At 38.6% G+C, this 72089-nt stretch overlaps 1 protein-coding gene across 3 annotated transcripts; it reads right to left on the bottom strand.

Annotated features, from left to right (window-relative positions):
* Positions 1–14903: 14903 nt before the first annotated feature.
* vri (nuclear factor interleukin-3-regulated vrille) lies at positions 14904–66123 on the bottom strand. Of its 3 annotated transcripts, none has more exons than XM_090387756.1 (2): positions 65987–66123; positions 14904–17370 (listed from the first exon to the last, which is right to left on the bottom strand). In XM_090387756.1, exons 1-2 carry the CDS (start codon positions 66007–66009, stop codon positions 16083–16085), a joined length of 1311 nt encoding a protein of 436 aa, XP_090243882.1. In that variant the 5' UTR covers positions 66010–66123; the 3' UTR covers positions 14904–16082. The 3 variants fall into 3 exon arrangements, with proteins under 3 accessions (XP_090243882.1, XP_090243883.1, XP_090243884.1); XM_090387757.1 differs by lacking the exon at positions 65987–66123 and adding an exon at positions 21362–21574; XM_090387758.1 differs by lacking the exon at positions 65987–66123 and adding an exon at positions 19576–19708.
* Positions 66124–72089: the final 5966 nt, after the last annotated feature.

Genomic DNA, 72089 nt, shown 5'->3' with positions numbered 1-72089 from the left:
CAGACCTCAAACTGGTTTTTTAAGGTCAGTAGTCCGTTATACTAATTCCAACCTTGACCTCAACCGAGTCAAGCTCCTCTTGAATTGTTTGGGGCTGGAAGTTAGTCTGGTATTTAAGAAAAAGTTTTTATTTGTAAAAAGATCATTACCCTTCAAAAAGAATCGAAAATTTATCAAAATATCCATACCATTCTTCTTACAAAGACCCAGACCAACACCAAGGGTCTGTTGAACCTGCAGGCCTAGGTCTATGAGAAGAAGAAAATCGCACGTATTATCTGAATATTGCAAGAAAAAATAATTTTTAAAAGAATAGATCTGACTGCGTTTTAGAAGAAGAGAGCAATGAATAGCTGGATATTTTTGTTTTGTAATCTATGCGTTTTACCAGAAAAAAAGACACAGGAATTGTATAAAATAACATACTTTTAGCAATTCCGTTATTCTTTCTACAAGCGAACACCAATAGACGAATAGCTTCAAATAATGAGATGATCTCCTCAACCAACACAAATAAAATAAAAGCCTTTCCTCTCCCAAAAAATAAAATAACACCAATAATAATATAAGAAGAGTATGGCAGGATTCAGGGAGGAAATGGATAGAGACTTCTTGATGATGGGTTTACCATTTCTTTACTCCAAAGAGTAAAGAAATGGTAAATACGAATTTATTCCATCAATACGATCAACAAGCATGAGACACATCTCTTAGAGCCCTCGTGGGTAGCACAGTTAGTAGGATCGCCATCATCCCCACACCGAGTGGAAAAGATCAGAGTTCGAGAGTCTCATCGTCGACGGGAGGAATTTTTATGGACTTTTTTTTCACAATGTGGCTGAGTTAATCGGTTTCATGCTATCGTAGCATGGTTTTTTGTCCCGGAAACTCGGGGTTTCTGTGAAATGAACAGAAAATCGACCACAGAACCATGCAATTTACAGACAGTATACACGGAGCGATGTGGCCTTAGTCGCTGATGCTCCTAAAACTCTACGACAACATCTCTTTGTAAGAAAGAAACAGAAATGATAATCAATGGCTCCCTCACTAACAGAACAAGATAGATGATAAATAAGGGTCATAACAACATAACCTAAAATAGTAAATTTCCTATTAACACTTAATGAAACACGCATACCAAGCCAGAAGAACCGGTTCAAGAATCATCCACAGGGTCTAAATTTTTTGCAAATAAGGTTCCATAAGTAACGACCTACCATGACCTGATTGATCACGTGCAACAACCTGTTTGATCTATTAAGTAGTAATCAATGAGTAATGACTTTTATACTAACGTGTTATTTCAGAAAGTTTTAATGGAGATTAATCTTGACGCGCCAATAACTTTTCTATTCCTATGCTTTCATTTCTTGTACTCGTTTATATGTGAGTAATAATGAAATCTAGATGTTATCTGGTGTTTGATGTACTCCCTCCTTGTCAGTGCTGTCTCGGGAAGGTTCTACTCCTTGTACTAATTTCTCGAGTTGTATAACCTGTATTTATTCGGCACAGAAAACTGATTATCATTATTATTATTAGCGTTTTTTTTTTCATTAGCTCTAATGAAAATTACAGAATCGATTAGTTAACGGATATTCATAATTGTAATGCTTTATCCACTAAGTTCATTTATCAAGTGGGTATCTGCTAACTGGATGCTAGTTCCCCTGTCACGCATTTAAGATGCACACAGTTATTGGATTTACATTCCCTGTAAAGCAAACTAAAGCTGGGGGTCAAGTACCTGACATGCACATGATTCAGTAGTGTTCCAAAACTTGGATCGCAGCTTTTAATAAAAATGTTTCGCAATCCATTCAGATATTACAGTAGAAAGTGGTGGTTGTTGTTGTTTTGGGTGTTTTGTGCTCAAGGACTAGGATGGCAATATTTTGCCTGGAAATGGCAAAATTTTGGATGGAAAAGAATGAATGAGTAAGATGACTGTGTCCTATGCGGAGGCGAGCTAGAAGAAGAACTTCCTCTTGGCAGTTCCTGCGCAGAATCAACTGCCATGGTTTAATTACAGGCTTTATCTCATAGAGCTTGTTCGTGACCTGCCCATCCCAAGATTGTTGCCACTGGAGAGTAATCTTTTGCGTATTAATTGCCTGTAGTCTACATAGGGGACCGACAGGCTACGATTGTTTTTGCGTTGAGGTGAGGCGCCTCCGTAGCCAGGTGGAAAGGAGCAGCAGTGCGTAGCACACGCTTCTTGATTAGACCGGGGTTCGAGCCCGTCACCACCAAATACGAAGGATGTGGAAAGGTCAGGGAATGACCACCGCATATTCCCGGAGCAATATGGCCTTAGTTGCTAATGCTCCTCAAAACCAAATAACAACAAATAACAACAACAGCGTTGAGGTGACCTGGCTGCAGCATCAGCCAGTTCATTACCCTTAATCCCAGTGTGGCTAGGGATCCAGTAGAAACGAATGTCAAAAGAACGTTCAAAGAGAGAATGTAATATCCGCTGAACCTGCAGAAACGATTAGTCAGGAATGGATGAGGATTATGTTTCATCCCTGATAAAGCCTGTAGTATACTTAAAGAGTATGTGTATACCATATACACCTTTGGTAATTGTGGGTTTTAATGCTGTTCAAAGCTAATTCAACTGCATACAACTCTGCTGAGTATGTGTTGCATTCGTTGGGTATCTTCTCAGATATAGTGTTATTTGGGAAGGTGGTGGCGGACCCGACAGATAACTCCGACTTCGAGCCATCAGTGAAGACAGGCAAGAAGTCAGGTCAGAGCTCGGTGGGCAGCACAGAGTCTTTGGTAGACACAGTTCGAAGTGGTGGATTTTCCCCACTTGTTAATAGAGAAATTACACGGTGGTTTTCGAGCATGCCAGGGTGGGGTTGGTTGGCTTCTGGATACGGCAACATTCTCTACGGTTATATTAAGTTCCCTGAGTAGTTCCTGGACACGAATACCAAAGGGACGGTTGGCAGTCTGACGGGTGTTATAAAAATTTTCCCATCGTCGCTCAAAAACGAATGTCCACATGATATGGTCTGGCAGGGATTTTATTTTCAAAGCGTGCTGTAGAAAAAACTGTTTCCTACGAAGCGATAATGATGGCTCATATGTTTCAACATAGAGACTTCGGGCTGGAGATGCTCGAAATGCTCCAGTGGCAATACGAATCGCCTGATGATGGATGGGATCCAACCATCGAAGTACGCTGAGTCTCAGTACGCATATACCTAAGATCCGTAGTCTAACTCTGATCGCACGAGTGCGCGATAGAGGCGTAATAATGTGCATCGGTCTGCACCCCAAGAGATACATGAGATAGCACGTAGGATGTTCAAGTCTCTCATGAATTTCGCACGTAGTTGACGGATGTGCTGTAGAAGGGTTAACTTTCTGTCAAGTAGGAGCCCCAAAAATCTAGTTTCAGGTACTACTGGAACAGCATTTTGCCCTAGTCACAGTTCAGGTTCGGGATGAAGATTACGCTTGCAGCAAAAGTGCACGCAAATGGTCTTTTGCAGAGAGAACCTGAAGTCATTATTCATTGCCCATGAGCTCAGGTCAATGGCATGTTGAGGTTATCTCGCGATTACCCTCATGTTCCAAGAATGAGAGAAAAAGGTAAAATCATCAACATAGAGGGCACAATTGACGGTTGGAAAAAGTTGTTCCGTGATAGCAAAAAGCGTAACACTTAAGACGGATCCTTGAGGTACTCTCTCCTTTTGGCTGAAAGGCCGAGAGAGGATAGTCCTACATGAACTTGGAAAGAACGTTGGGTTAAAAAGTTTTTGATGAAAACCGAGAGATGACCTCTAAGGTCGATGCTATAAAGATCATTTAAAATTCCAAATCTCCAGGTTGTGTCATACGCTTTTTCCATATCGAAGAACACAGACACCAGGTGTTTTCGTTTTAAAAAGGCATCTCGGGAATAGAAATTTCGAGCCTGATTAAGTGGTCCAAAGTGGACCTATTCCTTCGGAAGCCACACTGTACTCTGGAGAGGAGCCCATTTTCCTACAAATACCGTATAAGGCGGGCGTTTACCATTCTCTCCAGGATTTTACACAGAGAGCTGGTCAGAGTGATAGGGCGGTAGTTCGTTTTGATTTTTGGATCTTTTCCTGGCTTAGGAAAGGCAAGCACGATTGCCTTATGCCAGGAATCCAGAAATTGCTCTTCTAAAAAGATCCTATTGTATAGAAAGAGCAAATGGCCCATGGATTTAGTTGACAGGTGTCTGATCGTTTCGTAACGAATGAGATCTGGTCCAGCAGCACTTGTCTTGGTAAGAGAAAAAGCTGTTTTTAACTCTTCTATGGTGAAGGGTCCATTATAAGGATGCGAATCCTTACATTTAAAGGTAATGGGCTGCTTTTCGTGTTTGTTTTTGAGTACCAAGAACTGTGGGGAGTAAGAGGATGTTGAAGATATGGTAGCAAATGTTTCCCCAAGAACATCAGCTATTGCAGTTTGATCTTCAATAACAGATCCATTACGTTCCAGGACAGATGAAGGGTGAGATGTATATTTCCCCTTCATTAACCGGATTTTGTCCCAGACAGCTTTAGCGCTGGTCGACTGAGTAACAGTGGATGTAAAATGGATCCATGATGCCTTTTGGCTCTGACGTCGAATATAGCGTGCAAGTTTGAAGGCTAACAGATTGGCTATGGTGGGATATCGACGGAATATCTCCCAAGCCTTGTTTTGTGCCTTTTTTACTGCTGTACATTCAGCATTCCACCAAGGTTTCGGAAACGGTGGTAACTACGAGGACACTCACCAGGGAGACAAAAAAGGGTGTTTGCCCGCTTGCGCGATAAGATTTATAGTTCTGTTAGATTAAATAAAGTATTCAGTAGAAGGTATAATGAAACTAGAATTTTCGTAATTGAAAATGTGACTCTTAATGCTACAGCTGCTAATTATATTACAAGAGGAATTTTTGTGGCGAATGAATGGATATTTTACAGGCAGCTAAGATCACCTCCATGTGTAGCTAAGATCAGCTCCATGTGTAGAGTTTGTAGTGTTTCTGTCTTTTCCATATATTGTGAAGTTTTTCGATACAGGGGATATTTGTGTGGTTAAATTGGTTTTTTTGCAAAAACATAACAGATAATGGATTACTAGCTGATAAAGCCATATAAGTCGACGGTATTCGCACGTATGTGTCTACATTTCCGAGAATATGCGCTACATTTTCGGTTTCTGTGGGTTGTATTTTGAAGATACTATTTTTGCAGTTAGTTTGTAAGAGCCAGTGAAGAAGCAAAATGGCTAATCAAACAAGAAACAGCAGCGATTCAAGACAGAAAAACAGTCGTTAAGCACGTTCAAAGATGCATCTTTCCCATTCTGTCCTATGCTTCAGAAATCTGGTCTGGTGCTCCTCAAGTAACCGTCAAGAAATTCCTTGCCCTAGAATATTGGGTTCTTAGATGGCTCAATTGTAAGCTTGTTTTCCCATACAATATCCAGGCAACAGCTTTATGAAAACTTAAAAACAAAGAATCTGCAATAGATGATCAACGAGTCATGCTTCTTGCAAAGTTCATCATTTCTGCATGCGATTCACCAAACTCAGCCAATATAATAACTGCTCCCAACAGGGAAAATTCAAGAAACCGGCAACTCAAATCCAACCTCTCCAGGCTCAAACAAATGTACAGAATGTTCCCCAATGCATCCCTTCATCTCGTAAATTATTACAACATTAATTGCAAGAGGTTACTCAACTCTGAAGCCTACAGGAGTCAGATATCCGATAAAATGAAGAGAAATAAAAACAGCAGCCTGCCTCCAACCCAGTAACTGCAACTGAAAGTCAAATATCCTCTTCTGCAAAATCGTTTTTAATTCATAAGTATAATTTCTAGTAATTGTTAATGTTTATATAAAACCTGCTGTGTATTCGATTAATTTTTGTTATTTCTTTTTTATTATTATCTGGGCCTAGTCATGTGCTGTGATGGGCTTGCTGTATTTGCAATAAATAAATATTTATTTAAGATATGGACGTTCTGTTTCCATGTCCTGTACTGCATAAATGTCCATAATTATCTAGTCTAGAAAAAGCCTTCCTCCACATGTATAAACACTCACCATTGTCCTTACATGTGGGGGAAAGCTTTTTATTCCTAATGTTTCTGCCATGTCTCGTCCTAGAATAATTACGGGTGTATGGTGGGACTTACGCCTGCGTAGCCGAGTGGTCAAGAGAGGGACTGCAGTATCACACACTCTTTGAATAGACCGGAGTATCAAGCCCCCGACTGATAAATACGGTCGATCTGCCAACCTATACTGGACCAGCGTGGCAGATTATGGTCCATTTCCCTCAACATGAATCGTTGAGGAGGATTCCATCCTGGAGTGGTTTGACAATGGCTGCTGCTTTACCTTACCCTTATGGTGGGACTTAATTGGCTTGTTCTTTTGCTCTACTGAGAGTTCTTGGAAGGTTGCCATTGACTAACAAGCACGGATCTTGACCATTCTGTAAAGGAAGTATCGGTAAGGATTTAACCATAAATTTCAATTGAGTGACTTCAGTAGACTGTGTGTTATAAACGGTATGATACAGTATACATTTTTGCTGTAATCAGTTTATGAAAGGTACAAGGTTATAAACCTACTCAAAAAAATTGCGAGGTATGGAAAATTGAGAGTCCATCTTTTTTAAATAGGATTATTTTGGTCTGTAATGGCTTCCTGCTCTTTCAGCTCTTCTACTATTTCTTACTTGAAGACTTAAAAAAGATTCCACTCTATTCTAACTCCTTTGGGAGTATAACAGACTTTTCCAGTCTGTTATATCAAATCATAAATCAAGTTGTGATTCTTCCGTGTCCTTCCCCCATAACGCAACCATCACTTAATCTGTAGTCTATTAATTGAATATGACTGAAGCGGACTTCCAAGTAGAGCACATTCTCATTCCACGTCACTGCTCGAGAAACACTATTCTAAATGTTGCCAAAAAATTTTTAATTCCATTTAGATATGGGGGCTCTCACAACAAGCCACATAGCATCAGGTGTTCAGGCTTAAAGTACGAAGTCCCAAAGTCTGCGACAAAGAAGACCGAAATTCGAATCCTGTTTTTTGAATATTTAATCCGAGTTCGGTTGGTCTCGAACGATTTAATGGTTTTTCATCCCTAAAATAATCAAATGGGCTGCAGAATGCATGAAATTTATATACACAATATACCGACACCTCATGGCCTCAAGCACCTCAGTGTAAATACTCAAACAACTCCTATTTCTCCATCCAACCTCACTTACATTCTGGGTCTCCTTTACAACTTTATTTTCAGTCCAAAGTTACTAAACGCGCTAATTTTTCTGGTATTTTCTCTTTCTAAAACCCCATTTTTCAGAAAACATTTTAGCCATCATAGAAACATTCCTTATCACTCGACAAATATATATTTATTAACTGAACCTTCCAAACGAGATACATTCCGATTAATTTTTCTTTTTCCACCATCCTTTCGAAATTAAAATCATGGAAAGTTCATTTATTCTAAAGTAGCGTAGAAAGGAGAATTTTACGAATTTTTAGTGGAAGATATTTTAGTTTAAAAGAAAGCATCCGAATCGATAAGCTTTAGCCAGAACATCCACCAAACAGACAGTAATTGGGTGCCATTATACGTCATTATTTAACATACCCAGACAGAGAAAAGAGCATCTCCAACGTGTGCATCACTGAGATATTCTTTCTCCAGTGCCTCTGTTGAAAGTTGCGCTCGTGAGCGCTGTTATTTGTCTGATTGTTGTTCAGCGCTGTTGTCTTGTAACTTTAACGCGGTCTCATTTCATTAAAAGTTGTGCAAAGAAGTATTTTCTGGTTCCCGATGTTTCGGTCTCTTTGAAAGAAGGATACGTGACGATGCTTCCAATCCGTGCTGGTTTTTGCCCCCACTTTAGAATGACGATGCTGTTTACTCATTCATTTCAACTCACCCCGGGTTAATTAGGGGTGTCAGGAGATATTCATTCCTCCATTAATCGCCGCTGTTAATTCCCTCGAGCTTAGTGAACGATTAAAAAAGTAAATATTCCTAAAGCCTTTCGCTCCGAGAAGATAGAGGGATTTAACATAAGAGAGTTTGCTAATTAACGGGTAATTAATACGTGTTCCGAACAGGGTTAAGAACACGGAGAGTTGCAGTGATTACTGTTGTTTTACTTGTTTCACTCAGAAGATATATGTATCGGAAGGTGCATGCGTGCTTAGCTCGTGCCAGACTTGATTGGCGTAGATTTTGTTTAATTACCAAAGTTACTTTGTGTGTGTGTTGACTCCAATCGGAATCTGCGCTTCCCAAAGATGTATAAGGATATGAAACTGCTCGCCCATACCATTCCAACGAGCATGCATAGCGCTGGTGTTTTACATTACAGTTCATATCAAGTACTTGAGTTGCTACGCTTTCTTGGAACTCCTAATGATATTGTAGAGTATGTTGCATCCCCCACAGTTTGAGATTCTTTAATTATTTCTGTACGTGTTAATTCTTACTAATTTCTAGCTAGGAGATTAAGTACGATTAGGTCTAAGATATGGAAGGGACCAGAATAAATTGTTTTGTCCATTTAGAAAACTTTTAATTCGATCTTTTAATTCGCTCAACCAGGCCACAAAAAAGCAGAATGGTTTATCTCTTAAAAGAGAATAAGACGAAGCCTTACATTTCTAGGGTGGTACAAAGTTTGCATGATGGTTATCAAGGCAGACGGTTGGAATTTTGTGAAATTTTATTGAACAAAGTTTGTGAGGATGAGGACTTGACTGATGGTGGTCAGATGAAGCAATCTTCAAACTAAACGGGCATATCAATCGTCATGATTATGTGTATTGGTCAGATGGTAACTCCATGTTACTTTAAAAAAAGATCTGAACCTACCGGGAATCACAGTCTGGGCAACCATCTCATCCATGGGAATAATAGGCCCATTATTCTTTGATGAGACTGTTAATCAGGATAATTATTTGCAGGTGTTACAAACTGAATTTTGGCCTAGAGTTCATGATCAAAATAATATTTTTTCCAACAGGTGCTCCATCTATTATAGGGTTAGGGAATGGTTAAATCTCAATTTCACAGACAGGTGGCTAGGACGACGTGGTTACATTGAGTGGCCACCACGATCTCTTGATTTATATCTGTGGGACACAATGAAAGATCTTGTCTACAAGATGAAACCACGAACAATTTCTGAATTAAAACGAACAGTTCGGGACAAATTTGTCGAAGTTGACATTGCAATGTGTATGAGGGCTTGTAAGAGGACTGAAGTTTGTATTGAACAACAGAGGGAGGGGCATTTTGAACATTTTATGTAGATATTAGCATTCTGCTCTACAAATACGAATAAAAGAAGACTGACATTCTAATAATAACATGGCACAAGGATTACTGTAGTTACATAATATAATAGTATATGTATCTCAAATAAATAATTTACGTAATAATTGTTTTTTTAAACTTACTGTACACAGCGACCTTTTCTTTCGCTAAGGACTCCCTATGGTTTTGAACAGCAGGAGTGGTTGGCCCTGCTCCCAGACAGATGATGTATAAACAATTGAAGAACAGCTGAGATACGCTTTTCAAAATCTGGAAGGAACGCCCATTTTATGCCTTCAGCCTTTGTCATGGAAGTTTTGATGGCTTCCAACCAAAGAAAAGAGTTGAACAAGCATAGAAATCAAGACTCATAGCTTTAAAAAGCGTAACTAAATTTAAAAATATCTTTCCTCCAAAGAAACAGGGCATATCTTTATTTTGGGATAGAGCAGACCTTCATTATTCGCCCCAATGATAGGCAAAGCACTATAACGCAAAACTATACCATGAAAGATTTAAAAATTTGTAATTGTACTTTCATTATCTGATATATAAGATGCCGGAGAACCTCCAAATAATGCGCATGCCTGACCCTATTAGCTTGCGAGGGCACTTTTGTGACACTTTACCTTTAATGCATTAACTTAACCAAAACGATGGGATACGAATTTTCTTAAAAGAATTACTCATCTTTGTTTATTCTTAATTTATTGTGTTTAAAAACTTTACAAAACAAGTGTGCCAGTTGACAAGTGTGCTTAACTAATCAGGCAAACAAAAGTGTGCATTAAAAGCACGCGATGACGCAACCACTATATATTTACTAATTCACCCTTTGTATTGTTCTTAAAGACTCACAAGAACCATATTTTCACCATCACCACGAGAAGCAAAATAATGACAGATGAACCTTCTAGTTACAGGTTGAGGCCGACAACTAAAGGCATTACCTAGTCACGTCTGTTCCGTAGTTCCAAAAGGAGTGATTCTGTGCGCCTTGACCTTTGCTATAACCCTGTCCTGTAGTTTAGGTCACAATCATGTTGCACATAACTTACCATGCCGGAAGGTAGCGAAGTATTAGCATGAAGGCATCCGCACGAACGTGCACCCCCTGTGAAAATGAAGCAGCATGGTCTATGCATCTCGAATGACACAATATTTGCATATTATGCCACTATCCGATACAGGTCATGTAATACATTTTTGCAGTTCTGTATGTCCATTCGTCATGTATCAGAAGACAGATGTCTTCCGCTGTCCTCAAGTAAGCTGAAAGAATGTTTAAAACTCGCTCATTTTATTAATGTGCAAAACATTACTGGTCTTAGACAAAATAAACTCAGAAGTTGGATGCAAACAGAATCTAGGGTTCTGTTCTTCTTCCACAGAAGAGTTCTGAAGGGGTGGGGGGGAGATGCAAGTAGAATCATCTAGAAATACAAAGATTAATCAATAAATTGTTGTCGTTCAGAATAGTCTGTCCATGTGTTGAGTACATAATGACCCTAAGGAGGTTTGGAATGGTTTATCAAAAGAGGGAATTCGTTTAAATAAAACAGTTGAGCCAAATGAAAGCCTTTTTGATAGATCAACTGAATTTCATATGATATTCATGAGATTAAAGATGTGAAATAAGAGTACAGTTTTAGTCTTCAGTATGCTCTATGAGAAAACGATTCTACTGTATAATTCTGTAATGAGTATTGAGATAGATAAACCAATCATTGATATTCCTGCATGCACTTTTCTGACTTTTAATTACACTAACCTCAGGACCAGTTGAAGTCAAGTTTCACTGCTTTCATTATGCCTCCTTTAGTGTCTATCGTGTGGCTAACTTTCCCATCACGCATTGCATTATTTGAAGTATGCAATCAATCAATGGGCAAGTAGTTTGACGCGAGAATCAACAAACACTTGGAAATGGGCTAACAAATTACATTGAAATTCATGATGGACGCCTTGGCGGACGGATATTCACCATCCAACAGTATGACAGATGTATAGACAAACAGTATATAATCCATATATAGATTTCTGCACTATTTGTGTTCGGATTGAGATCTCTTAATAGATCCATTTGTCGGTTAATCATAACCTAATGTTCCCGTGCGCCTTGACCTCTCTAATCCTGCTATGTACACTTTAGGTCCGCTTTACACGTAACTCAAATTAACCTGAAGCGCTTGCGACATGTAGAATTATTGGATAATGTAGACTATCAAATTTAAATATTTTCTTATTGCTGGACATTGCAATTTCAAGAATTCTTGTACGGTTAATTGTATGGACTTCTTAATCAGCGGAGGACTGAACCCATTTTGAAATTTTCCCGATTTTTAGTCTTACTTAAAGAGGATAAAAAGAAGGGATTGCAAAAAAAGTGGCCGTGATGCAAGAAAGCAAGATTATACCCTCGATTTATGTCCCCTGTTATTGCCTCAGCGAGAATAAGGAATTTGTAGAACTGAAGCTTTTCTTGATAAGGATACCTTTCCGTTTCTCCTCATTCGCGCATAAGTATGTTTGTGGTTCGTTCAAATACATGTATTTGGTTGTAGCCATCTTGATTACAGATTAAGATTTGTTCATATTAAAGCGTTGAGAGCCAGTCTGCATAATTTTATGGTAGAACCTTTTATGAGGCTGTAGAAACACATCCGTGACTCACTTCAGGTGAATGGTCCCAATATTTCTAATCTGTTCTCTTTGAATTGGATGTTTATCAGTTTCTGCAAGATTTCCCGCATTTAAAAATAAACACCGCCGTTTTTCACTCCCCTACGTCAGTGGTTTAAAAGATGTTTTGTAATTTCCCTCTCCTATGTGCGTGCAATTCCATTATGCCAACAGGATAACCATTAAAATGATATTGCAGCTTCAACAGAGAGTTGCAAAATATAACAGTAATAAACGAGATTTAAAATTTCAGATTAAATTTAGACCTTCTGATAGGAGGAGAGATTGCATATATCCGGTATAAGTACGTGTTCCCCCCCCCCCCCCCGCCTAAATTACTTTCTGCTAACGAAACTCCACAGGAAATTTTGGTACTAAATTTGCAGTGGTTCCTCTGGCCCTTTTTATCTACCAGTAAAAGATAAAAGTGTTTAGAAAGGCTGTAAAAGACACGCACTTTATGAAACACCTGTACAAATTATTAGCATGTGTATAAGGGAGAGTAATTCAAGATACGAAAGTCGTTTTTGCATGGTACATCCCTACGATATACAGGGGCATAGTGTAAAGTGACGCAAAACCCACTCACTACTGAAATCGTATTGATTTACTGCTGAAAAAGTAGGAAAGCTGTTTATAAAGTAGTGGCAATAAGGCTATTACACCAAAACTTGAGTTTCATTTAGAAGTATTTGACGATTAGGTTCCCGCGTAGTACGTCGGTCTCATATACGATTCGATCTTGTCCTCTGTGGCAGTCGGGATGATATATCGACATCCACCACTCATCTGGAGGGGACTGGATCCCATTCCCGTCAATACTGGAGGAATTAAAAAAAAAATGCTCTTCCATCGAGGCTGTAGTTAGCCGATCTCAAGCAAAGAGAGCAGGGTTTTTCAGCCCACACAAACATGCAAATTATATAACTATACATAAGGACATGAGAGAGAAGCCCTAGCCAACCAAATGATAATTTAGATTTACACAACTCAATCCTATACATGTGGGAAGTTGATGAAAATTAGCAGCATGGTTTTGTTGAAGTGTGTTGAGGGAGCAATCTACTACTTGCAATGTTTTGTATTATTTGAGAGATTTGATCTTTTAGTAAGCAAATTAAGCTCCTTCGGGAACAAATCAATTATCAACAGCTAGCTTCTGCTCTGTCCACTTATCGACATCAATTAACGAATTACTCAATTAAATATGGTTTTTTGACCTTTCCCGTCCATATCGAAACAACCTAACCCACTTTATCGTCAAGGTATGCGTCATACCTTGACGGTTCAGTTTAAAACACCGATCTTGCTTCGTGAACATAACCCAGAGCACTTGAAGTACGCGCTTATATCTTCGTTCAATACCTTTATTACTAGTATCTTTTTATTGCTCGTTTCACGAGCCGTTCTTTGGCCAGCGGTTATCTTTGGGGTAGGGGGGATCAGTAGTCAACTGTGAAGTGTATTGATGTTTATTGAATCTCTAGCTGTTCTGACATGGGCAACTAAAATTTTTCAAATGTTCCTGTTCTCTATTTTCCACGTTTTCATTTTCCCATAGAGGATGGTGGATGTTCAAATCTCCCACAATCCAAAATGCACAATATGCTTGATCGGGTAGATCTTTTTACTGTTCGTATTTTAAATCACGATTTGCTGGTAGATGAATGGCATTGTAATCATCATTAATGTTAAAATAATACTGATTACAGTACTCGTTACTCCTGCTTCTTGATTGGTCCTAATAGAATCTGTTGGGTACATATGCCGAAGTTTACTAGAATTGCTACCCTACCATATGCTAAAATAGTTATTATGTGGTTTAAGGTATATTTCTTGTAAACAGCAGCATATGGCGTCATATTGTGCTAAAAGCTCGAAGAGTATCATCATAGTCGTTGTGGAAACGGCTACAGTTCCAATAGAAAACTGTTCATTAATTAGGTTTGGGAGTACTCCAGTTTTCTTGGGCCCGTTGTCTTTTTCCAATCAATTATGTCTTCCTTTTCGGAGAACTATAGTTCCCTTGTGTCCATGTCTTCCTCCAAAAAGATTTCGGGTATGGATTCTTCCAATTGGTTCCTTTCTCTTACTTCCATGTGATCTTAAGATGGTCGCTGCTTGTGATCTTTAGTTTTATTTTTGGATTCGGTAGTTGCAGTGTCTGGTGGTTTCAATATTATACTGTTTATTGCCTACTGTTTTTGTTGTCTGTAAGCAACGAAAGTGTCAAGTTTGAGATGGATGTATTTGGTGCGATGGTCACATCTAGTTGTGATTTTATTGTTCTCTGTCTTTGTGTGCTTTGTACGTGGTTGTATTTGCTCTTTTTTCTTTTTGGTATGCTTTATGGTAACTTGAATGACCTCCGGATCCATATGTACCACATACGGGTGGTCTTCTGCATGCTGCTTAGGGGTGTCCGTATTTTTAGCATCAGTAGCATTGGACAGTTCAGTAAGTGATCAGGATAGCCAATTCAGGTATCCTAATTTTAAGAGGTTTAGGCGCGTTAAAGATTAAAATTACATTTTTATTGGAAAGATTACGCCGTCCTTTTTGATTCGATGGTTGTCCTTTTTGCTTGGACAATTCCCTGTCCACGTAGCTCATGTCAGGTTTCTTCTGGCTCATTAAGGTGGAAACCCTTGAGGTAAGGGTTTAATATTGTTCAAATATAAAGTGATTTTTTAAATTAATTCTAACAAAGTATGGACATCTGACATTAAGATGTACTTGTCATGGAGAAAGAAATTAAGACAGGTTTTAATTTTTCACGAAACAGATGTACTTGTCATGGAGAAAGAAATTAAGACAGGTTTTAATTTTTCACGAAACAGATTTATTTACAAGTGACAGTTAATTTTCGTACAGGTAGACAAGATAATACAGAATGTTTATGGCTTTAAAATAAGCAATTTGTTTTTCAACTAGAACATTAATTTTTGAGCAGTAGTGCTTGAACATCTAGTAACTAAGTTACTTGAATGTAACACTCAAAATAGGACGAAGACATGCGATTTTCTTAATCACAAGTGTGAAGTACAAAACTTAAAATGCAGTTTCGACCAGAGTATCTGCAATAACTGCCTCTTCCAAAGGGGCTTACCATGCAGGATCATAGAAATACATAAATAAAATCGTGCTCTAGCTTTCAGCCAGAGCGCATTTGACTCAATATCAATAAAACCAATCCGTGGAATATTCTGCACGGATATTTTTTTAAGAAATACAGGGGAAAAATTAACTACTTTACACTAATTCATAGCACAACCCCCCATTTGTATTCATCATTTATATTGTTCGTTTAAAGAGTGTACATACAGAAAGAATAAGACGTTTTAGGTCCCTCAACGTGGAAGAAAGGTGCAAATTCAATAAAGTTCGCAGATATAAATATTACTTTTCTCTTTCGTATCTCCAGTATTGACATAATTTCTTCAAATTATGAGAAATGCTCGCACTGAACTCTGAGAAATGCAGCAAATCGTAGCAGATAAGCTGGTAATTGCACATATAACAAAGGTTTGGAATTAGATGACCCAATGAGTTTTTGAGTTCTAGCATAGCTTTCACATTATTTTTATAAAATTATGTCCTGGTTATGCTTCGATTTTGGAGAACAAAACAAAACAATTCTAATTAATTTAGTGTCACTAAAAAACATAATATTTGATTGTTTCTGATAAATATCTTAACTGTACATTTCAAACAACTGTCTTTAGACTTAGAACAGTCAAACTATTCATAAATAGTTAAAATGAACTAAAATGGAACAAACTTCTTTATACTATTTCTCTCAATGAAAGCTCTACTGTAATCTGAACATATGGTCAGTAATGTACAGAACTACACCGAGGTCCACATCAGACTAAAGTGTCCTGAGATCGCAACATTTTTGCGATTTTCTTCCAAACATTCGAATTTGATTCCGATTCGCGCACAATGATGAAATGATAGCGTGTTTTACAGGTCAGCATGACTGTTGGACTGACCTTTCCCTCCGTATTTGGCACTAAATAACTACCCCTGTCTTTATTCAGTGTTGCCTGCTATGCCGCATTCTGTCTTGATGAAACATCATGGTCTCGTGCCGCTGGTTGATCAGCATATCCTTTAAGCTGGCCACCTCCGTTGCCAGTCTGGAAAGTTCAGTGCGAAGCTGATAGTTCTCTGTTTGCAGATCGTTACGCGGATGCGATGTTTTGTGGGAATTTCGTCGATTACTGCGACTGATTTTGCGGGTAGAATCGAGATCCAGCGGAGTTGGACTTTGCTTACCATGTCCGGTGCTACTGTCTCCATCTGACGATGTGTCCTCACGTGCGCTGCTACGGCCACTGTCTGTTGTGTTGGCATTATTGTGGTCCTTGTCACTAATGTGAAACTTGTGGCGGAGTTTGTGGGGAAGGCAATAGTTGGGTTGTGCAACGCAAGCGACTTGGACGTTATCTTCGGTGGACGACCAAGAACATGAAGATCCACCGGATTCATCGACAGGAGAAGTACGACTCGGTGAATGTTCGCTACTTGGACAATAATCACTGCTCGGCTTCAGTGGTTGCTGAATTTCTCTGGTGGATTCTGGGTAGCCATTCTGTTGCCAGGACGACGGATTTTCAACTGACGATGCTGGACGCAGATGAGGCATTACCTGGTCTGGATGGGAACCCAAAGATGGAGATATACTGGGTGGAAGGTTTGGACTCAACGCAGGAGGTAGCACATTGGTGGGCATCGCCGCGGTGGGGATGAGCGTCAACATCTTAGCAGTCCTTCGAGCACGGAGTTCCACTGGTGATGCCTGCAGATGGATCTGAACTTGATCGGGGTCAATTAGCGCCTGTCCATTAAAACCAAATTTGTCCTTTAGAGATGTGAGTTCTGCTTTCAGAATGGCATTTTCTTTGCTGAGATCCAACATGCGTGTCTCAAGCACCATATCATTAAGACGTCGCTTTTCACGCGATCTCTTAGCAGCCTCATTGTTTCGACGTCGACGATCCCAGTAGCTGTCATCTTTCTTATTTTCGGGAATGAACTCGCGCTGTTTACGAGAAGGAAACAGATCTTTCGCTTTAAGATGGGCAGTCAAGTCTACCGGCAGCGGAAGTTGAGTTAGAGGATTGGACGCGGTCCAAACTACCGATGTCGATCCAGCGATTGGACTCGAAGACAAACCAGAAGCAGAATGCGTGGGATAATGTGATGATGTCAATATTCCAGGTGGAGGCGATGGTGATACTGGAGCCACATCAGCTTGTAGACGGGGTTGTTTACAAACAGGCTCGTTGTTTGTGATCATCATTTTGATGGCATCAGAATCTCTGCAAGGACAATAAAATAGCTTTTTAATGCGTGAATTTCGAACAAAATAAATAGAATTTCGAACAAAAAAATAGAATTTTTATTTATCTCAAAGCGACTAAGTTAAATCTTCTGTTAAATGCACCTTTTAATATCAGATTTAAATTGTAAGAAAAACAAAACGTTATTTTTGTTAAACATTTCATTTAGGAAACTTTGTGCTTTTTGTATTTGTTTATATTTTGAGAACAGCAGCGAACTGAATTGGGCACACTTAGGAGTATACAAAAATTCGTTACTCCTGCGGGTTAATGTCCAACAACACGAAGCAGAAGGAGCCTTCTTTAAACACTTAAATAATAATTAAATGCTTAATATTTCCTCCTCCTCCTCGGTATATTCAGAAGATGTGGAAACTACCAGACAAAGATGGTCAATATATCCCGCCTGAAGCAAACAGGTGACTCGCTATCTACACTTCAGACAGATCGTATCCTTGGACGGAATAATAATAGCTCACGATGTTGCAATGTTACCGGATATTACTTAACCTACACGTGTCTCTCTCTAGCTAGCGCTGTATAGTGGGTGGGCAAACAGATCACATGATATGAACTGAAGCGGTAACCCTACAACAAGACATTCCAATAACTTTGCGTAGATTAATAAACACGAGCCTAGAACTCATAAAACCCAACGTGTCCATTATGTGCTTTAAATATCATGAGAAATATAACAGAAGAGTCTACTGATATTTATAATGAATCCGCTATATATACACCTGGTACAAGACCACACCATAATCTCAAGAACATTAAATAACAATTATGAAACTACAGCAATTTAGTCAGCCCCCGTTTTCCCTAATATCTGGGTTTTATGGCCAAGTTATTTACAGAATTTACTCGACGCAGTCAGATGGAATTCTTGCCTACTGAGAATGGTTAATTTGATATAAAAGTACCACTGAACTTAATAAAATAGCAGACTGCGTGTAAAATAAATAGAAATAAAAAATGACTTTAATTTTATAATTAATTATCCGACTGCCCTTCTGCGTTAGACGCGTAAATTATTAATCTAGTTATGTAAATATCCCAAGATAGTCCCAGTCTTTCCTGCTTGTACAAACAGGAAAAGAAATGTCCAATAATGAGGTCATGAGAAAGAAAGAGAGAAAAACGTGTACAGGATGGGATAGACCGGCTGTCAAAACAATTCAGTAAATAGTCTGGCAAAGCGTTGCTTATTAAAGTTCCATACTAATGAAAAGAATAATTTTTTTTCTTATCTGACAGATAAATTCAATATTATATAAAGATTACAGAACTACAAAATATTATATTCAATACTTTGTAAAAAAAATAGCATAACAACAAAAATAATTGATCGCATTGCCACCTGACGGAACTGTAACAAACTAAGTGCACAATTATTTTATTGCTATACGATGGAAGGATAGTTATTCCAAATTACAGAGTCGAAACTGGGGTCGGACTGTGACCAAAAAATTCAGAAAATATTGTTTTCTATTTGATTTCCAAAGAGTTGGTTTATGTGAACAATGGCGCATTGAAATTTCTTGGATTTTATCAGCGAATCTTAAACTCAAGGAACTACTGGATTAAAGTACCTTGGATATAACAATGGTAATGGGAAATTTGTTCGTAATTATGAATTACAACAATCTCTAATCTGCTTTCCACTTTAAGATGCGAGGCGTGAAATAAAACTACCATACCTGATCTCACAGATATTATTAAGCTTCTGAGAAAATTCCATTTGCCCAAATACAATTCACTCAACGACAAACAGCAAAGCTTTCCAGGGATTCATGAAGCAGATTTCATTTTCAACTCAGAACCATCTTTTCTGCTGCCACAAAAGTCCCTCACGTACATCCACTAAGTGCGCGACAATATTTCTCGTTTAGTCCAAATATTTCTTATACGAGACCAGATGCAATGGAGCATCAAACGGTCACTGTCATTTCTCTGACTCCGCAAGAGTGGGAGCAATTCGCACGTGATGGGGAAACACGTGAGCGAGAAGAGCTCAGTCGGTTTTCGTTAAAAATTCCTAAGCACGGAGAACTCCCCCCCCCCCCCAGAAACTTCTCGCAGGGCTCACACACACACACGGACGCTGTTTTCCCGCCGTGCGTCGATGAACAGAGAGAGAGAGAGAGAGAGAGAGAGAGAGAGAGAACGACCTGATTGACCTACCTTCTTAGATGCGGACCGAGTGAAAGGCTGTCTGTTGACGGGAGAAAGTTCTACAGTTTCCTGCGGGCTTGCTGGCACACCGACACCACTTCTGGCTCTGCAGTCGGTTATCGCACTTTTGGGAAGTCGTCTCTGCTGTGACCCAGATTTGCCGCGTGCGCATCATGCATACGCTAGTAATGAGGTCATAAGTGATATCATGTTATCCACAGAGAGAGAGACGCCAGTAGGGAAGGGGGAGTTGGACGGCCGTGAACAAAGGGGGTCAGGGGAAAGTAAGCAGGCCAAGGCTAACACAAACAATCCCATCCCAACAGAAGGTTCGTGCCGATGACCTTACGTTGGGAATTCAAGGAGCCGAAATGGTTCACGACAGTCTTGTGCACATGGATGAAAATCAGTGCAAAAATAGTGAATAAACAGGATGGGGATTTTGACCAAAAGCTTTCAGTGGAGAAATAGAATTTGCAGGTTTAAATGGTTCTTTGGCGTTGATTACATGCCAGTGAACACCTGATGACTAATTACACCTTATTACGTTTTCTTTAAGGTAATACTACACCCAAGCACCACTTTAGAACCAAAAAATTTAGAGATTTACGACCCCGAACAAAATGCACCATCTGGTGATGGTTGTATTTGAAACGGCCAGTAAGATATGAAGTAATTTCCAGCTCGAGGTATATTGGACTTTTATTAGTCCAATATACCATTAGCGAATATTAAAATTATATTTTAAAAACAGAATTGGTTTCGTCTTCCTCTCTACATTCCTTTCAAAATCTATGTGAACTTTGGAAGTGGACCGAGATCAATGGAATTGGTAGATTCAGGCGATAAGCAAAGAACACAATTCAATGTTTAATTACGTATATGCTTTTAGATTTTATATTGGACTGAGTGACTCCAAAACGTCAATCACCTCACTACAACATCACTTCCTTTTGACATTTAAATATCCCTCCTCCCTTTCCCGTGTTAATCTAGTTTAGGGTGAAAGAAGACTAACATTCCGTCATGTTAAGTCAGCATAATTCAGTCATAGCTTTCCTTATTTCAAAGGTCATCTTTGCTTGGTTTTCCATTGATATAAATCTCTTAATGATTGAGAAATACAGATTGATGGTTTCTTTGACATACAATTATAAACATTTTCTGCCTCCCCCCCCCCCAAGTGAAGAAACCGAAAATTGCAACTAGTTGGTATACAATTCCAGATGAGCGAATTAAGATTTAGAAGCATTTTTGAAAATCGCAGGTACTGAATTTGCAAACTACGCAATCTCAGAGAAAATAAATGCCACAAAACACTGAAGAGATTAACAAATTGCCACTGTTATAGCTATCATAGGTTTATCTTAGTTTACCAAACTTTTAAATGGAAAAGATTAACTATAATATTTATATAACAGGATACGTTTATCCTTAAAATACTAAACATTACAGAATAACAATATACGCAGTTTTCAAAGAGGAACAGAAAGCATAAAAAATTAATACGTAGTGTGGCACTTCCATTCATTTATTTATCCTTCTCTTAAGAGTTAGATTACCACTCTTTCGATATATCAATAAATAGCAATTTATATATCGATATTAGTAAATCATTATTTTGATTTAACAATGCCGGAAGCTTGGTTGGTTAGTTGCAGAGTTAACCACAATTGGAAACAAATTAACTAAAGGTTACTGCATTCAAAAGGAAAAGGGGAAAAAAAGAAAGAAAAAGAAGAAGAGCATTAAAAAGACATCGCTGCAACTCTATTGACAAGATAGAATAGCATACCTTTCTTCTTCCAAAGAGATTTGTCACACTTAGCGAAGGACAATTGCCACACTGGAAGTTCTCTCAATCCACAGTAAATCTTGCTCCGATATCAAAATGGAAACTCACGCCACCACGCGTTCGGAATAACTGCGTTGGCGCTATCGAAGGGCTGTGCGAGAGAGGCAGCAACGGCAGCTTTCGTATCGAGGCGCGCGCTACTAGACTCACATGTGCACCAATGACAGGTGTTTTGGGACGTCGCTCCATTAACCTCACTGCAAGGCCGTTCTAGTTACGCAACTGTTGTTATTGTGCGCAAACTCTTCTCCTCGTGTTGCGCTGTAGATTTTCGCTTCTTTTTTCTTTTTTTACTTTTCCAAACGACACGTGTACCGCATTCCGCCTGCTATGACTGTTTGAAGAGTTTCGTTTGGACTTGGGAATAACGGAAACTTGGCGAAAATTTTGTTTTCGATCGTCGGACTTATTTGCCTTTGGTCAGAGTGGACGTCCCGAATTTTACAATGGGACCTTTCGAGATCTGTACCTCCAAAATTCCCAAACGACATTCTCCAGTTTGTCAATTTCTCGTCTGCGCAAACATTTCTCATTTTTCGCACCGAATTGATTCAAATTTCATCCACCAGAGAGGAAATTCATTAATGAACACCTTATAGGCGCGAATACATTACTCGATAATTAATAAACGCTATATAAATAGACTCTTTTAATTAATGGTGGAGGAGATTTCGGATTCGCGTTTGGTCATACAGTTGATCGAATCTTTGAGTGTCGGTTGGCGAAGGACTACTGATTGTCACTTCTTCTGCAGTTCCCTTTATTAAAATTTTCTTAAACAACTCAGCAAAAATCCTGAAAACACTTAATGAAAATTGCATTATTATTATTACAGCAGATGGCGCCACAAAATTAAATGCATGAGTGAATCTGATGAGAAAGACGCATGATAACAACCGCTACTTGCGATGATTGTTAGTACATCGTACGTTTTGCATGTCATGGAGCTCTTTTGTTTCTAAAATATCTATCCATTGGTGAATGTAGTTGTAGGGATTTCATTCGATGCTTTTCTAAAAGTACTGATATAGAGCGTGTAATTTTTGTTCATTGTTTTATCAGAACATAATAGGACATGATAACCAGAGGAAATGTACGGTATTGTACATTACCCGTTCTACACAATCGGGCAGGAAAGAGTCAAGCACAACGATGTCATAAATCCACGGTCTTTTTAACTATTTTTTTCCTCTTATGAAACGAAGGGAAAATACCGTGCCCTCTAAATCTTTATGGACACGAAGTATTGCGCCATCGTACTGCGAATAAACATTGCCGATGACTTCCAGCACTTCTAAGGTTGCATGCACTTAGACAAGGCGACTTAAGGACTATTCTAGGCGACACTGTCAAGATATTGGATATTTTTGAAACTGGAGGTGACTATCGGTGGATCGATAATGAGGGCAATTTTGACGACATACAACTTGGCAGCAATGTTGTCATGTTCCGTAATCAGGTCAAACTCTTTGGTTTGATGGCGATTCAAAACAGTCCTCGGCGTTGCTATAACGACGGGGCATTGTTGTGGCGAATGGAAACAACAAGGACTTCAAAATATATGCAGCATCAAGCGTTATATAACGCACCCTGTATAATCCATGGTCGGCTAAGCAGAAATCGAGTCAATGTTCTGTTTAATGCGGTAACCAAAAGTTTAATGAATTCCGAGTAATGTCCGATAATCGCTTTTTGTTATCTATGACGTAGTAAGCCCCCCCTCTGCTACTTTATTTGTAATAAACACAATCATTACCTTTCTGCTAGTTTGGTTCGTAGATTTAAAGCTATTATGTAAATGTTTTGATATCGATAATCTAGGTTTATCGGCATTTTTACAGCATCCTATCTGTTTCTCTATTTCAAGTTAGAACCAAAAACTTTTCGTTGGGGGAGTATATATAATCAGATCAAGCTTAGAGCAATTTTTCTTTGATTGTTATGGAAATTTACAATGCATGATCTCCAATTCTTCTTTCAGCCAAAGTTCAAAAATACTTCTGCAGTAGTAATACAATATTTCAATCTCTGTGGAATAGCCCGGGTTGTTTAGGATTATCGTCGAGGAAACTCAGGTCACCAGTTGAACCTATGTCTGTAAACGGCAGTGTTATAAAACTCGTTTGTCTATTTCCGGGATGAAAAGCTACAGGGAGTCTACTATAAGTTGCTAGAGTCATCAATCGGATTCCAAACCTTTCCATTTGGGTGGCAAGACAGAAGGATTAGGGAGGGACCAGTCGAATGGTGGTGATTACGGGCACTAGCAAGTTTTTCAAACTTTCAACTTCTCTCTAATCGTCTTATCAATTAAAGGTTAGAAAATCTGAATTTTTATACTCTACTCAAACATTATAGGGACACAATATGCTGACGTCTGATATTCTCAGTTGCCCAAATTAATATAAACAACTCAAATCACAGATTCAACAGAATTAGGGGTTTTTAGAAGTCGCACCAATGTTACTAGTGGCATGAGGCACCTAATCACTGATATTAGTGGCATGAGGCATCACTGATATTTCTGTAAATGTTGTATATTCTTTGGCCGGTTTACCGGGTATAACCACAGTTTTTGTTATGGAAAATTTATGCGACCCTCGCCTCGTACTGGCTAACTTTGCTAAGGTGAAAAAAAAAAAAAAAAAAAAAAAAGCCCACATAACTAAAAGTACCATATTTATCAAATAAAATTATCTTATTCGACTTAATTATTAAAATATTTATATTCAACAGAGTATACGTTATTGGCTCTAAAAGAGGGGAGGGAATGCAATGTATACGTTCCACTACAGTTCTGAATACAATAATACTTGTAGTTGGGCCATGTCCACCTATGCACGAGCTCTCAAGATGGCCGAATGTTTGGAATCAATCAAAATGAATAATACTGGAACATCGTCTTGCTATAGACAAAGGCTGTATCTTTCTTGTTTGCATCCGAACATTTTACAGCCATGACATGGTTCTCATAACAATTAAAATTAACAAATTTCTAGAAACTCTATATTTAAGTCCAGAAATGTGCAACTTAAAATTCTAAAGAGGGAATCTTAACAACAACATATTGCAACTAAATCATCATTTGGTTTTACAGAACCTCTGTAGAACTTTGATACGTTTATTTATAATGGCTGTTATGATGCTGCACGTAGTACCATTAACAAATAAATAATTTGCTTAGTAATAAATCAGTCCTGCGATTATGCAATAAATTTTTAATGAAACGCAGTGGATGCATTTAGAAATACGCATGACATTAGGTGTAGGCGTACTTTAATCCCGATATGATAATAATCGATATCTCGCTAATCTTTCATAAGGGGCATTTATTCGGTCTGTCGATAATATAATGTTGAAATCGTGTTTAGAGAGAGATTAATCTAGAATATTACAATGTCCCATGGAAAAAAGCGCACCGTGTTTGGTGACCATACAAAACAACACACGTACATATTACTGCATACCAACTGGTTACAATCAGCAATACCTTCTCAAACGTTACTGACGCATTATCGTGTTACAAATGCAAATTAAATGCGGAAACGTTTTTCATTGGCCTATTTAGACACTATGAGGAAACGGAAATGGCCTTGCATGTTACTTACCTTTTCTCTGTTGCGGGGCTGTTAAATTAATCAAGAAGTCACACTGTTATAGATTTCCTTCTTCTCATAAGCCAAAAAATGTAATGTTATCCATTTAGGGCTGGCTGTGGCGTTGCCCAATGGTATCTGTGGGTCAACCAGTACCTAACCCAAGCGATAACAAAAGATGTATGTAGATAATGCGGCCAATAACCCTAGGTCGATTGAAAAACCGAGTCACCCTTGACCCAAAGCAGTTACTAACAAATAACAGAACAGTTCAAAAGCCTCGCGCGGTCAAATGCTATTGCCTGACCTTCGGAACTCAACAACGTGCTGTCTCATACGTACCCACGTGGTTATGTCGAAATAAACCGTGGCATTCAGAGTTGGCCTTAAAGTGAAAGGGTTCATTATACCAAAACTTGAAGGTAGATTTGCAACAGCGTCCTGTTTGCAGTCTTCTTGAACACAAGGCTAACAACTGCGTAATTGTGAGGGAGCCCTTCGTTTCTGGGCATGTAGATACATCTTGGTTGCGCTCGTTACGCGGTCAATCACTTTTAAGACAAGTACGGTCGCAGATCTCAAGAAAAGGTGAATCAGCAAATTAACCTATTTCTGTTTCGCTGTATTGCACTCACGTAGACTCGATAAGGAGTGTTTGGGCTGGGAGATACCAGTGAAAGTGGGCTGTTAAGGCGAAATACAATTGTAATCATCAGTTCACGCCAAATCACATACACGAAGACAAATGTCTCAAAGACTCGTTAGATGCTCAATAATCAACCATTCTGTTGATTTTACTTAACTGGGTAATCTGCATCAGAATCATACCAGAGGGATTAAATACAGTGATGCTCTTTCATTCACACAATTTTATGAAAGCCTCTGACCCCCCACATGAATTTCTCGGAGTATAAAAACGAGAAAACACAGGCAGTTAAACTGATGCCAATAATTTTCAGAAGATAATTGAGGTTAACCTGCGAATTAAATGTTAAATAATTCTGAGTTTAATAAATGTTAGAGTACCTGGACAAATCGTCTAAAAGAGCTCAATTATAAAATTTCATGAAAATCTCTCCTCTGGAAATCGAGTAGTTACATGGGGACGGACAGACGCGGTGAAGACAATAAGAGCAATATGCTTATATTTAAACGCTCCTAAAAATTCTAATTATTATTCTTTCCAAGTTCTTTCGAAAAAAAATTCACATTTAACTTCTGTTTATTTGAAACGTTTGTGAAATGTAAAAACATGTCTACCTTTCGACTTTACTTTCTTTCAGCTGCGTTTCAAAACTCATAAATTGCTCAGCATTTTAATCACAACTATTGATAAAAGGCAAAGTTTCGGATAAAAACAATAGATTTCATTCCTAAAAGTGTCTCTTTAGTGAGTAATGACTGCAAATTCTTTAATGCAACGTTTTTATTTCTTAAATATAATAACTATGATGGAGAACATTGCTACAGGCAGGAAAATTGTTCTTTTTCTCCTTTATTACGAAACAGCAAAATATTCTTGAGGATTATTTACTGCAAAGAAAAGAGAATGATGTTTATTCAGCTTAATTCCAGGTTGCCTCATTGTCCCTGTGTTTCTTGGGTAGACGATAGCACTGATAATCAATCTGGCTGCCATCTTCCTCGTTCTATAAATAATCAGTTAGCTGATTGGGTAAATTCCACAAATCGCGTTAAAGGTGCATGGATTTTTACCAAATTTTATTTTGAGCACTTCCAGGAGCATCCTGGACGTTCGTTGTAATTACCATAGTTGATTCTTGTTCAGAGCCAGCAGTAGAAATTGCAACCTTTTTAGAAGTACTGTACCATAAGGACAGGACAACTGCACCACATGCGCGGGGAATGAGAGGGGAAATCCCCCAAGTACTATGATGTGATGATGCTTGTAAAAGCTACACTGAACGTACACGTCACCCCACCCCCCCAACAAAATTTGAGTGCGCCACGGACCTGTACTATTTTCAACACACAATGTATAATCCTCCCTCATATTATATTCTTTATTCCTATAATCCAGAGGTTACCAAAGTTTTATAATTCGAGCCCTCTTTAAAGTTTTCATAACTTTTAAGGGAGTCCCCGTAGTTCCAAACAAGTGCAAATAAATTGATTTGATATAAAATTTAGCTTTGAATATGTATATTTTCATAAATTAATACATACTTCAATAGATTTAATCTCAAAGGAATAATACGAATAATAGAAATAATTAAAAACGCTTCGGGATGGTCTGTCCATATATCGCTAAAAAAGTGCTTCGTGAAAACAACAAGCGCCTTCCCCACAAAAAAGAAAAAAAACACCGAGTATGTACCCTCCCAGGGGAGAAGTTCCTCACATTTTGGTAACCTCTGCAATAATCCAAAGGAACAACCAACAAGTCGCATATCATTCTATGGTGCAAGAGTGGCAGAAGCTCCACCAGATTGCTGAGCGAAGTGGAACCAAAAGAAAAAGAATCAAGTTGCGAAAAACAAATAAATTATGTTGTGCCAGAATCCCAGATTGCCATGATACATCACTAGTTCAGAATGATACATTTTATTTCCTTTCGAGGTCATCCATTAGGTAAATCGAATATATTATTATATCTAGAATAGCTTGAACCTGTAAATCCTTATACACGTTCAAATCCTTAAACAAGTTCAAAAAATTCAAGTCGAAAAGCCAGTTTTTCTTAACCATCTGTAATTCTCTTTAATCTTAGTTGTCCATGGACTCGTACTGGATCCATAGATTCGTACGGGACCTCAATTCCCGTAAGAATTACTCAAAGACGTTGAACCCTAAATATCTCGTTAATCTCGCCAGAAAGTCTGGCGAGATAAACGATCAAACCAGAACAGCAAAAAGAGCCTACAGAAAGTTTAAAAACTTTATAGCAACATTCATCAATGTATTTTGAATGGAAGAAAATAAATATTTAATAGCATGTCAGATCAGTAACGCAATGTTTATAATAAATACATTTTGCCATTAAAATAAATCAACGAAACATCTAAATTAAAATATATTTGCGATGCGTGTAAACTACTAATGATAGAGATGGACAGCTGCCAGGAAGTAAAACCTGAACACCTGCCAAACAGCTAAATCTCATATGGCCTTAAAGTATCAGTTTAGCATTAATGATGGCAAATTATACAAATTCATCCAAAAAACCACCTTGTCTGTCCATCCTTTCTAATAATTTGTCTAATCCTTCCTTAAACACCTCAATCAGATCTCCTCACAGATACCAAGTTTACAGACGTAATTTGCAGAAGTTTTTCTCCGTAAAACCCCTTTGTGCCCCTGACTAATCTTGTTGATATTCTCTGCGCCTGTTTCCATAGATCTACATCCTTCTTAAAATCCACATCCTTCAGGTCTTGTATGCAGTAACGAATGAGTGGTACCACTCCCAGTGGTTATTGTATACCACTGTGTACAGGTCTTGAAGCCAAGTATTTTCACACTCAAGATAAGTGATAAACGAAAAAGAGCTGAGGATAATTGTGCAGTCAGACACGAAATTCTCTAAGCAGTGCAGACGGGTTGCTAGGACAGCTCATGGGAGTTCTGTCGATGAATAATATACAGTAATTTTGGTACCAGGAGTGATTATCCGATGGTATAAGGCAACTTGCAAATTCAGCATCCTACTCAGGTCTCCCTTTGATCCATTTTTGAATAGGGAAGATATCCAGATTTCCAATCTGTATAGACTTCCTAGAACACAAGGATGCTCTCATGATTACTGCTAAAGGTTTGCTTACCTCTTTTGCTGTTCCTTTTAATTTAATATAAATGGTCATATTTTGTCAGCCCCCAGGTCTTATTCGCTTTTAACTTGAACAATTTCTATTCCATTTTCTTCCCATTCATCAAAAAATAATTTTGTGCCCAGTTGTAACTTGGCATACTTTTAATATACCCTAAGAAGTCTTCACGCAAGAATTAAGATTCAACAGAATCTAGTGAGCCAATATGATTCATTTCTTTCCTACTAATGATAACATAAAGAAATCTTTGCTTCTGTTCTTTGAATTCTTTGCCAGAGACTGCTTGTAATCTGCCTTAGCTTGCCTAACTCCCATAGTGATTTGATTGCAGGCGTGTTTATACTAAATGTTTGTTCCTGTACCTCCTAATAATTTATAATTATCCCGTGCATTTTTCTTCTGTGCCACGAGCCTAATTAGTTCATCTGACGTCCCTTTTTGGTCTAAACCTTGAAAAATATCTCTTAGCTGGTATAAAACGATAGTAGCTTCTACAAATACTTCCGTGAATGCTTCCCATTTACAATTTACAGTGGGTAACATATCATTTGGTCCCATTGAAAATAATTTAAAAACTAAGACCATAATAATCACTTTTTCGAAAGCAAAATTCCTCTCCCCTTACCAATAAAATTAGTTATAGCACAACAACACATCAGAATCACTGTCATGTGGTGGTTCCTTTATGTGGAGATTTTCAATGCATGCAAAGCGAAGTGTGGTAAAAAAGTCCATTAAACACTCACCTGATTTCACCATTTCAAAACCTGATCTGCGATGGGTCAAATTTTCGTTTCTCTGATTTTTATGTAGATCCTTCTAGTTTACAGTTCCTCTTCAGCATCCAGTAATATTCAGCCATCCTCTCGATTCCACCTCCCCTGGTACCTCATCTATATGTCTGTAATGTCTTGGTGAAACTTCTCACCCTGTTCTTCACTAACACTTCTTAGATTTTCCTGGGAACTAGTCGATGTAGGAGTAAAAAAATGTACCTTGGCACTTATATTGCAGGCCCAGACATATTTTCAATTACATTCTTGTAGTCTCAATCCTTGTTTTCCCTAAGTAATTCTCAACAACAGACCTGAAGCTAATCTATGCCTATTTTCCTCTTTTATTCATAGTTCTCTCAAAATCTCACTCCCTCTTGAGTTTGCGAACTTGAGGTCCAACAAAAATGCCTTGTTTTAACTTATTTTAGCTGATCGATGGGAATTCAGTACAAAGATAGTTGAAGGAAGAACTTCCTGAGGTAAATATTTCAAAAACTGAATCTATTACGCCTGCATGTATCCAAATCCTGTGTGCGTGGTGGGAATGACAAATCAATAAAGACGTTTCCAATGTAATTCAATATTCTCGATTGACCAAAATCGAAATATAAATTGTAAATTTTGGACAAGGCATCTAGCAATCCCCCAGAAAAAGATAATAAGAATCAGGCATGCCTTCAAGTTTAGGTGAACACTGCTTAAGCTCAACTCCGAGAAGTATTAAAATATTATCCTTGCTAATTTGTTTAACGTTGCTATTTATGAGGGTTGTTCGAAAAATAGTGGCAACACTGCAACTTCAGCTAGCTAGCGAGCCAGAATCTCCTGGCATAGGCTGCGTATACGAGGAGAAAGGAGAGTTTCATTGCACCAGCAGAAACAGGAAGTTTATCAGACAAGAACCAGGGTATGTGAAAATGGTGGTGATGATAATTATTGCGTACCACCGAGATTGCATCATTCTGCGTTGTGCTGTTCCATTCTTTGAGGGAATGTAGCCATTTTGAACAAACCATGTATTGAATAAAAGTTATGATTTATTTAAATGATTATTATAAACTATTTTGGGAATAAATCCAACATCACCGAAGCGAAATCCACCACTCAGTATTAAATACGATCCCCGTTATACAATTTGCATCATAAGGTTCATTCCCTACGTTCTCTTTATTTGGTCATTTCGGATAAATTATTATTTTCCACTTCACTGGAATTAAAACTGCATTTAAACTAGTATTTTCTGTACCTTCGTTATGAGGGCAAATTGACAGACTGAAGTTGCCACACATTTGTACAAACAAATCAAAATAAATCAACTTTGTTTACTTCAGCAATGTAACTATTTCTGTCATAGTTGTAATAAAGCACAAGTAATCCTCGTGTATAAATGATGGAGAGCATTATTATGATAATGTAATGCTACGTTTTATCTTAAAATTGGCTCTAAATAAAGACAGGCATCAAAAGCTATTCCACAGAACAGAATAGCAGCTTCAGAAACACACACACACACACACACACACAATAACTGACATCGTAACTGTTATTAGAGCTTAACAGAATGTTTATTTTTTGGAACTAAGACGCGATATAATTTCAAAAAAATAAATAAATAAATAAAACAAAACCTGATCGTTGGCTTCCTGTGGACTTACATAACACAATACCAATTATCGCGCATACGAAACTTAAAATTTCGAATGCATGCCAACAAGAAAAGTTACTTAACTTACACTTTTATTCTATACATATTTTATCCTTTCTTCTTCAAAGAGCTTTTGTCTAGAATTAAAGTCTCTGAAAGATGTTGCAACCGGTCTACACGACACCCACGTAAAATGAGTGCAATAAAGACTTCCTTATTTACCGGACTTAATCAGGAATCGAGACCTTCGCGATGTCTTCTATTTCCAAAGAAGAAGGTGTTCATGAATTATCATTGTAATTTTATACCAGAACAAAAACGAACAGAGTGAGAATACAACGAGGAGTTTTGATGTATTAACAAAAATATGAATATATCCAGCAAAGTAATATTGCATGCATCCCGATGAATATTCAATCTGGCTTTAGCATTGTTGTTTCGTAGCCTTAATGGTATAAGTGTTCCAACCCAACGTACTCCATTTGAATAGGCCATTGCAGACAATGGACTCAATGAACATGAGTGCAAAACTGGATCTTAGGGCCCATGATCATTATGTTTAGCATCTTCTCGTAGTTAATAAAGCAAGCTTAGCTAACTGCTTTCAATAGAACAAACCAAGACTTCAAAGGTGTGCTCAATATAGCCTTAAAAATTTTCAATGGTGCCAAATAGATTTCCACTGGAAAGTTCTTTTAGGATTCCTTCATCTAATACAGTAGTTCAACTTTTCAGCTGAAGATACCTTAAAATTATGCAATAATTAAAATTATAATGTGATTCGCGGAACTCTTTTAAACAGGACGATAACTTGGGCAGGATGACGTAGATCTCCAAAATCAGGAACGCATCTAAAACCATTATCTTTATTTCATTGAAGTAAGGGTATAATGGAACTTCTATTGAATGTCTTTTACAATAGAACTCCAGTTAACCGAATGATCACTGATCTAATGACAAGCTTTAATTTGAACTGGAATTCTTTCGGCTGTAAACTGGGAACGTGTTCCCTAATAATTTGATAAAACCCCGATTATCGAATTTTGAACGCCGTTATGAGAGACATAAAGACCTTGCCAAAAAGTAGAAAGACCTTTGGCAAGGTCTTTATAATGAAATAATGAATTTTTTTTCTCTTTTTAGCTCATTTGAAGGTCTTGGAATATTTTTTCCCCAATTGAAACAAACTATCTTCTGAAACACTGAGCTAGAGATAAATCATTTCTCTCCATTCCCTTTAAAAGAACTTAACCTCCCCCAGTCATTCAGTGACGCTGCTAGACTGAAACACATAAAAAAAAATTGCTTTTTTCCCCCTCTCCCTCTCTCCGGCACGTGTCTGAAAGAAAGGAAAGGAAAAAAAAAAAGTCAGAGTGTCATGTTTAGGCGCAACATTCCAGGAGTATATTTATACCGAACACAAGGACATTGGCCCGAAATTCTCAAAATGAGAGGATTTCTTCCGCCCTCTTATTAATCATTATAGATATTAACAGGTGTGTTTGTAATTCATAGTTGATGGATAATAAAGTGCTCATCCCTATTTATAATAACACTTTCACAGTCAACTATTGTCTTAATCTTTGTCAGACACCAAAGGCTAAATTATTTCTTCGATTTTCGGACCCTGCGCTTTCTGACTAGAGGTTCAGGGTCCTCTAAATATGCAAAATGCAGAAACAAATACCAAATATTATAATTTGTCTTTCATTAAATAATAAATAAATAAAGTTTCAAATAATTACTCTTGCGAGACTCACAGGGTGTGGACTGCTAGCCTGGAGAATAAAATTACAGCCGCGTTGCCTCGATCATACAAAGAGACCCAGAATTTTTTTAACCTCGCAACTAGAGCTCTGAAAAACAAAAGTACGCATTTGTGAGTGAAGTGGGTCACCCTTTATTTTCTTAAATCCAAAACTGTCATTTGTCAGTACCACTCTTCTGTCAGATGGGGGAAAAATAATAACAAATAAATAAAAAGGAATTAGCAGTTCCAAATCATTAGTTACAGTTTCCACCCACGTTACCATTATTATTTTTTTAAGTTTTTTTTTTTTTTTGCTAAATTCCTGATCATGTAGCCATTAGAAATAATCTACCTTGTGGAAGAGGGGCGTTTACTAAGAGGATGAAGGACAAGACTCGCTATGTGTTCTTGATATATTAAGGGCGTTCCTTGAGGGCTTTGATTTGCTTTCTTTATCTTGGAAGTGATCAGTGCGCAGCTGTGTAATGTTTAGACGTCTACTTGAAGTTACCGGGTGAGTATGTTCAAGGACTGACTTGGTACAGAAGTTAATCATTGGGTCGGCTAGTTCTGTTATGTATACCGTGCGGGTATTTAAAGGTGTCGAGAAATTGACTATTCTAAGTTCACGTGTTCGGAATACGTAATTGATATCTGCCAAGGTTATAAGCTCATGAATGGACTCAAGTGCGCCAAACAAAGCACAAAATGATGCGAACCAAATGTTATATACCTCAACTAACATGGCTGACTTCATAATTTAGCTTAATTATTATGACAGCAGAAGCCCTTCGTGTCCATCGTCACCCACAATGGCTACCCTTCTACCGATAACATTTTATTATAGACAATATATATATTCTGGTTCTTGGATGATAAATGCTCTTTTGGTTTACCTAAGTCAGTTTTGTAGTCCAGTGAGAAAAAACCAGGACTAGTTTAAATGCGGAATTCTTCTGAAGTGTTTTGTCCTTCTAGAATCTCGCTTCTAAGACATTGAAAAGAGCCTTAAACTCTGGAGCATTTTATTCAGTCTATGAACTTCGTTATTTCAAATCAGGGAAGTATAATCAAAGTGGGGGTTGCACTGAGCCTACTGTGGCAACCTGGACTAACTGAATCTTAGATACATCAAATACTAGGAGGTTTAGGAGGAGGTGTTCGATATTATCTCTTGAACTTCACAATATCGATTTCGATATTAGGAGATGCAGGTTTAGAAATATTCGACAGCAAATCAGTCTGTAAACTGTCTACAAAAACTATGTAATTTCTGATAACGCTCTAGAAGTCTCCAGTAGTATTCGTTAATCACAATAAATTCTTATTTACCAACAAATATTTTTCTCCCTCCTTACTGTGATAATTATTTATCATTCAATAATGATCCAGTTAATAAAAGAAGTTTGCAAGAAGAGGGTCTCGTCGTTATACGCTCCCCAATGAATGCGATGTTTACAAATGCCTAAAACGTCTCGAAAATTCTTTCTAGAAATGCTCCTACTGAAAGAAGCCATAGAAGTTTAATCTATACATGAATAAGAAGTGAGTTATTAGGTTAAAGATAGTTAAGAAGGTGACTTTTGATAGCAACATTGCTGACTAAGGCATAGAACGTGGACTGTCACTGAGAAACCGTACAGGATCATACAAGTTATTTATAGAATGAGATATTGCTTAACGTTCTGATACGTGTTATTGTTCGGATCACCCTACGTAGTACTCTGCATTTCAACTGAAGTTCATATCTTCGGGAAAATACACGCCACACGTGCAATTACATCACACAGTTAGGATGACACCGTGAAACGTTTGGTTTTGTAAACATCCCTCCGCTATTTTTAAGTATTAACCGTTCGTAATATGTATATACATTACCATGCAGTATACCCTAAGAATTTTACACCCAAAAATGGTAAATATGTACAGAAACTTCGTTCTAATGAATATCGATCAAAATTTATTTTAAAAGAATCATTATTTGTATTAATAAATTCTGCTGTGCTTTTATAAAATATCAGTAGTAATCTATGCTTTATTCTGCTTATATATAGACTGCAAATTATTAATAAACAAATAATGACTTAATACATAAGTACATTACATAAATTTTGAAGGAGTCTTTTATTTCCATATAGGAGTGGACAAAATAATGGAAACACCTGTGATAGGAGTTTCAGAGTAAGCACTAATATGGTGATGGATCATCCTTTGCTTTTAAAACAGCTTGTATTCTCTGTGGGATAGATTGAAATAAACCTTGAATTGTTTTAAGAGGAATGCTGCACCCTTTTTCATGTAGGAATGTTTCAAGCTCCATGAGTAATAAATGTGGATGAAATCTGTTTCTCACTCTCTTCTCCAAATATGCCCACAGTGGCTCAATAACATTTAGTCTGGTGATTGTGCAGGCCATGGGAGATGCTTAGCCTCAGTTTCGTTAAACCAAGATTGGACGTATCTGTCATTGTGTACTGGGGCATGATCTTCTTGAAACATGGGCATCGTTTTTAAACCATGGCGTGAACTTGGTCGCTCAAAATATCAAGGTAATCAGTGGCAGTAATATGATCCAAAGAACGTCAAGATATTGCTGCCCAAACCATTTGTTCATCCTCCTCCTCCATGTTTGACGGTTGGCACAAGAGTCAGGATGATGTGCTTCCTTTGACATTCGCTAAACATAATTCTCCTTGATGTTGGAAAAAGTGTGAATGATGATTCATCTGAAAGTAAGAAATGATTCCAACCATCAAATTTCCAGTTTCTGTGCTTCCTCTTTCTAGTGGCTTGGCAATAGTGACTCTGCCATAAATTTCAAACTTTATGAAGTTCTCACCAAAATGTTTTGTTAGAAACTGGATTTCTGAGACTCACATTAAGTTCTGCAGTTATTTTTGAGCCAGTAGTTTATGTTTTTAAAATTTCTAACACAATTCGTCGTTTTAGATTTTGTTTTTCAGTACTTGGTGAACGCAGACATCACTTTCAATACGGCTTCTTTGGATACATTAAACAAATCAGCAGTAAGTTGAAAATATGTGAAGGGGGGGGGGAAGAACCGAAGGCCAAACGTTATTCTAAAACACTGCCGAATCTTTTAAAACTTACGTATTTTAATTTATTCAAGAGAATGCTCCCATCGCCAATTTACAACGTGGACTACGCAGTGTGATTCATAAATTTCCAATAAAGTTTTCTTTCGTTGTAAACCAGTATAAAGAAAAATAATAAAACACGAAAGTTGCTAAATTGTCAAATTTATAGGATTTTCTATAGCCGCTTTGAAAAACGACGTGTCTTTTAGGGTTTTGCCCTCATGTATTTGGTAATAAAGTGTGTTTTGTAAGCTCTTCATCCACATTTTCCTCCTGCCTCACCTGTGATTGGCTCTTGCAGTTCACTGACATAATACCCTTCATGAAGGATATTTAGACGGAGTGAAATGTGTCAATAGAGTTGTTAGTACGCTATTTTGTATATTGGGTTGTAATGAAATATTTCAGGTGATTTAGGATTTAAAAATAGGTAATTTGTTTTTAATATGTATCGATAAACGAATTTCTGTTAGAGAAGTCCATTTAATATCTAAAGTAATTTGTTTTAGAGCGGCTCATTCCAACCAAAGGTACCTCTACCACTGGTATTGCGTAGTGGTACAGGAAAAAAAAAGGCTTAAGTAATATAAGAATTGCTTTAACAGTAGATGCCAGACGTACTGGAATTTTTTCCTTAAATTAGTCATTTACAGTAAATAAATCAAGATAAATCTGTATATGTTTGTCGCCAGCAACTTAAATGGGGAGGGTTGCAATTTTTGTCTTGAAACCCTCCTCAGTTGGGAAATATTTAAAGGAATACCCACTAGAGGTCGCATTGGCGACACGCTGCATGATGGCCTTTATATAAATAGTAAACAAACATTGTTTGGAGACATGCGCAGAGTTAATGGAAGTTTAATTTAACAGAATTGAGTAATGTTTTTGATTTACAGAATAAGATTAAATTAAAAGCAGGAACGCCTGCGTGTCTAAGATATGTAGTCACAGTGAAAAGAACTTTATTTATATATATTTTCTTTTTATCTTTTTTGTAGTCGTATCGTTCAACAGAAGGAGGATATTTTGGGACACACGTTACCCTTTGCTAATTTGAGAGGATGTAAAGAGAGTGTGTCCCGAATCCCGAGTAATGACTTGGCTCGAGCATCAGTCTTCTTCCCAATAGCTGCAGAAAATACTCACTCGGTTGCTTTCCTCCTTTCATTTGCTATGTTTAGCCACTGAAAGAGCGCCCTAATCCACAGAGACGAATCAGAGGTGGATTAGCGTAATAGTTGGATACCAGTCAGAAGACGATTTACGCCTGTCATAGCCATATTGGATATCGATCTTTCAAGAAGAAAAGGCATCTTTCAACTCTTTGAAAAGCGCGAGAGAAATTAAACACAAGAAAGTACATGTGTGTACACAAAGGGTACCAAATTCAATATTTATTTTTGAAATAAATATTTATGTATTGCATTTTGCATTTTAAATAAATATTTAAAGTGAGTTACCTTTCTGTTCGCTGTTTCCTTCTCCTGATATTACCATAAGCCAGTGTCCGACATGAAAATAAACCCTCGCGGATAACACAGTGGTCATAATCCCAACCCACGCTGAAAATATAAACGGATCAATTACTCTAATACCATGTGGAAAGGCTTGAGTTCTAAATCCGTCAATGACAAGGAATTTTTAGGGGCTTTTTCATAGGGGCTGAGTTAGACAGTCTAAGCTGCGGGTCGCGTGGTTTTTTCTCCCACTAAATAGCAAAATGCCTGAAGAATACCCACAATTCAGTGAAGCCTGATAGACTTTTTGAAGAGGTACGGGTTCGATTCCAGTCGACGACTGGAGGGATTTTTAAGGTCCTCTTCAGTCGTCCATCTCAAGAGTAGGAGTAGATTTTTCAGCCCGCGCAACACGCAAATTGGCCTCTTGAGAATACACATACATAGATATAAGTTACGCCTAGGAGTTGTTAACATAATAATTTATTTATTTTACCATAAATGAGGCGGTTAGAAATAATTTCAGGATAAAACAGCGTGTCTCCAACAAAAGCGAAAAAAAACCCCAGCTCGGTTGGGTGGCAGAATTCTCACCACTTTATATCAATGGAGTTAAACGAAAACGCTCGAGCAGAAGAATAGTTTTTCTAAGTTTTCTAATCACCAGCTGTCTTTTAAATTCAGGTTCTCTACTCTCTGCTGTGCAATACTTGCAACCTATCTTTGTTTTCTGGTTGTAATAATGGTAATTTACCGTTGACAAGATGTATAATCGACAAAAATATTATTATGTAACGCTCTTCAAGTGCAGATTAGCACATAGAAGAAGAGTTAAATTAAGGGTTTGCAGGAATGTCTAGATCTAACAGTCCGCTACGTAATAAACTCGAGGGATGTCAAAAGTATTGTCTGCGAGTTAAATAAAAACCCACCTTAATAATTCGCTTCTCTGTGAAGCAGAATGAACCAAATATTTTTTTTTTTTTTTTTTAAGTGAATCGATTTTTTCCGATTCACTCAGTAAAACACCTTGCTTATTTTTGGCACACGAAGTTCCTACATTACGCAGACTCGGATCAAGGAAGTTAGGATAATGGAGAGAATATATCTATATATATATATATATAGAACCAAGTGGACGATTAATAGCAGATTTGGTAATTTAATGGCCATGAAGAGAAAGTTGCACCATAATGGATAACTTACATGTCGAGAACATCCGCCGAGTCACCCTTCAGTTTTTCCTCATAGTGACTATAAACATGATCAGGAAAAACAGAATAGAGCCTATTGTAGTGATTATTAATCATTTTTATTTTCTTTTGTTTGCGGCTATTTGCGTATTAGCCGCGAATCTATCAGCGGCTACTGTATTATCTAATACAGTAGCCGCTAATAATTAATAACAGTTTTAGAGTAATTTACGTTAAAATTGTTATTAATGCGAGATAACTGTACTCGCTTTTTTTGTTTATATATAATGTAAATAAAATATAAATTGGCGAAATGAGTGCGCGTGAATAGGCCTCATATTTGCTAAAGTGATAATTTATAAATCAGTAAACTCATTCTTTAAAATTCTGGTATAAATAAACTTTGATTGAGCATTTTAAAGGACAATTGTGATCCGGCCACCTCCCCTATTGCGACCAATCGCAATAGAGGGAGGTGGCTTTTGTTGATGGTAGTATATAGGGAAATAAATGAGCAAGTCTCCACCAAGTATTAAAAAAGGTGAATATAATAGTGCTGTAGTGCGGATGGGGAGGGTTATCTGTGAACGACAACTGCGACATAGGGCTATGACTAATTATTTACGAGCACGCAGAATTTGCCAGTGTTGTTAACACAAATGACATCTTACAATCGCTGTTGCAATTTCTGACTTTTCCGACTTATCACTGAAAGAACGTCTTCTTGTGCCATTGTCGGGAGGGTTTGCGCCTATTCATTTCCTTTCCACATCACCAACCGCACTCCATCTTACCATGGATGCACGGAACAACATCCGTCACAACCAATTACCGCACCTGCTCAAATATAAACGCGCCGTGTGTCTATTTTCATTGTCTTTGTGAAACGGCGGCTGACGTCAAGGAAGCTTAACTCTATTAAGAGGATATTTCGCGTCGAGCTCACCGGCACACGTGTCTCGGACGGGAGCGATCTCGCACAAACAACCTGCCGAACAACGGAACCTGTTCACGTGCTTTTGCGCGTTACGTAACGGTCAATTCGCGATGCGGTAGAGAAAGAGGCAGCCGGCTAGCTCGTGCCTCGCGCATGCAGGCAAAAAACGTGTCTGTGTCGGGTGCCACGTGAGTGAAAACGGTTTCGCACGCAACCAGCAGTCGAACAAAAGAAGGAAGAACTGTAGCTCGCGAGCTCGCCACATGACACGAGTTTGCATTTGACGTGCAGCATCCGGTTCCCGTTTTCTCGAACTCTACCGTAGCGTCTCATCAGTTCGCTTAGATTGTGGAGATGACCTTATACGCCGGAATGAATCGGAACGAGCCATCTCCAACACATGTGTGACGTCCACATTTAGCAGGCACGTGGGCTGAACAATGGTTGCTAAGTTGGTGTAAAAGCTGCGACATCCAGTTTGTCTTCTTCTCTTTCTTCGGTAGCAAATGTGTAGGGTGGGTGGGTGTGGGGGGGGCGAATGCGTGTTTTGTATTCTTCGAGGGGGTATTGATGCCGATGAACTGTTGAAGAATTGGAAGCAGTTATTCTTAGAAGTAATCCCGGGTACGCAGAGACAGATAAAGCAAACCGATTCAAAATAGTTGCAGATGTTGGTGTGACGAGTTACCAACACAAATGACTACGCACATGATTTCCTTGCTAAAATTGCTCTATACGTGACCTCATCTTCGAATCGGCAGAGTTTTCTCGAACAACCTACCGCAATGCAAAAATATTCTGGGGGGGGGGGGTAGTCGAGATGCGCCGTGATCAACATTCGATTTCAGTCATTCATAACGATCGGTCGCTTAACCCTTTCACTACGTCATTCAGTCCTACGCCTCTCCATCGTTTCATCGAAGTATAGCGTATAATCGTGAAAAAGTAATGACCTCCCTTAACAAGTGGTCTCGACTGGAAGGGGAGGAAACTATTTTAACTTAACATTATACTATCGCTAAGAGTGGTAAGATAATAAAAATAAATTTTCTGTTTATACTCCGGGACAACCAAACGGTCAGAGGAGTTCACAAGATAGACAGAATACAAGAAACAGCACCGTATTAAGTAGTCACGGGCTTGAACCCCGGTCACTCAAGGCACGTGTACTTATGCACCCGCGCGCCTGACCACTAGGCTACGGCGGCCTTTAAGATGAAGTTAACTCTTCTAAAAAAGAGCTATGGCTATCCTCATTCAGCATGATTTTAATGATATTGACTACTATATTTTGTTGTGTTTCAATATCCGTTAGGAATTTTCTGTTTTAAAACTGCTTATTTCTGCAGGAAATGTGAGAACTTTTGTGAGGCAGACATTTCACAAAACCATAAATATAATCTGAGCGCGAGATTAAAGGAACGGATCCAGCTCATTCGGCTGACCCTTCGTCAACCAGAAAACAGAATTCTCAAGGAACAGCCAATGCATCATGGTACTTTATTTTCGAGTTGTTTAAGTGCCTTTCTGAATGGCGTTAAATAATTTTCCTCTTGCATTTTTTCCAACAAAAGTCTGTTTTTGATCCTCAAGAAACTTACCGGCGATTTGAAAAAAAAAAAAAAAAAAATGGAAAGGGTGTATATTCATTTTCCCCAGAGCATAAGAAAGCTGCATAGATGGTTAGGCCCATGAAGAAAGACCTTTTCAAAAATTCACCACTTCTCACTTGTTTGGAAAAGTCTTGGTTCTTGACAAAGTAAAATCTTGACAAAGACTGGATGAATTGTTACCTTACAATGGGGATTACAGTTAACTGATGTGCTCTCATTCCAAAAGTTTGGTGACAGCATGTGAGCTGTCCTGTACTCCTGGAGACGGACCAACCCATCGAGCATGGCTATTCACCTTGGATCGTCTGGCACCGGAACTTGGGTCTTTCTGCACAAGGTGGAAATAAGATATAACACCAAGTGAATTTGGTCTGTAGTTATGAGGAGCAGAATAGTCTTTATCAGGTTTTGGGATAGCCAGTAAGTAGGAATGATGCCAGGAGCTTGGGAATATATGTTCAATGAAGATTCGATTGAAGAAAATCATCAGTGACGAGTGTGATTTTGGATCTAAATTTTTGAGCATTGCAAAAAATATCCCATCAGGGCCAGCCGCACTGTTGTGTTGGTAAGAGCATGCTGCAGTTCAACCATGGTGAATGGTTGATTATATGTTAATGTACATCTGTCAGTGAAATTCATTTTGGATTTTTCAGTTACGTCTTTAATTTTTTGAAATGATTGGGCATAAGCAGTTGAGAAGGACAACTGAGAAAATACAGATCCTACAGCATTTGCGATTTCTGCAGGGGTTGAGAGTTCCTGTCCATTCCAGTTAATTAGTGTAGTAGATGTTGGAGGAAAGTTGCCATTTCACAGTTTTATCTTATTCCAGATCAGTTTGATGTCTGTATTTTTATTAACTGAGTAAGCGAATTTAATCCAAGATTCTTTTTTTGCTTTCTGTCTGATATAACGGGATCTTGCTCAAAGTCGCTTATAATTAATAAGATTGTTAATTACATTACCTTGTCTGAAGATAAGTGTAATTTTTGACTGCAGAGGAAAATTGGGGGGTAGAACCCGGTAGGTTTTGAGTATTGAAAGTTAAGATTATGTTTCGCGTAGGAGTTAAGTTGCCGTCTTTTCTGATCATGATTCGTTTTGCAAATTGACACATTGATCTTTTAGCACCTGGACTATTTCTTTCTCAGAAACGTTCAATAGATCCCATTCGGAGATCACTCCCTTGGAAGAATTCAAGGTGTTGTGTGGGGTGACCTGAATCGGTATTCCCCAAGAAGTTAGTTGTAATGGTAACTCAATGTCTTGAGTGAGATGTCTCTATTAGTAAGTATCCTGAATGGAGACGTTTAACAATTTTTTGGTGAGCCTGCAGCATTTTCTAGGCATCTCTGGATGATGAAAAGGGAGAGCTTGCTCACAGGTTGGGATGACAAAGAATGTACTATGTAGAAAGTTGGAGAATCCTGCTTCCTGTGTCCTTTTTAAGACTCTTTGAAAGAGAGACGTCATGGTCGGTGCCATTGTCATGCTGAGAGCTCTTAAGCTCTAAACGTGGCAATACATCAGTTTACATTTCTGCTCATTTTAGCCCTGAGGGATGGATTTTCCACCAAGTTACTGGCTCCACCACGTGGAGGTAGGAGTTGTACAACCAGTTGTTTGTTTAAGGGCTTTACGGTGCAAAGACAACAAAGGCCATAATGCGCCTAACTATGGTGATGTTAAATACATAGTTCTATCTGTATAGATGTTATTCAAGTTTATACCGCGTTGTACAGTTTTATCTGTTTGAGGAAATCAAAAATTTTGGTGATATGTGGCGTGTCTGCTAGTAGGTCAGAAATGCTGAGAGAGGTGTTCGTCGTGGGAAATGAGATAAACATAGCTTGTCGCTCCTTACTGTACTTGGAACAATCAATAAGTAGATGGTGGACGGCGAGCTGAGTGTTGCAGTTTGTACAACATTTGCTTGCGGCCACTGACCCCCCACTGTGGGTCAGTGGCCGCAAGCAAATAAAGATGTGTCAGGTGTGTGTGGCCTATCCATAATCGGGCTAATACGACTTCTTCATGTCGGTTCTCACGTATACTAGATCGCCATGGTTTTAGTTCTTTTTTTTTTTTTTTTTGCCAAGTAGCGTATTATTGCCTTGATTCTGCCAGATATGTTGCCATTGTTCAAAGCATCGTTTCTTTATAATGTACTTGAAGTCGGCTGCAGGTGTGGTGAAGGATTGGTCTATAGGATCGGTAGCAGTTTTGGCAGCTAGGTCGGCCTGTTCATTTCCAGAAATTCCAGCGTGACCAGGGATCCAACAAAAGCGAACTTCTTGTTTCTTCTGGTTTAATTTAGTCAGAGTATTCCAGATCTGTCTAAGTAAGGGATTATCATTCTTTGTATTGTGTTGTATAGCACTAATGGAGTCGGTATAAATAACGCTGTGCAGTCTAGTTCTTAAAAGAGTGTGTAGTTTAAGGCTATGTGGATAGCACAGAGTTGTGCAGCATAGCTGCTACATTCAGTGGGGAGTTTTTTGGACATGGTTATGTTAAGAAATACTGCTGCTGCACCAACATGCTTTTCAGTTTTAAATCCATCTGTGTAGATCAGTGTGTACTGGCTGTGCTGGGTTCTCAGTGTGGCATGTATTTGTAGCATGTTCTGTTGGAACATGGTGTGTTTTCCCCAGGCTGTGAATGAAAAGTCACATATACCGCCATGGTGGGATTGTATGAGAGGCAGTGGGCTGTATCTTACTCAGGTCAATTTGCCAGTCAGCTTGTAGTGAGCGAAGACGTATCTCGGTTGGTGGGTTTATAGATAGGTAAGCTCTATAAACGTTTTCCCATTTAGGAGAGAAAACACCGTTCCAAGTGGGGTGGTTTGGATGCCCTTTGAGTTTTGCGGCATAATTTAATATAAGCGTTTGTCTGCGTAGCTGCAAGGGTGTTTCATGCGCTTCAGCATATAGGCTCTGAACCGTTGATGTACGGTATGCCCCTAGTGCACGACGAAGAGCGCTGTGGTGTACAGGATCAAGCCAACGTAAAGCGCTTTGTCTAGCAGAGCTATACGCTACAGAACCATAGTCCAGACGTGACCGTATTAATGCACGGTAGAGATGTAGTAGCGTGTGACGGTCGGCTTCCCACGTTGTGCCTGATAGAACTCTTAAAATGTTAAGTTTTTTAACACAGTTAATACGGAGCGTTTTTATATGATCAAGGAAAGTGAGTTTTTGGTCGAATATCACACCCAGAAAGCGAACACTAGGGACCACTGGTATGACTTGATTTTCTAGTCTAAGTTCCGGAAGCTGGTGTAGGTTACGCTTCCTACATGTGGGTTGAAGTGGAGGTAGGCGAGTTTGGTAATGTAGGCCCTTGTAAAGAGAATGAGCCAGGTATGTACACCTGTGAATATATCGTCTACACAAGAAGGTGCATCATGTCAAAAAGGTATTCCGGCAACGATCCTGGATATAGAACTCTCAATAACTACGGATATAAAGCAGGAGAAATCTCGATGTCTCAATAAACTCTTCAATGTATGGCAGACCAGATGGGATTCTTCTACTGTAGGGACAGTAACTCGGAGTTTTCTTCCGGAGGTAACTTTTGCAACCACTAAAAATAATGTCCGGTGTTCTCCATCAGCCTCGAATCTTCCTTTCTCATTACCGGACACGGTTCTCTAAATGAGAAACTGCATACACTGGAACTCACTGACACTCCCTACTGCTTTTGCGGACAAAGTGAAAGTTGGAAACACTTGCTTCTGGAGTGTGTACATTACCACGACATCAGAAACCGTCTCCAGAATAAGATCCAGGATTTTCCCCCAGCAGATCTGAATCAACTGATATGCACCCAGAACAACCTCGAAGCCTTCCAGACCTTTGCAGCGGAGGTATTTGCCTGGAGGAGGACACTGATCGCCAATTACCGACGTGGAAATCCCCATCATTAACAGTGCCACTGCCAACTGAAAGTCACTTCTTCTACTGACTGTTACTTCAGTGCAAAAAAAAAATTTTTTTTTCTCTAACCTGCGTTCTGCACTGTTTCCAGGTCCTCCCCATGGAACTAGCAGCAGCCTTGGCTCACTTTTTCTTCTTTCTCACTCTGTGCAGAATAGATAACCAGCGTCCGATTTTTTTTATTTTTTATTTTTATTCTCTCTGCTGGCATCCCAACTTACATCTTCCTCTTCACTGTAGCCAGGGTGTGGGATTAAAATTATTTATTTATTCTTTAATTTTTTTTTTTCATTTACTTAGCTTCATTTTTTTTTTACTCTCGCTCTGTTCTGACACCTGGGATTAGGGCTGTCACTGATGCCAGACAGCTCTCTCTCTTTTTTTTTTTATTACAGGGAATTTATTTATTTATTTTATTATTATTTTTTATTTAATTTTATTTTTATTTATTTAATATATTTTCTTTTTCACCACAGGAAATTATTATTATTATTATTATTATTATTATTATTATTATTATTAATTTTATTTTTTTTGCACCACGGGGAATATTTTATTTTTTTATTTTTTATTTTATTTTTTTATTTTTTATATTTTTTATTTTAATTTTTTTATTTTTATTTTTTATTTTTATTTATTTTTTTTCCCTCTCTGGAGTGGGCCCCCAGAGAAATCTGGCCCACCTTGTGGCAACATCAGGTGGTTCAGAGTCTCGTATCGAGACAGTACGTGCTCCATTGGGACTGGCCCACCTTCCCGTGGTGTGGACGAGTACCCAGAATCATCTGTCCAGGTGACTGATGCTTCTGGGTAGCCAAGAGGCCAGAACAGAACACACACATAATACACACAAACTTACGTCACACATCTGGCCAGTTTGTAGTGATACTGATCTTCACAGAGATACGAGGCGGAGATGAACTCACGTTTTAGGAGCCGCCCTTTACAAAAACACATGTCCACATGTCAAGAGTGCCCCAGAAGAGAGAGCATGCCTGTCAGTCTCGAAAGAAAACCGGAGAGCTCAAGAAACTGAAGTAAGCCTGTCAGCCGCGGGGGAAACCTGAACGCGAGGACATTGGAAGTAGCGGTGAAGTCGGAAAGTAAGTCTGTTCCTTCTTTCTCTATTGAATCCTGAACTCAAGGACTCATAACCTAGCTCTATAAGCCATTGAGTGATAGTCCTTGTAAAAGAAAGGAACATTCCCGTTGTTAATGATTATGAATAAATGTAAGGGTGGTTCAGGAGTCGTAAAATCAAAGTAATAATATGAAAGAATTAGCAAAGAAATTATATTTATAAGGGTAGTGCTGCAAGGATAGGTTAACCTATGTCATTAAACTAGGCCAAGTGCCAAACAAAATAACATATCAGATGAGGTGCAAAAAGAAATAAATTTTATTAACAGAAAAACCTCATGAGTAAAGAGGGATGACTAATATGATAACGTGGGTGACCAAGATATTAATTAAGGTAGAATGGGTGACCTTTAAGGAATGTTATTAAGATAAGAAGGTACCAGATGTAATACGCTAAACAAATATTCTCAAGGAGTAATAAGAGCCGAAGTAAATATTATTGATTTAAGAGAAGGGCAGAAAAACAAATTGGTAAGGTAAGCGAATGACTGAGTAATCATTGTGGAGTCAAATTTATGTAAAATACAACTGATGTTAATAATTCGCGTATTGAGAATAATTGAGGAGAGAGAAAGAGAGACAGTGTAGTGTAGACGTCAAAATCTGTAGCTGCAACAACAGCTGAATGCGATTATGGAGCCATCAGCCATATTCCGAAGTATGCTGATTGGCAAGAAATCAGCATACTTCGGAATATGGCTTGGATGGAGTTGTTTCGTATGGAGTGCGGTAGGAGATTCTTTCCCCATTGACGAAGGTGAATATACCTTGGAGTGGGTGTCTAAGGTGCTTGAGAGCAATTCATTGCCTGTTGAATATAGGAGCATTCTAACTTTTGTGTTAGTTCAAGAAGGCCTGCTAGTAATTTTTCTAGGTTTATTTCTGTAGAAATTTTATAGTGGTGGATTGAAGAGATATGACTGAATAGGATGCAGATAGCAATTTTGTATTTTAGATGTATACTTTTAGTAGGATTTTTCTGCTGAAGTCCAAAGGAGGCTCGCCAGCTTCAATGTATAGGACTATGAGGCGAAGATGCCCTGAAAGCACCAAGTAAAATCTGCAATGCATTGTGCTGTATTTTTTTTTTTTTTTTTTTTTTACCAGCACCACTAGGTTTTTTTTCCCTCCAACCTGTATCACGGATAAATTATTTTATTTAATTTTATTATTATTAATTTTTCCCTTCCTTCTGGAATGGGCTCCCAGAGGATCCTGATCTACCTACTAGCAACACCAGGTGGGTTAGCGACTCTTTTGAGACGGTAACCCACCTTTTTGGGACTGGCCCATCTTTCCATGGTGTGAACGAGTACCCAGAATCATCTCTACAGTTGACTGATGATTCTGGGTAGCCAATAGGTCAGAACAAAACACCAGAACACGCGCACTACTACCACAAACCTACATCAATCACATTTCTGGCCCTTTTACAGTTGATTCTGTTCTTCACATTGTGCTGTATAAGATCGAGCTAGCGTAGTACAAAGTATATTCCTTCGGGCAGAGTCTTAGATTGGAGCACGTAATCCAAACGGGATCTGATCAGTGCTCTACATAACAGTGGTAAGGAGGTTCGCTCTGCTTCCAAAGATAGAGCAGATAACTCTTCAACGATTTGAAACAGGTAGTGCATACAAATTTAATGTGCTCAAATAAGTTTAGAATTGCAAGGAAACACTTTCACTGGAATTCCAGCAAAATTTGCAACTTGCAGGAGTTTCTTCGAATGCCTGCGGTTTTTTGTTTCCACTGTTAGGTCTCCTGATTGCAGTCTCTTTACGGTCCTAGGAGATCCAGCAATATTTTCCAGGTGTTTCCATATATGGAAGTGAGATAATTTACTTAGAAGCTGATCTGCAAATGAGTGCAATATGAGAAATGCGGGGAAATCTGTTGCTGAGGAATTTTAACTTTCTTGGGCGTTGAGACGTGTCGTGATCAGTTTCTCTCCCTCTGGCCGAGAACTTGTCGGCTCTAAAGGTGAAACCCATTGTGATCTTTAATTGCACTTTTTGGCAGATTAACTTTTCTGACAACGTTTCCAGCCCCGCTTCGTGGAGACAGGAGCGGTGCCACAAGTGACCATGCAATAAGAAGTTCGTGGCCAGTGTTTTGGCCAATTTGTGTTATGAAGGCTAATTTTATATACAAGAAGAAAGGTGCATTTTCTAGCTTATATATTTACTTTAAACAACAGAAATTAAATAACTGTGTTAATGAAAACTTGACTATTTATTGGAGAGAAAGACGCGTTGAAATTTGCACTGATTTCTCTTGGCAGTCGGGCCAATGCATTCTGTCTGTAAACCCCATGTGTTTGAAAGCTAGTTTGCTTCTTTAAGCCTTTGTTTCAGGCTGACAATCCAAGTTCCAATGATTTAATGGTCTCAAGTTCCTAGCGTCACCGACGCGATTCAAATCTGACCTTTTCAAATGGATGACGCGTTAGTGATCAACTCAGCAGCGGGGTCTCTGTTGTAAACAGAATATTAAATTACATATACAAGCGTATTCCTACTAAATTACAGTTACATGTGTATACACTCTAGTTTCTCTCCTTTAATAATACGCAGCTAGAAATAGATAATCGTGAAGGCATCCATAAGGCTTTGCGGTCCCTGGCTGTTGCCTTCGTGGTATCTCAGGTCGATCCTGCTTATTTATTAATACAAAATTAATGCAAAATAAGCTTTGATCGCATAAATCCACGCACTAAGAAGGTACATATATGGTGAATGGTTAAAATTATTACTTTTATGAGAAAACTGTCTTTTTTAGCCTTTGCGTTAAGAAAAAAAAAAAGGAAGAAAAGTAGACATAACACCGAACAAATATTTTGAAACGATGAAGAGTTTAATAAAATGCAATACTCTTTCACAGAGCTCCTCTAAATCCGGTATTAAACCCATCGTCCGTAATCGGATACGTTCCCAGTCAATAAATTATTTTCAGCGATTTAATTAAGAAATAATATTTTTGTTTACAAAATAGTTCCATTTCCTGCCAAACGAGAGCGCAGCATTCTTGATGTCCGCGTGCACCAAGTCAACGACACGTGTCTAGTCAAGGCCGTTTTAGCACGCACCCAGCAGCAGACGCAGGTAGTCGGCAAATCTGGCACGAGCTGGATGTGACGATAAATAGCAACGCAACCAGTTACTCAATACCGCTGAGGAAAGTAAAAAGGGTCGGGGGTTTGCGGGGGGAGGCATCTGGAAAGAAGATCATGTGACCCGTTTACACAGAGAATGTCTGGTAAACAAGTGACTACACAAGAAGAAAACGTCATTACCCGACTCTGCTATTTACTGGAGCTCAATGTAGTATTGATTGTGTAGGTTGTCTGTGTAAAAGAATTGTCCAGAAACGACACGTGGCAGATCGATTATTTAGTTCCGGCCGCCTGATGACGTTTGTATATGCAAATAGCATTTTTGGGCGCCACTTCAAGGTAACGTGGAATCATATTAGTGAGACTTAAAAAAGAGCAATTATAAGGCGGAAATGTTTTAATGCAGACTTCTGATGAATCAAGTTTTTTTTCCCCTACTACGGATTAACGCAGACCTGCTTTATCCTACTTTGACATTTCGTGAATATTCAGCGACGTATCCTCCAGTGTTAGAACAACGCCAAGTAAAAAGGAGATTGAGTGCGTGCACATTATAAGATCTGTTTACCGCCAGAGTGTGTGATGTGCAGCTTAGCAACAGCAGACATTAAAGAACAGAGTCCCTGTTTCGGTAAACAGGAAAATTAGCAGCGTCTGCCACTGAATCATCTACGCCATATTAGCAAGAAACAAATCTGTTGTATTTTTAATCTGTGGTTGCAGATGATATTAGCAGTCTGTTGGAGGCATATCAACAGATTTCTGCTGTCGTCTGCAACAGTAGCGGTCTTTTGGAGGCATACCATGTGGTCAAACTAGTTAGCTGAAGAGTTTTTATTCCTTGTCATAGGTCGTGGAATCCGTTGGTAACATCTTTGATGATTGTGATTTGTCGCATTTCGCATAGTCACGGTTTTTGGTCATCTTTTGTAAACCAAAAGTATGCAGAACCTGACCAAACCTATTTAAAAAAAAAAAAAACAATTCGGGGGCGAAGACAGCATTTTAATTATTTAAATTAATTTTCCCATAGCAAATCACCAATAAAATAAAATTAATATAATAAAATAATATGGAAAAAAAACTAATGAGATTGGACTAATTATTATATGAAAGGCACATCCTCATGGGAGGTGCAATTCTCCTGAAATTGACTTACTACAGCCCCGATTTGAAGAGACCTTTAGAAATTCCTCCAGTCACCGACTAGGCTCGAATCGAGAAGAGTGACAAACAGCAAAACCATTGTACCGTCACAGGTCCCTTTTATTATCTTCAGTTTCACAATATTCTTCTACCATTTGAGCGCTATGGGAAGTGGCGTTGTCGTGCATGAAAAGAAAATCTGGGTAACTTCACCCCTAAAAAGTGGCACATCTGGTTTGAGGATCTAGTCTCGTACATCTGCACAGTTACGGTACCTCTTTCAAAAACATGAAGAGGAACACCGCCGTTGATCATTATTCTGCCCCACACGAGAACTCCAACAACCAACGTGTTGGAGGGACAGTACCGCATTTCTAGTTGTCTCCAGAAGAAATAACGTCTAGAATCTGTACGTAGGCTAAAACGGGACCCATCAGACAATAGAACTAAAAGAACAACATGTTGACGGGCATCAGTTTCGACGAGCTCTGCGGTTGTTTGGGGTTAATGGGATACAAACCACTGGTTTCCTTATGTAAAGTTCACTTGAATTGAGCCTACTTAAGGCAATTCGGTTGGAAATGCTTTCACCTGTGGCCGTAGCAACCTCAAGAGACGATGACAGGACATCGTAGGGTTTCGTTTTGCTGTTAGAGCCAGATAACGGTCTGTTCTGTTTGCCGTAGACCTCAGCTCTTCTTGTAATGGTTCCTGCCTCCTGAAACTGTTTCCACAGTGCTGAGACGACACTGCATGACACATTAAGCCAAAGTACCACTTCCGTCTGCGAATGCCCTGCTTCAAGTCGTCCAAAGGCCTGCCAGCTCAAAGGATCATCTAAACGACGATGACTTGGCATCCTGAGTACTGAGATGTGGCTGTCCCATTCAGCAAGTCAGAAAACTGGGAATGAAGTGATGCGGTCACAAATCGTGTTTCTAAGCCATGAATAATTTGCGTAATGTGCGGTTCTGTAAGGTGATAGATCGAATTCTTTGGATACTCGGAATTCGCATGTCAGGATGCCTATTATATCAAATATTCTCCTTCGGCGACACTGTTCACAATAAAATATTCATGAATGACGTTTTGTTCTGTTAATTTTGTCGAGCCAGTGTGTTAGGGTTCATGTCTGCCGCAATATCAAATGTTGTGGCCTTGTGATCAAATGAAATAAATTCATTCAGCGCAATATAGAAACAAACTTAAATCCGCATATTTTCCTTTCTAGTGAATGTCTCCTGTTTTACTAAATTCTTGCAATATACCAAAAAACCTTTTTTTGTTTTCTAGTCATGATTAATAGCTTACAAAAAGCTTTGGGGAGAATTAAACTCCAAATGAGTCGACAAGAACAAATTTATTAAAGCACACCCGCAATCCTCACGCACAGCTCAGTAGAAATGATAGTGTCACTGTTCTCTCTCTCTCTCCATGTGAAGAGAAAAAAAAAAAAACAACAAAGCCAGTGTTTTGCCATTGTCATCGCTGTCTTAAGTCAAGAACTACTTCATTCTGCTTCTTTTTTTATACGTTTTTCATCCCAAAATTGAATTAATGAAAAATTATAGGTCTAACGTACAACGACGAAATGCTCCTGAAAAATGGGTACGTGATAACTGCAGGTTTGTGAAATATTTATTACACACGCGGCTCTTTTCTTGTCCTCTTTAATTCTTATAATAAAGAAAGTAGACAGTCCTATCTTGGAAAGCGAACGTTCAATGTAGGCTCTCCAAATATACGTGTCCCTACAATTCTAAAAAGAACGGAACGTGTGTGTGTGTGTGTGTGTGGTATTGGTGTTTAATGGCGCACAAGCTGCTGTGGTTATAGTGCGCCTATTCATGGGAATGTTAAAAAAATAATGAATATGAAGCCAGTTCAATTTCATTTCAGCACAGAAATCAATCATATTTGTTCATAAATTCCGATTTGTTTCAAAAAAACAGAAAAGTTCATTAATATTTGCCTCCTCTCCAATGATATGATTTAATATAATCTGTTCTCGGAGGATGGCCAGAGAGCGAAATGTTAAAGTTCGACGTTGTTGATAGTGTGGACAGTCAATCAAAATATGTTTGACTGTTAGATGTTTTGAGCAGTACACTGAGGAGGAACATCACCTGTGAGTAGATGGAGATGAGTCAGATGAGTATGGCCTATTCTAATTCGTGCGAGTACCACTTCTTCTCGCCGAACTGTCTCAATACTTGAATGCCAAAATTTTGGGTCTTGCTTCAATTGGAAAAGTTTATTATTTGTTTGGTTATGCCATAGCTCTGTCCACTGTGCACGGTTGCTCCTTGAATTATGATATTATAATCAGAGGCTGGAATAAAGGTAGAGGTTAAGTCAAAGTTGATGGATTTTTAGTAGAAATATCAGCCAGTTCATTTCCTTTAATGCCTGAATGAGCAAAAGTTTACTAGTTGTTGACGATCTTCAATTTTCAACAGTAAATTCCTGATATGATTTAAAACAGGGTGTAATCCTTATGAGAGGGATTCTGCATTACTATAATTGAGCTGAGAGAATCGGTGTAAACTAAATATTTTGCAAATGGGTGAAGAGTCAAATTTTCTACAACTAATTGTATTACAAATAGTTCCGCTGAAAAGTTGGTGTACTCAGGTGGAAAAGAAGCTGATATGATAGCAGAGGGAAACACCGCTGCTGCTACAACAATTGAATTAGATTTGGAACCATCTGTATATATCGGTAAGAAGTCAAAATAGTTTTGAATATGGCTAGTTGGAGTTGTTGTACCTTCAGAGTCCGTAGACAATTCTTTCACCATTAGAGAAGATAAGTATCACAGGTCGGTTGAGGAAAGGGAGTCCATGGTGGGTGAGAATAATATTTTATCTGCTGCCTATTGTGGAGAGGAACATTCCCATTTTGTGTTATTTCAAGGAGCCGTAGGCCTGCTGGTCGTATTTTACTTAGTTTATTTCTATAGAGATTGTTAAATGGTGAATTAAAGAGAAAAGGCTGAGTGGGATGCGGAGAAGAACTTTCTATTTTGGCAGCAGATTTAAATAGTAACACTTATTTGCGGAGGTACAGAGGGAGCTCATGGGCTTCAATGTATAGACTATGAATTGGAGATGTTCTATAAGCACCAAGAGCCTGCAGCGCATTGTGTTTTACAGGATCGAGTCAACGTAATACACTCTTTCAGGCAGAATTATAAACTGGGGCACATAATCCAAACGGGATCTAATCAGTGCTCTTTATAACAGCAGCAATGTTGTACGATCTGTAACCCAAGACAGGGCAGGTAAAGCTCTCAGCATGTTAAGCTTTTTCAGACAGGTGATATGTATTAATTTAATGTGCTCAAAGAAGTTTAATTTGCTGTCAAGGATCAATCCCAAGAATCTGATATTGTTGACAATCAGAATGGTGGAATTTGATATCCGAAGTTCAGGTTCTATATGCATTTACGTTGATTGCAAAAAATGAATCGCAACTGTTTTCTAATGGGAAAAAGTGGGCTGATGGATGAGCTCGGCCCACTTTTTTTACTTTATTGAGAAACATCTGCAGTTGCCGCTCGATAGATCTCATGTTCTGAGAATGGCAAGAAATACAGAGATCGTTAGCGTAAAGATACGCCTCCACAGTATTTGGGAATTCTTTTGTAATTGAATCAATTCTAAGGGCAAATAGAGTTCCACTCAATACCGACCCCTATGGTACTCCTCCTACGAGATTGCAGAAGAAAAGCAGTTTTGATATCGAACTGTAAGAGTCAGCCTTACAAATATGAAGATGTAGAGGTTATGGAAAAATTTGTAATTTGGGAATAATTTAATCTTTGATATGGAAAGGAATTTTGACATTTAAGAGAAGCATATATGGGAGAAATACTAAAGTTAGAAAATAAGCGACACAGAAGTGGCAAGAGTAAGAGGGAGTGTGGCTAAAGGGGTGATCGTGGAGAGAGAGTGAGAGAAATAGGTCGGGCAGTGCAGAAATTTAGGGAGTGAAAAAAGGGCCCTAGACAGTAAGGGAGAAGAAAATAGTTAAGAGTAGAAAAGTAACGGGAAGGCTAAGGATGATAAGCAAAAAGGTTATGAAAGACAGTTAAGTGAACCAGGAAAGGTAACGACCCCTTGGAAGAAAGATACATCTGAATGATCCGTAGTAAAGGAGGGGTTGTGTATTCAAAGCAGGAGAAAGGACGCAAGGCCCATGCAGCCAAGAGTTCCGGAAATTTATCTGAAGCAGATTCAGGAGAAAGCAGATGAAAGAAAGCCTTAGAAGATAGAGCCTGGAGAGCCTAAGATGGAAGCCTGAAACCTCCCTGGAGAAGAAGAGAAAAAGATAGAAGTAGGTGAGCGATATAATAAGTACACTAAGTTAACAAGGACAGTTAGTGAAATAGTAGGGTAATTAAGGAAAAGGGGACAGCCCTAGAAAGTGTAAGATAAATTATCTCTGAGGTAGATATACTAACAGGGTTTATTATGTTAAAAAGGGTTAGTGTATAATGCAAGGGAAACTAAGGAATGAGTAATATATGAAAATTGGTACAAATAGCTATAATGTATTAGAAGGGCAGTAAAGTGTATAAAGAAGGATTCTGAATATGTTTTAAACTGATAGATAATTTTAAGTTATGTGAGCAACTCTTAATGTAGTGTTTTTATTAATGAAGATTTGTTGGTTTATCTGAATGACTAGTAACAAGTCGAGACTTTAGGAAAGTGAAGATTGGTCTACAAGTATATTGTAACAGAGTGGTGAGAACACAGAGTTGAATAATGAAAGTAGCATATTTGATTGTTAATATATATATGAAACAGAGTATTCCAGGAGTAAATGAAATAAGTATAATGAATGTACAAATGTTAGGAGTTAGTTGGGGAATAAGGAAAATAGAATGAATCAGGTGTTTTCATATAATGGCCAACTCAGATTAGCTAGTGAATGGAAACTGTAATTAGAATAATATATGCAAGGTATCTCTGAGTCGATGTTGTATATTAGGACTGTATGCTTTCTAATTCAATTGTATATTATGTTGTTTATATGTATGTAATAAATTTCATGTTTTGTTTTCACTTTGAGTCCTATTATTCTAAATAACACACGCCTTGCTTGCTTAATTAAGAATTTGCTCTCCCACAATTTGGCGAGAGAATCTTGGTCACTGATTAAGGGAAAACAAAAGAAATTACCCTCAAGATCTTCAGAATCTTCTGTGATATATACAGTGTGTATAGCAGTCAGGTTGGAAAAGGTGGTGCCTTGATAGGTGTGAGGGCACCTAAGAAAAATCTTCTGTGAGATATAAGGTAAATCTAAATAAAAAAAACATAAAAAGATAATAAATAGCAAAATAAACCCCCCCCCCCCACAGAACCTGGAAAGAGCGGCTGCAGAGGTAGTTCCTAATAAATATGGGCAGGTTGCTTCGAAGACCAAGAGTGCGAAGGTCACTGAGAATGACATACCGCCAGGAAATATTAAATGCCTTCTCTATCTCTATGGAGACCACAACAAGGTGTTCGTTTTTCACAAAGGCATTGCGAATTTCAGATTCAGCCTTGATCATCAGAAATAAGGAAGACCTGTTTTGGCGAAAACATGTCGACAATTACTCGGTAGATGTTGAGTTTCAATGCTCCAAATGAGTCGACTGTGGATCATTTTTTCAAGAATTTTACCAAGGCAACTTGACAGCGTGATTGGCCAGTAACTATTAGGACTGGAGGGATCTTTTCCAGGTTTCAAAAAGGCAAAAACTGTAGCATGGTGCCAAGAGGTTAGTTAAATATTTTCCAGGAAGATCCGGTTAAAAAAGACTAGCAGCAGTTGTAAGTTTTTGTCATCGAGATGCAACGGCATGACATAATATATGCCATCTGAACCAGCGGCACTGTTTCGTGTTGTTTTGATGACCTGTAAAAGTTCACAATATTGAAGAGGCTGATTATACGAAAGTGATAGTGAGGTTTGAAAGTTGTTAGGTCTACGTTCGGTGGCGGCCTTAATTTTCTGGAAATTCGGAGTGTAGTTTGATGCAGCTGAAACTTGGGCAAAGGTTTTGCCCAAGTCATTCACTATATCTAGAGGAGCAGAGAGTTCTTGCCCATTTCAGGAAAGAAATGGGGAAGGGATGGCTGGAAACCAGCCACAAAGCTGCCGAATTTTCTTCCATATTAATCTGCTGAAGTCGGTGTTTCTATTGCAAGTAGATGCGAACCGAGTCCCAGAATCTTTCTTGGATTGCCTTTGAATGAAACGTGCTTTTCCCTTAGCTTCTTGTAACTAATTAGATTATCTGTGGTTGGAGATCGATGGAATAAATTAAATGCTTTATTTTTTTCCTTCTTCGCTTTTGTGCACTCTTCGTTCCATCAGTAGTTTAAAATGCCGTCGGGTCGGGGGATTTGATAATGGAATTGAGTACTTAGCTACAACTGAAAGACGGGATGTAATATAATCAGTGACTTCATCTATGTGCTGTAGTTGAATAGCTTTTTTTTTTTGTCAAGAGTGATTTCTGACTGAAATTTGGTCCAACTGGCTTTAGAGAATTTCCATTTCCTGCAAGGGTCTAATGGTGATTGTGTAGTGAGCAGGTTACAAACAATTGGAAAATGGTCACTGCCCATAGGATCATCCATAGCGGACCATTGAATGACTGGAAATAGTATCGGGGAGAAAATCGAGAGATCGATTGAAGAAGTCTGTCCAGTAGATAACTCGTGTGTGTGTGTGTGTGTGTGTGTGTGTGTGTGTGTGTGTGTGTGTGTGTGTGTGTGTGTGTGTGTGTGTGTGTGTGCGTGTGTGCGCGCACCACTATTAAGAATGGCGAGGTTTTGTTTCTCTAGTAGAGTTTCAATCAGTCAGCTGTGTCTATCTAATTTAGAGGATCCCCATGAAGGGTGATGGCCATTGAAATCCCCTAGCAAGCAGACAGGGAGGGGAGGGTAGCTGTCTTAAAAGTTCATCAAAATCATTATAAGAATACGTATGATTTGGTGAGAGATAGATTGAGACTAGTGTTAATGCAATATGAGTAATCAGACGCACAGCAACGGCTTCAAATTGGGTTTGGAGAATGATTTTGCTAGCCGGGATCTTTGAATTAATCAAAGTAGCTACACCACCACGAGCAGAATCGTAAGTATTCCGATTCTGCTCGTGGTGGTGTAGCTATTTGAAAATAAGGCAAAAATCCACTACAAAAAATAAGGCATTACTTGAATTTAGAAGAAGCTGTACCTGACGTGGCTGTCATATGGCGTTCAGGCTTTGGTTTGCCTCTTTTTGGAAAGGTGGGGCGACCAATGTCCATATCTTCTTCTGTAAATATTTCCAGAATCGGATCTCCTGTTTTGATGAGTTCTCTGCATCCATCGATGTGCCCTGAACAATCTTTTTCGAAGTCGAACTATGATTGTTTGAAGTAGTGCCAATCACTGGCGGAGGAGAAGATTTCGCTGGTATTGTAAGAGGCGTATTACTTTCTTGGTCTGAGTGCAATGGACTGTTGCTGATATAGGACAGCCGGAGCTCAGTCAAAGATTGATGTGCTTAATGGAATCGTAACATCAGTTTGAGTGGCAATGTTTATTTTTTATTATTTTTTTTGCAATATCGGCATAGGTACGGTTAAGTATACTGTGTGCAATTAATTTTCTTGCCTCCTGATAACTAACTTTGTTTTCAACTTTATATTTCAGAATTTTTTTCTCTGTTTTCCACCTCTAACACGTTTTAAAGTAAGCAGGATGGTCGCCTTTACAATTAGGACAGGTCATTTCTTTCGCCGAACAATCACTTTGACCGTGTTCGGAAAATCCACAGTTGGGACAAGGTGGGTTCCCTCTGCATGCCGTTCGAGAGTGGCCATACTTTTGGCCTTTATAACATCTCAACGGATTAGGAATGAAAGGACGAATGCGGCAGAGTAGATAACCTGCTTTTACTGATGAGAGTAGGTTTGGACTGTTAAAGGTGAGAATAATATTTCTGGTAGGTGTGAGTATATTATCTCTTTTGATCATAATTCTTTTGATAGCAATTCCGTTTTGTTTCTGAAGCTCTTCTTTAATTTCTTCCTCTATCACATTCAAAAGGTCTCAACTAGATATAACACACTTAGATATATTTAGGGTTACATGGGGAGTTACTTTCACTGGAATTTTAGCAAACGTTTTTCATTTGTAAGAGTTTTTCAGAATGCCTGCGGTTGACAGTTTCTACAAGTAAGTCCTCTGATTGCAGTCTCTTAACCCTCTTGGGAGACTCTGAAATACTTTCCAAGTGTTTTTGGATTAGAAAGTGGATAGCTTACCAAGAGGCTGTTCTGATAATGAGTACATTATTAAGAATGCAGGAAACTCGGTTGCAGAGAAAACGGTTTTTAACCTATTTGGCTGCGACGAGTCATGGTCATTTTCTGTCTCAGGCCAGCATCTTGTAGGTTCTAAAGAGGGAAACATTGTTCCATGTTGGCTCCTTTTAGCTCTTGGCAGATGAACTTTTCTGACAAGGTTACCGGCCCAGCCACGGGGAGGCAGGAGCAGTGCCTGGTGTGACCAAGCGAAATTAGCAGGAGTTAATCTATTAAACATGAAAAATAAGAAAAGGTTACTTTCCTTCCTTGCTCTCTACCAGTACTCTTGATACAAGAGCTGCTATTAAATAAAAGGATTTATTAAGGAGAAGAAGGTAAAAGAGAACTAGAATTTCACCTTTTAGAAAATCGCAGTGAAAGCACAAAGAGAAATCGCTCAGTCACAAACGCTTGGGACCCGGGGCCATGTTTACTACTGACATATATACACAAGAGAAAATAGTATATTATAACAAGTATCTTTAACTGGAAGGATAGGCAAAAAAAAAAAAAAAAAGAAAAAAAGAAATAGGGTATGTAATAACATCAGGAGATAGCCAGCTTTAAACAAATCAAATTTAAACATTTGTAATTAAAGGTAGTTAAGAGCAGACAGTAGGTGGGTGTATAAAATGCCAGACCTTGTAGAAGTAATAAAAACAATGAAAAGAAGCGAGGATCTAAGCATATTATTACCTGTAAAAGTGCAGAGGCAAACTGCAAATAATAAGATATTAAAAGTAAAAGAATACACAGAAAGAAAATCAGGAGTAATTGTAATAATGTAGCTGTAGGCGGGTTGATTTATTACTTTGGAACAGAAGGATAAAATCTGACAGAAGTGGGTTGTAATTGGTAACATTAATACCAAAAAATTAATTGGGTAATCATCGCTAAATTCAACAGGGAACTAGAGAAATAACTATCTATATACGACATAGCTTTTTATAACTTTTGAAAAGACCAGAATGTATGAATAAATAAATGATGACATGCCAGGTTGTTGTTATGTTGTTATTCGGTTTTTAGGAGCATTAGCAACTAAGGCCGTATTGCTCCAGGGATATGCGGTGGTCATTCCCTGACCTTTCCGCATCCTCCGTATTTGGTGGTCAGAGGCTCGAACCCCGGTCTAATCGAGAAGCTTGTGCTACGCACTGCCGCTCCTTCCCACCTGGCTACGGAGGCGCCGACATGCCACGTATTTGTAAAATACCCACAAGGCCATATATACGGCGATTGCGATGCTGTCGGGAGAAAAAGCCCTCATAAGTGTGCTTCAGGAAACGAGCACTTGCATCGTGACAAATCCCCCGAAAACTCGGCACTTTCCATTCAAGAATTCCTTGCGAAGCACTCCATTACTGTGTTTCCCTCATCAGCCATTCTCACTGGATTTAGCTCCCTGTGATTTTTCTGTTTCCCAAGCTTAAAGCCCACTTGAAAGTTCAGAGATTTGCAGTCATTGAGCACATTTTTCAGAACGCGACACAAAATAGTAGCAATTCCAAGAGAAGCCTACAGGGATGATAGGCTTCTTTTTGGAACTGCCTGTAGACGTTTTAGAAGTTTCTGAATCACTGATGTTGATACGCTATGATTGTAGATGAAAATACTGTAAATAATTGATCATAATATACATGTATAATTAATACTGAACCCCAGTAATGCATGTTTTTAAAGATATTCATTATAACATAATCAATAGAATATTTAAAGAATATTCTATTATAACTTTACATATTAATATGTAAAGTTATAATAATATGAAGACAAAGGGTTAGTAGAGTTTAAGTCTTCCTCAGATAGAATGCAGAGAAACACCGTTCACAGTTGAAAGAAACTTTATAAAGCATAGAAAGATCAGGACTTGCTAAAGATCCGGAGAAAATTCATGTCACTATCAAACAATGAACTTTAGTACATCCAAGAATCAATCTGAAAATCTTTTCCAAGAACTGTGATAAGATGACGTCAATTCCTCACACGTTCCTTATAAAGCCGGCTCTCATCGTAATTACCATGATAAACGAAAGGGAGAGGGAAAAAATTATTCCGCTCTTCATGGCAAACCTGATTTTTTTTTCCCCCTAAGGCATCCAACAATCCAAACAATCCTTCTGTAGTAGAGAGGAGATTACACGGTTTAACCACATTTTGCGGTTAAGTGGATTTGAAGTAGGATCAGTTCAATGGGGTGCAGAAAGTTTTTAAATGGACAACAGATGCTTTCACCCTGTCTAGAAGTAAATATTAATTTTATAAGAGGACATGCGACCATAATTTATAGAACATTCGCTGTGAATGAAAAAAATGTATTTTGAACCGCAATTATCTCTCAAATTGTGGGGATTCCTCCATGAATTGCGGTAATCTGCATTACAAATGAGTAGTATTACATTTCTCTTTCAGAGAAGTACCGCTTACTTGTAGTCGCATCAGTGCTTTTAAAAATAATGTGCATACTAGAGTAAAAGGTTTAGCATTGGTAAATAATGCTTAATCATATAATCACCGTATAAGTAAAAAAAAAACTATTATATTAGGCCATCCGAATATTTAAATTCATATGCCGTGCTGTGTGTCTTATGTCTGTTAATCGCGTGTGTTCTATGGTCGATTTATCTGTTTTTCTGGACGAAAAAAACCCCAGTTTCTGTGGGGGAACCTTGCTATCTATGGCTGAGACCGACTAACTCAGCCACGGAGTGAAAAAAAGCCCATTAAAGTTCCTGGCGTCATCGATCGGATTCGAACCCGGGCCTTTCCCACCCGGTGTGTGGAAGACGGTTACGGTACCACTCTGCTACGCTCGCAAATCTCACTGTACAAGTAGAACGCTTTGCCTCTTTTTTACAGTCATCTTTTGCAACTCTTGGTTTGGCATATATTGCCCTTGTGGGTAGCACAGTTATAATCGCCATCCTCCCCTCACCGGTTGGAAAAGATCTGAGTTCCAATTCCATCAATAACGAGAAAAAAACTTTTATGGGTTTTTTTTTTTTTTTGTGAAGTGGCCAAGTTAGTCGGTCTCAGGCAAGGACAACATGTTTTCCTCCAGGAGACATGGGGTTTTCGTTCAGTAGACAGCAAATCGACCACAGAACATATGCCATTTGCAGACATATTATATAGGGCGCAACATGGCCTAAGTTGCTACTGCGCCTAAAACCATAAAAAAAAAAAAAACATGTAAGGAAAGAAATAATACCAGGCACTCTGTCGATACGACGATCTAGCTGGCACTTTAGAGTTAATACGTTTTGACAAAATTTATGGACCCTTACGTCGTTTCATAAGTTATCAATGATGAAACGTATGCACTGTTGGCGCAGTGGTTACAAAGTTTTTATTTTTCTTTTTTCCACACCATGAAGAAATGATGTGGGTGGAACTCCAGTCTAGACATGATCAACTTTTTAATAAAGATAACTGACATTAGTCTGTTTCTAACAGAGATTGCAAGGGGAATTTCTTTCTTGGAAAATATGGTTTTTCATCCTGAAAAATGCGCAAACCAATCATACACTGGGGTGCAAAACTTAAGGACCAAAACTATTTCTAAAGTTTGCAACCACAAAATCTTTACTTAAGGTACTCTTTATTGATGAGAGTAGATTCAGTCTCCACAGCGATTCTGGATGTCAGCTAATCTGGCGAGAGTTTGGCACACGGTATCAACCCGCAAACATCACTGAAAGGGATCGATATGGCGGTCGAGGTATTCTCGTCTTGGGAGGCGTTATCTTGGATGGACGTACAGAACTCCAGATACTGGAAGGCGGTACTGTCACCGGTGCACGCTACTGTACTGAGGTAATCCCTCCCATGTGCGTCTGTTCCGAGATGTCATTGGCCCCAAGTTCATGTTTATGGATGATAACGCCAAACCCCATCGCACTGCAGCTGTTGATATGCTTTTGGAAAGTGAGGACATTGTTCGTATGGATTGGCCTGCCCGTTTCAATCGATCTAAATCCCATCGAACACATATGGGACGCTCTGGGGAGACGCCTAGCGGCACGTGCACACCCACCAGAAAATGTTCACCAGCTGACAGAGGAATGGACGATGTTACCACAAGAATTTATCAACAACATTGTTCTAAGTATGGACAGGAGGTGCAAAGCCTGCATCGACATTAGGGGTGACCACGTCTCCTACTGAGGACCACCTCTTTCCTTTGTTCCATCTTTGGCAGTGATGCATCTATATCATGGCAGCCAATGCTATGTTGCCATTTTTGAATAAAGTCCCTCTGTACCGTTTTGGTTCCGTTGTGTCGATGTTGTTTCTTTCATCATTTTTGTACCTCATGAGGTTCCTTTGGTATGCTTCTCCCATATCCAGGCCACTGCTATGAAAAGCTACAGGTGAAAACGTGACTGGTCCTTAAATTTTGCCCACCAGTGTCGAATACTGTGCATGCTGTCTACAGATAGATTGCTGTTTACTGATTGATATTCCACAGTCCTAACGAGGATTACACAACCAGACGTGTTTGGTAGCCCTGTAAACTCCATAAACGTCATTTGGTGTTTCCTTTTTTTTTTTCAAGTTTAAAATGTTAAGAAAATTCACAAGGAATACGACTTACAAACAAAAGTAATTAACTTGGTTAATGATAATTATTATTTTTTTGTTATTTTTATTTAAATTTAGTTTCCTTTAGAAAGCTGGACAATCAAAACAAACACTAATGTTCTGGGGTGCCGATCTAGGGTGCAAATCCTGCACGTACATGCAGTTCTGAATCAGCCTCTGGGCTGATTTAACAACCAATCTTGGCAGTTTTTACCCAAACTATGTTAAAAAAAAACTGTCAAGATTGGATTGTTTAAATGATGGCGAGGGTTACTGACCTAATGTCAGCTTTCTGCTCAGTGACATATATGTCGCAATTTTTTTATTTGGAAAGGAGACTAAAGCATGACGATGGTCAATGCATAAATACAGTTTATGAGACTTCTTTGTTTGGATGATCTGTTTTTTCGTGTTTGCTATTTCGTGTCTCACTCTTTCCTGGACCAAATGGTTTTTCTTCTTTTCTGTCGGTGAGCATGCCCATTAATTACTGGCAATCTTCTGTAAGTTTCGGCGGTGGTATTCTGTTTTCAATCCATCCCTTTGATCCCACATTCGTCTTCTATCTCGCTCGTTCCATCCAAAAAGGTTTAATGAGAGGAAAGATTAAAATAAAAACAAAAAAAGAAAAGAATTGTCCTGTCTTCGGCTGATTATTACGAATTGAGGTATTTCTCTAAGAATTTTAATTAAAGGATTATATTAATAAGGCTGCTTACTTAATGGAGTTTGTAAAGAAAATTAATAGAATGGTAGCACGCGATATACACCTTTTACACCTCTTGGTAACAAGGCAGGACGTAAACCAACCAGCTGTGTTTACATCAATGTGAGCCGGCAGCTGCACTCAATAACATGTTTACCACTTAAAAATCTTCATTTTCCTTGCGCTATAGATGTCAGGCACGTGGGGTTCGATCAATGCGGCGGGCAGTTATTGATCTTTCGAAGAGAATTAAAAGGGACGGAAAAAGTACTTAAATCGAGCCAAAGCTAAAACTTCACGGCAAGAGTCGCCCTCTACAAGGGAAGCAACCCTGATTTGATGCATGTGAACCACATTCGTTGTGTGCATTTGATGTATGTGAAGCGATATAAGCTTTAGCAGTTTCAAATATTGTACGTTTCTACAAGGCAGAATATTAAACAAATTTGCCTCTCATTATTAAAAGATCGATGATCTTTAATGGAAATATATTATCCTTTATTATATTTTATTTTCTAATAAATAAATAATTTATTAGAATATTCTACAATTATTCGAAATACAATGTATTTCTACAAACAACGACATACACTGACATCTGGTGGCAACGCAGAATTGATGCACGTGAAGCACATTCGTCGTGTGCATTTGATGTAAGTGAAGCGATATACACTTTCGCAGTTTCAAATACTGTACGTTTCTACAAGACAGAATATTAAACAAATTTGCCTCTCATTATTAAAAGGTCGATGGTCTTTAATGGAAAAAAATATTATCTTGTATTATATTTTATTTTATAATAAACAAATTGATTAGAATATTCTACAATTATTTGAAATACGTTGTAATTCTACAGACGATATATACTGACATCTGGTGGCCTGAGAGATCTACGATGGCTCAAAACAATCCAGACATTTATTTTGCATTTTCTGAAGCAGTAACAAAACAGGTGGACAGTGATTTGCATTATATTTTATATATGTTAAATAAACTATTTTTATATTACGATAACTATTTTTAAATTACCATTTTCGTATAATTTATTTTTATAAACGAGGAAAAGAATTGAAAACATAGTAGTGAAGTATGTATTATCTGGAATAATACATCTGAAAACTGTCTGAGGAACAGTTGCAATAATATCCAATTGTTTTTATCAGAATGATTGCCTTGAACTAGTGAACATAAGGAGGTATCGTTACCAAACGGACTGTGGAGTTATAAATCTGCTACTTTAAAGTGATTCCCGTACTTCTAGACTAAAAATAGTCTTTAAATATTAATTAAATTATTAATACTAATAGATATATTTATATTATTTACCCTATTTGCAGCCTAACTGTCTTATATATTTTCTACACTAAAAAAACTTGGCGACAGAACTGATACCATATACTCAAAACAACGGCTTTTGACCTTGGAAATTTCTAGCGATTAGAAGAGGTCCTGAACCCAGCGTAATTTATATTTAGAAACGAAGTAAAAACTTCAAAGTAATGCCAGGCAATTGATGTATTGGCCTATTTGTGGGGCAGGGGCAGCATTGCCGTATAATTTGAAAGCTCCTGTGGTTTGGTCTGTTTACAAACTGATGGTGTATTCGAGCAGTTTGGCAACGCTTGTATGCAATCAACGGTCCCACCCGATCGAAGTGAACACCAGTACTTTTACCTAACTTTGTTGCTAGGAGTAACGTGGATACGACAACTTACCCTTCACTCTTTGTCCGGAGCATGGTCTGTTACATAAGCGAACCGAGCAGCCAGACTCAGTCTTCCCTAGGAACGCACTCCGATAGTGGAGCAGATAGCTTTCCCAAGAAAAAGTGGTGAACGCCGCAGGACGCTCTAGTGCACTTGTTACCAGTTCACGTGCGCTCCCAAAGCACAGTACTTCCATTACACGCAATACAGCTCGTGCGGTATTACATAAACACAGCTGATTTCCCGATTGGTTCAGGAGTGCCGCTGGCTACCGCAATTGGCTGCGTATTACGTAACAGTCGTAAATTACCTAACCTCCCGGTCTGGCTCATGGGATGCACCACAGATGCGTGCACTTTGTGCCGGGTTCGTTTAGAATTTCGGGCTGAGAATTCGCCAAAAAGAGACACCTTTCTCTACGTGTCAATCTAACAATTGCAGATTTGATGAATTCCACGGAAACTCCATTATTAAGTAACTTCTTTTTAAGATGATGACGAGTTCGTGGTTAGATACTTCTAAGAAAAACGAAACTGAGTAAGGAAGTTTGCAGTCAGTCCTCCCGTATTTCAAGGGATACTAAGGAGAGATTAAATTTTGAGAACAGAGGGAAATTAATATATATATATATATATATATATATATATATATATATATATATATATATATATATATATATATATATATATATTCCGTATAATCAGTGGAAAATTATTCCAGACAGACTGCCTGCATGAGATATAAATGTTTTCCCCCTCTGCCAATGTTTTGACCTCGCATTGAGCAGATATGAATAACCGGTCAAACATTGAACCTGATAATGTGCTATGTACGAGTTATAAGAATCTTATCAAGATGAAGAGATTTTTATGGACTTTATTCACAACGTGATCAAGTTAGCTTCAGATGAGGACTCCGTGTTTTTCTCAAAGGAACTCAGTTTATTCATCCCACAGAAACTAAAACAAGCACCTAGTCGAATACAAAAATAAAATAAATAATTAATAAAATAAAAAAAATAATCGGAATGTAAAAAGTTCAAGATATTTTAAATGACCATTAGCAGCATTTAATCCTATCTCTTCCATCATGCAGTATGATTGATGACTTTTGAGGTTATGATGAACGTTGTGGCGAGATCCAATATTCCTTACATTTCGAGGGTACAGCTCTAAAACGGTTTTCGCAGGCCGGCCGCTAGTTAGTACACCGGACCGAACCTATTGGTAACTCTCTAGGAGGCTTCCGGATCAGCTAGTGTATAATCTTGCTACCTCTACTCTGCCAGATAGTGACTGGAGGGAGTCCGAGTAGTGTGTATGCGGGGAGCGTTGTCGAGGCCACGTTATGTCAAGGATCTGGGTATATTCTTCCCACATGTACGCCATATCCAAAAATTTCATTACTTCATACAGCATGTCCCACCCACTTTTTCTTACTATTGAATACACCATGAATTGTCAAACTAATAGAACAAGCTTATCTGCGAAAAGATCTAAACCTCCCAAGGATTTCCTAATTCATTTCACAAATATACGTGGTCTCAATTCTAATCTCAACGATGTCCATTTCCACTTGCAGTCTGCCAAACCCCATGTACTTTTTCTGACAGAATCTCAGTTATCGGCTGATTCAACTACTGTTCATCTCAGATGCCCAAATTATTCGCTGTATGATTCCTTTCGCCTCAAAGGTGGTACTTGTGCATATGTCCGTTCTGATATTCCCTGTCAGAGACTTGGCAATTTGGAATCTCCTCTCTTTGATCTTCTCTGGCTTAAAATCTCTCTACCTCATTGTGTCAAATTCATCTGTTGTCTCTACCGTTCTCCCAACTCCACTAATCACTTGGAGCTCTTTGACTTCCTCTCGTTGCAACTTGACTTTCTCCAGTCCAACTTTCCTAACAGTGAGGTAATTTTCCTTGGTGATTTTAATGTTCACAACTCCAGCTGGCTTCCGTTTTCTAGTCACACCGACCCAGCAGGTCGAGATGCTGAGGCTTTTGCAATTACTAATGACCTAGCACAGATTGTTCATTTACCTACAAGAATACCGGACAATCCTAATCATACAGCCAATACGCTTGATCTTTTTCTCACAAACAACCCTTCTAAGTACACGGTCGAAGTGAGAGGTCCTTTAGGCACTTCAGATCACAACTTGGTGATTGTCTCTTCTCCAATGGAACCTTTATCTCATGGCTATTCCCAACCTCGTGTTGTTTGGCATTACAAGAATGCAAAATGGGATGACCTGCGAGACTTCTTTTCTTCTTTTCCTTGGTCGGATTACTGTTTCAAAACTCCTGATGTCAACGTTTGCTCAGATCGTGTCAGTGAAATTATTCTTGCAGGAATGGAATCCTTTATCCCACACTCCACTTTAAAATCTCGTCCTTTATCTAAACCTTGGTTTTCCAATAAATGTGCTAAGGCTGTTCAAGAGAAGAATGTTGCATATCGTAATTGGCTTGTTTCTAATTCTTCAGTTTCATTTTCTGCCTACACCAAAGCTCGCAACAATTGTAAAGCAGTTATTAATCAGTCCAAACTAGAGTTTGAACAGGCTAAGAGTAGAAAACTTGCTTCTTGCCCTAATGGTAGCCGAGCATTCTGGTCTCTTGCCAAAGCTATTGGCCGCAACTTTTGCCCATCTCTGCTTCCACCTCTGACCAAACCAGATGGTTCTGTTGTCACTTCAGCCAAGGATAAAGCTGACCTGCTAGCATCCCATTTTTCTTCCAGCTCATGTATTAATGAACTTGGTAAAACACCTCCCACCATTCCCAACACGGTCCATTCAATGCCTCCTGTGGTCTTCCGTCAAAAGGATATCAGAAGGATTTTGATGAATCTTGATGCTAAGAAAGCTCCAGGTCCTGATGGTATTTCTCCACTTGTTCTCAAAATCTGTGCTCCTGAACTTACTCCTATTCTTTGCCGCCTTTTTTCATTTTCTTATTCCAAAGGTGTTTTTCCTTCTGCTTGGAAATTTGCTCATATCCAGCCAGTTCCTAAAAAGGGTGACAAATCCCTCCCATCCAATTATCGTCCCATTGCAATTACTTCTACTCTTTCTAAAGTAATGGAGAAATCAATTAACCGCCAACTCTTAAACTACCTAGAAACCTTCCGTCTGATCAACGATCGCCAGTATGGATTCCGTCGGTGTCGATCCACTGGTGATATTCTGGCTTATGTTACCCATTTATGGACTACTTCAATGGAAAGGTTCGGTGAAACACAAGCAGTTGCTCTTGACATCTCAAAGGCTTTCGATCGTGTTTGGCATAAAGGTCTTCTAAACAAGCTTCCATCTTATGGTTTGCCAACTGTTTTTAGTAATTGGTTATCCAGTTTTCTCTCTGATCGCTCACTGAGGGTGATGGTAGATGGCTCTCTGTCTTCTAACTTCTCCACTAATGCCGGTGTCCCCCAAGGTTCAGTTCTTTCCCCCACTCTTTTCCTCTTGTATATCAATGACCTTCTTCCATTGACTGGAAATCCTATCCATAGTTTTGCCGATGATAGCACATTGCATTCAACTTTCCATTTTGAGAAACCTTGCCCTGCTCAATCAGCTTCAACTTCTCGAAAATCTGCTACCAATTCCTTAAATGCCGATCTTCAGGTAATTCTCCAGTGGGGCAAAGACAACTTAGTTGATTTCAACCCTTCTAAAACTCAGTCTTGTCTTATATCTCGCAAAAAGGATTCTTCTGCTCCTATGCTTATCTTTAGTGACACTCCAATTTCTAGGCAAAAGGATATATCTCTTTTGGGGATTACCTTGACTTCTAATCTCTCTTGGCACAAGCACATTACAAATATTGCTTCCTCTGCATCTAAAAAACTTGGTTTTCTCTTTCGCTCTCGGCGTTACTTTTCTTCCAAACAGCTGCTCACTCTGTATAAATCGCAAATCCGCCCTGCCATGGAATATTGTTCCCACATTTGGGGTGGTGCCCCCAAAACCTCTCTCAGGCTTCTTGATTCCATTCAGAAGAGGGCAGTTAGGTTAATTAATGATTCATCTCTAACAGAGTCTCTCCACTCGCTTTCTCATAGACGTACTGTTTCTGCTGCATGCCTCTTCTACAGATATTTCCATGGGCACTGTTCTTCTGAATTGGCTTCTATAATTCCCGCTCTCTCTTTCAAAACAGTCCGAACACGTGCCGCCACCAGCCAACATCCATTTACTGTCCAACTTCAAACCCACAGAACCAACTTTTCATCTTCCTCATTTATTCATTCAACTGCCGTTTTCTGGAACAACCTTCCTTCATACGTATTTCCTGAAAATTACAATCTACAGAAGTTCAAGTCCAATGTCAACAAATATCTTCTTTCGTCTTCTCAACCTCCAACCCAAGCACGGTACTAAGTACTATAGGTTCTAATACCTCTCGTGTTTGGGGTTCACATAAAAAAAAAAAAAAAAAAAAAACTTTCAAAATGTTCTCAGTATGCAGCAGCATATAAAAGGTGAGCGGGGTACTTCAGAAAAAATAAGAAAAATACACCAGATAAATGCAAGCTATTATTGAAGAGAAAGTTCCCTTATTCGCATCGGTGTCCAAACTCCACACTATCAGTTTAAAAAGAACGAACATGTATAAACTAAAATCTTATGGTTCCATCAGATTTCCGTTTAAATATACTGGAAATTGGGCTCGAAAGAATTTCCATGATTGGTATGCAATGAAATTCGTGAGCAGGCCGCGAGACCAAGGCTAGCAGCTTGAAAAGAAAAAAACAGCCACTTTGAAGCTATTCTAAAACACTGGATCCCAGTGACCATACCTTTTCCATACAAGGCCCATAATTTCAAAGGATCCGTTGGTTTGTAAAGTAGTGATAATTCCATTTCATTTTATAAATGCAAGTGTACTGTAAAAGTGCATATCAAACAAGTACTTCAGTCAAATGTATTCTATAATCCGCTTTTGAGGAAATTTCGCCGCTGGCAGGTAATTTATCACCATAATTTATCATCTCACTTTTTTCAGAGCATCATACCACATTCCCAATATGTCTTGACGTTTTACGAGGACTAAAGGGTAGCAGACTTAGTGGAATGCAGTGTTGACTCTATGAGCAAGAACCACCTGCCAATTGATACCCAGTCAGGCCGGTCCAGGACATCCAGTCTTGTCGAAGCAAGGGCCAAAGTGGTGTATTAGGGATGGGTCTCTCATCCACCAGGATGATGCAACCCGGTACCTGGAACCAAGGTATGGGCATTGGATCTCAGTGATGCTAATCTGGAAGTCCAGCAGCTGCATCACTGAGTGGTCCTCTCACCATCTCCAGGTGCTCACGTCGAGGAGTTTGATCGGTATGGCGCTAAACTTCCACTAAAAGCCTTTTCACAATACTGAAGAAAAATGTTCCCTTGATATAGGAATTAGCCTGCTATTAATGATGATGGTAAAAAAAAAAAAGATGAAAATCTTGGAGATGATTTCGTAGTGAATTTGTAAGATGAAAAATCTTACATGTTAATATTTTAGAAATGAGTGAGATTTATTTAAAATAATGATTAGGAAATAGCAAAATAGGACAGTAAACATTTCCAGTCACAAATATTATTCTAGGTCACTCACAAGGATTAAAAATTAGACAAGGTTGAATTAGAGAAGGGAGCGGTAAGCTATTAGCAATTAGGGATACATTTCAGTTCCCACCGTGGCAAAGAATAAACAATAACAACGGGAATGGTGACAGCACTAATGGCGACCAGGTGCGAATATCTATGGCTCTGAGGAACAAAAGGGCTGTAGTCTGAACATTGTGGGACATCCCTTTGTCGGCCAGGTAGTAAATACGGGTCAAATTACTCCGGCTAGCAATCTATTTGCGTCTGACTGTCCGCGATGGCAAAGTTGTTAGAGCAATGTAAAATAAATCTGCTAAGTTTAACGAGGGGTGGCGAAGGTGACGGCGAACTTCAAAGCAGCGGATTGCCTGGGAAAAATTTGGAAATTTATTAAAATGAGCTCTGAATATACAGCTTGAGAAATTTTAAAGGACGAATAGGAAATGATGAAAGTTTGACAAAATGAGAAGATTGGGTAAATCTGAGAAAAAAGGTAGGCCCGACATAA

This window comes from Mastigoproctus giganteus, chromosome 13, assembly GCF_048544385.1.
Source record: "Mastigoproctus giganteus isolate SK-2022 chromosome 13, ASM4854438v1, whole genome shotgun sequence".
NCBI classification, from domain to species: Eukaryota; Metazoa; Arthropoda; class Arachnida; order Uropygi; family Thelyphonidae; genus Mastigoproctus; species Mastigoproctus giganteus.
The sequence above is the reverse complement of the archived record's forward strand: the minus strand, read 5'-3'. Positions and strand labels throughout refer to the sequence as shown.

What these genes read in the sequence shown, in the direction of transcription:
- vri (XM_090387756.1), bottom strand. Translation starts at nt 66,009, where the DNA reads ATGCTCCGGACAAAGAGTGAAGG. An exon ending in CTCCGGACAAAGAGTGAAGG is followed by an intron (nt 17,371 to 65,986) that starts GTAAGTTGTCGT and finishes TTGTCCTTGCAG; the next exon opens with AGATTCTGATGCCATCAAAA.